The sequence below is a fragment of the Harpia harpyja genome, chromosome 3 (assembly GCF_026419915.1).
Source record: "Harpia harpyja isolate bHarHar1 chromosome 3, bHarHar1 primary haplotype, whole genome shotgun sequence".
Taxonomy (NCBI): domain Eukaryota; kingdom Metazoa; phylum Chordata; class Aves; order Accipitriformes; family Accipitridae; genus Harpia; species Harpia harpyja.
Window position 1 is genome coordinate 32,497,620 of NC_068942.1, and position 66,375 is coordinate 32,563,994.

The 66,375-nt window shown below is 42.0% G+C and overlaps 1 protein-coding gene and 1 long non-coding RNA gene across 4 annotated transcripts; one reads left to right on the plus strand and one right to left on the minus strand.

The window, feature by feature from the left end:
* Positions 1 to 1,744: 1,744 nt before the first annotated feature.
* Positions 1,745 to 45,453, minus strand: ZNF451 (zinc finger protein 451). 3 transcript variants are annotated; one of them, XM_052781839.1, is made up of 15 exons: positions 45,434 to 45,453; positions 44,752 to 44,835; positions 34,955 to 35,038; positions 33,618 to 33,743; positions 31,971 to 32,082; positions 31,209 to 31,359; positions 29,635 to 29,761; positions 27,781 to 27,934; positions 23,171 to 23,318; positions 20,976 to 22,630; positions 19,722 to 19,856; positions 15,550 to 15,680; positions 14,402 to 14,588; positions 4,191 to 4,265; positions 1,745 to 2,030 (listed from the first exon to the last, which is right to left on the minus strand). In XM_052781839.1, exons 2-15 carry the CDS (start codon positions 44,830 to 44,832, stop codon positions 1,978 to 1,980), a joined length of 3,219 nt encoding a protein of 1,072 aa, XP_052637799.1. In that variant the 5' UTR covers positions 44,833 to 44,835; positions 45,434 to 45,453; the 3' UTR covers positions 1,745 to 1,977. The 3 variants fall into 3 exon arrangements, with proteins under 3 accessions (XP_052637799.1, XP_052637798.1, XP_052637797.1); XM_052781838.1 differs by lacking the exon at positions 45,434 to 45,453 and adding an exon at positions 45,117 to 45,353; XM_052781837.1 differs by lacking the exon at positions 45,434 to 45,453 and adding an exon at positions 44,940 to 45,082.
* An 8,886-nt stretch (positions 45,454 to 54,339) lies between these two features.
* On the plus strand, positions 54,340 to 55,350 carry LOC128139453 (uncharacterized). Its single transcript, XR_008234394.1, has 4 exons — positions 54,340 to 54,405; positions 54,495 to 54,547; positions 54,632 to 54,672; positions 54,758 to 55,350. It is a non-coding gene; the product is annotated as an uncharacterized LOC128139453 (long non-coding RNA).
* The last annotated feature ends 11,025 nt before the right edge of the window (positions 55,351 to 66,375 follow it).

Below are 66,375 nucleotides of genomic sequence, written 5' to 3' on the forward strand. Positions count from 1 at the left end.
TTTACAGTTACGATGGAATAAAATGTTATGAGGAATAAAGCACATGATCAAAATCTAACAGCAGACTCTGGAGAAGACCATCTACCCAGGTTTTAAACATTTGTTGAGCCAAGCAAAGAACTTTCTCAAGCTAAAACATCTTTTCATGTGAAAGAAATTTGCAACTTTAGGGTCTGCACTGAAAAAAAAAAACAACAAACCCCAAACCAAAAAAACACCTGCCCAAAAGCCTCCATAATTTGGACTGAGATGTTTTTGAGGATGAAAATTGTTTTCTGTCTCATTCCACCCTTTATTAGAAGAACGTGGTGTGAAAAATTCTGCAACTGATTTAGCTTGAGTCAGTAGCTAAAGGCAACTCAAAATCTTCCAGAATAGGGCTTCCTCACCAGCAGTATGAACTACACACCCAGATTTTAAGAGGAGTGCAATTAATTTGAGATTTGCAGTGGGAAAGCAAGCAGCAGGGACAAGGGAGAAACATTAAGAGGTCCTGTTCACTCTGTAACACTTGGGTGTCAGAGTCAAATGCACTGGAAGTGTCCAAACTAACTTCGGGCATTTGAAGAGTTTTGGCAAGTTGCATGACTGCTAATGAGCGCTGAGATAACTCACTAGATTCTTCATTAATTCTATTTGTTTCAGAGATGGCAATTATGTCAGAATGATTGGAAATAAACCAGTGCCAATTTTCTAGCTTTTCTAACCGTGATGACACACAGCTGTAGTTATTCCCTTAGGAATCGAGAATAAGAAAAATCTAGCCTTCCCCTTGTCTTACTCGTCACAAAAAGTATTTCTTTGCATAATAAATATTTAGATTTACAGCAGTTAGAAGCAAACTCGCAGGCTAATGAGTAATAATAAAAAAAATCAAGCTGGCATTTTATTACATTGAGATTTCTTACTGATTGACAGCAATCATTAACTGAAGTGTAATAAGCTGGTAAAGCTGGACAGCTTGCATAGGTATTTTTAAACAAAGGAACTGAGAAAGGTGGCATAGATAATTTTAAACACAGAAATAACTGTTCACCTTAATATAAGGACAGTACAAAAATAATTAACACATTTACATTCATTTATCCAAGGCCACCTCTTCATGAACAGGAGGGAGCAAAGACAATAGTATATTAGGAATCATACAGCTTAAATTCTCTCACATCTATTCCAAACAGGAACTAGAAAGTTTATTTAGCTTCTGTTCCCTTAAAAAGTTGTTCCAGCTTCAGATCAGGGAGAGGAACTGAACCCGTCAAAGTTTAAGCCACCAAATCCAACACTCTACCACGCTACTATTGAAAAAACATACACATTTATAAAAATAAAGCTAACTAACTAACTGTACAGCCTGTGGTCCTGATTCTGACATTTATAACAAACAGGACGTAGACAAAAGTATGGTCTATGAAGTGAGACTGGCCACAGGCAAGAGTTAGGCCATATGTTCAATTTATAAACCTGGGATCTAAGCTTCTCTTTATAACAAGATTAGCTAGGCAAATCTGAGATAATTGGAGTTTACTATTTTTATCTCTTGTTAAGACCACATGAAAAAGTAAATAACATCAATGACATTCTGTGACAGAAAAATTAAATAAAAGAACCAATTAAAAAAAAACCAAAAACCAAAACAACAACAACGAAAAACCCCAAAATACCTAGTAAGACCAGCCTACTAATTAGGCAACAGCTTATACAGCTAGACTGGAGAGACTTAAGTCATCACCCATTAGAAACAGAATACACAAAGGCTTAAAAATTTATTTTTATCATACACAATGTATTGCAGCGGATATCCATAAACTCCAGCTGTTCATCAGCATGACAGAGGACATCAGATTATAAATCTAACAATTCAAGATACAGACGTTGTTTTTGAAGTGGTATTTCTGAACCTTTGTGAAGAGATGAACAAGCTTCCATTTTTGTGAGCAGCTCTGATGACATGGTGTTAGTGTACTGAAGTATCTTCATTTACATTTCCTCAAGGCTTCTCTTGATAGCTTCTTCCAATTCTGCATCTTGCTCTGTATAAATACAAAACCCAATTATAATCTCAAACTATGGTGGGTAACTGGTCATAAACACAATTACATTAATATTACTACATAAAGCAACGAATTACTTCTGTGGGCAATGTCAGCAGACTGCAAAAAAAGACAGAGAAACAGAATGAAAGGTATTTTCCCTCCTTCTGCCTTATGCTATCTTTTCAACACTTCCAACATACAGGAACAGCCTCTACAGCCTTCCACTGTATTAACTGTAGGGGCAGCCCAATGATCAGTTTAAGACTATAATGCAACTACATATTTACTGGTCAAAATAATACCAAGATTAGAACCCATATGTATGGACCAAGAAAAATAAAGTATTAAAACCAAAAAAGACAGACACACAAAACAAGTACAGCATTTTGGTATTTTCGCTCCAGTTCCACATCAACAGATACTCCTGCATCTACATTGTAATTTGGCACCACTGTTGTCACTCTTAGTAGGAAGGCCAGACATAAGTAGATAAGAAGTCATATCAACAATAAGAATAGTCTAGATCGGGGGGTAATATTTTTGATGGTGGGGAGGGAAGACTGCATTGCACTCATCTGACTTGTTAACAACCTCCCTTAAACACCTTTTATAATACTCAAAGAAGAAACTCCGTTCTGCATTACATTTAGGTTGTTTTGGGCACTAATTGTTTGCTGTTATTGAATTAAATATAAGTTAGACAAGGTTTATCTGTATAGTAAATATTAATACGAATAGTATAGTTGGAAAAATTACAGCAGCTTTCAGACACACTTGTCATTCTTGAATTACTCATATTCTGCTTTAGGAGGACACAAGCACATGCTATTAAAAAAAAAGCTGTCTGTTCTTATGACAAAGGAAACAGAATAATTGTATTTATTGACATTAACAGAATTTAAAACTTTAACTATTGTTGGGCTGTTTTATGCAAGGCCTATGTTTGGAACAGAAATAGTATCAAAGAATGCTTCCTCATGTCAGCAGAGCCATATTCATTCACCTGGACTTTATTGTAACATCTGGTACTACTGACAAAAGAGGTAACTTTTTGGCATGCAGTTAGCTCCACAGCGATAGCTGGATTGTCCCCTATTCCCGTCGCTGCTGAAGCAGCTTTTTCTGCCTCCTACACTTGCTTTTTGCTTTCTCCTCTTCCAGCAGTTGCTAGTGCTTTTTCCTTTTTACCCCTTTCTGGGGTTGATTTTGCCTCCTTAATCCCTCTTACCCCATGACAGAACTGCCATCAACCACGCACGCAGCCAACAAATGCAGCTGAAGCCAGGCCGCTTCATAAGGTCAGATGCCTTCAGCACTGCAGCATCAGGACTGGGACCTCCTGTATGCAACAAATGCCACTGCTATCCCTGATGGCAATACCCCGTGCTAGGGGGACCTGAGTGCGGCAGACTTTCAGTACTGTAGATGAATATGTTGGACATTTAATAACAGTTGGTAAATTTATAACTGAATAAATTCTGGGAATATAAGATTCAGTTATCAGTTTCATCACTGACCTTGTACAAATTATTTATTGATTTTCTTTAGTTCGTTTTATTTCCATCAAGTGGAAGGGCAGAGTGAAGCCTTTAAACAACAAATTATTTTCAAAGTGCACTGTAGTCTGTCACCAAAAATTAATGACTACATTGTATGAACACCACCAACTAAGCACAACAGCAAAAGGATAAAAGCAATTTCAAATAAGATACGATGTGAGCAGACAGCTGTGCTGCTGATTCAAACTTGTATGTAGATTTACAGCTCTTTTAGGAAACCAGAATGCTTTGTTGAGATATAATACCTAATTTTGAACTATTTATTCAGAAGTTCAACTATTTAGTCAGCAGTTCTACTCCGAGTCAACACAGTCATATTACACTGGTACAAAGTGAGCTCAGTCAAGTCTTTTAATTGCACAATACCCTGTGGTGCACCAATAAAATAGACTTTGAGTCTGCTGGCATACCTTTCAGGTTAGGAAATTATTTTTTATTTATAACTCATCACTGTGTTCTTAACTACTCACAATTGTCCAGTGTATTTTAGAGAGTATTCCTAAGAGGTCACTTGCCACAAAACTGATTGTAAGTTTAGTTTCTATATCTTCCATAATTAATAGCACTTTTGAACACAGAAAAGTAAAAATTAACAGACCTTCCTGTTTCTTTGTTTCTTCTAAGCTCCTCTTCACTGTTAGTTTGATATCTTCATCCTCTTCGCTATCTGAACCTTAAATGCACAAATGAAACATAAATTACACATTGGTTCTAATAAAAAAAGTTACAGTCCCCTCTTGCATTTCCTCTTACTGTAACAACATTGTAGGTTGTATTTGAAGAAATATACTTGTTATGAGCTGAAAATCAAGATAAAGATACATTATAGTGGTAGTTTAAGACAGGAACTCAAGACAGTTATTTTTCAGCTACCTTCTCCCCTTTCTCCCCAAAATCTAGAGGCAGACTGCTTCAATTTTTTATTATTTTAAAGCAGTAACAAGAAATAATAGGTGCAGAAGCTACTGTTAGTGTCTACTGCATTTGCTTTTTTGTAATACTCAGTTATTTAAAAAAAAAAAAAAAAAGAACATTACTCACTTTCTACAAAATCTATCAAGGATTTAATTATGGGAAGAAGTGCGATTAGTGTCTCTCTGCCTACACATGATCTTAGCTGTATTTTGTTGCCTAAGTACTCCATTTGAACAATGGAGTGCTATAACTCAACTGAGGAGTGCAATTCAGCAGATGTTGTTCAAGTCTCACAGAAGAAAAAAAGTCAATACACTTAGTTTAATCTGCTAACTCACTATAGCCAAGCCCAGCCAAAACTCCACCACTTTTCCCTTTCTAAATAATGCTCTTCATGAGGCTGGTTTCCAGTTCCAGAATGACAGCTCTATTTTGAAGTGTTTAGTAGGGACTGGTGTACCAAAGGTGGGTTGTTTTTTTTTTCCCATTTGTTTTAAACAGTCTCAGTAAACTATAGGTTAAAAAAAAATGAAGTCAATGAGTCACATTATGTATTCATTCTCATGCTACAGGCTATTGCTATTTTGGGAGACGGCGTCTGTAATGAGGTCTTACAGTATTCACAATCAACTAGGTCTCCTATGGTCATATCAACAGAAGCACTTCCCTTAAAGTCATCACATTTATTAGTACACCAATGTACTTCCGATTACGTTTACCAGCAAAGAACATTCCCATATGGACATCTAATTTACTGACTGTGTGACATCTGGCATTTACATGAACCAAGTTAGGCATTCAAAGTAACAGGTACACTTGCTAAAATTTGTTTCAAACCTCTGACACATATACTTTGTTTGAACAGCAACGTTGCTGACTTTCCCAATTCCAGGAATACAGACTCCAACAGCTGGTATCAAACAGAGATCAGGAGCCCACAAAGATGCCAGAAATAGCTGGGTATACACTGCAGTTAAAATGATCTTTCTCCAGTCACCTAGCAGAGTGTGAATCCTGTCTTGGAGCTGGCTGCTATCTCTGGGCAGAAGAGATACTATTTTTCACACCATCTTCCAAAGCAAACAAACAAAACCCCAAAAAGTGTCATTATACTCACTTATGAAAGGGAGGAAAAAGTGCAGGGAAAGGGCTTTGCACAAGTGCCTTCTCCCTTATTAACCATCCTTTTAATCTTCCAACCTGGAAGACATCTCAGACTGCTCTAAAAAGTTTTGTACCTGTTAGAGGTGTAACAGTTGAAGCAATCACTTCCTAACTCGTTTATTGGCATAACTATAAAGGAAGAGTTGAGTTCTTGTGAGCAGTAAGGCATAGTACAAGAGGGTCTCTGGTTTGTTACCACTTCAAATAAAAATGCATTAAGAGCACTTTTCTGTAGGTTTGTGGGGATTTTTTAGGCGACTTGACAGAAGATGGAGCCAAATGGGCAAGGCAATATTCTCCCGATTGGCATCTTGCATAGACGGTTAAACAGCAGAGGATAGGAGTAGCCAGAAATCCAGGAGTTTCTTCCAGATATGACCTAAAGAAGTCAACTTTCCTGGAACGGGTTATAGAGTCAGTTAGCATTCACCACAGAAGAAGCCATGATGGTAACCTATTGACACACTGTTAGAGGACAGCACTTTCCACCTTACTCCTGGCTTCCCTGGCCCAGGCAACAAGCCAACTTGACACTCGCTTTTCACAATACAGCAGATCAGCAGCTAAGTTGACTTTACTGTCAATTAGGACAGTTATGAACACTGAAACAGGATCTGTAGATAGAATTATTTTAGTTCATTAAGAAAGTTTAGGATTCATCTTATGTATTAATGCAGGCCTCATCTTGCCAAAATGTTTTGCTAGTCAGACCACCTTAATTACACCACTGTAATAACATGGGGTACATACTCATATTGGAACAGAGGTATATGCAAACTAGCATGCAAAACATTTAAATGTTTTTAAAACAAGCTGCCTGCACCATGATTTATCACTGCACCTGATATGCAATAACTAAATACTACTTGACAGTTATCACAGAGAACAGGTTTGCTTAAAGCATAGTTCAAGACAACAACACTTCACTACCAGAAACTATGAAACTTTAAAATAATTAGTACTGATGATCTTCTGTTAGTTTGAGGGGGGAAAAGAAAAATCAGCTCACAGTCAAATGTAGTTATGAAGCATGTTCAAAGTCTCATGAGCTACACTCTGCCTTCACTGATCTGGCAAAGCCTCATGAGCAACACTCTGCCTTCACTGGTCATTATTTGCAATATTTCTCTCCCCTCTACCTAACTGTATTAACATACATCCAACTTCCCATGGAGGCAGTTGCTGGCTTCTCTGAAATCTTTGAGTTAGTGAAAGTTAACCTATTAAGAGGCTAACAAAAAGCCAAACCTTATTTAGGAGGTTTTCACACAAAGGCTTGTCAGTTATCTCAAATTACACTGAGACTTTTCTTATCCAAAAACAAAGACACAGTTATGCTTGTCCTCAGTGTTCCCCCCTGCCCCCACCCTCCCCAAACCTATACAGAGCAAAGACTAAAGGCACAAAAGCAGTAAAGATGAGAATTTTAAGATGTTCTGATATGGCTCTACAGGAATTGGGAATAAGTCTGTAACAGTCAGAAGAAAAGCTGCCTGCAGGCAAAAATTGTAGGCAGAAATGCTCCAACAAATAAGGGGGCGGGGGGCAGGAATTCAGCTTCGTTAGGGGCTAGACAGCAAGAAATATTAGTGTATGTCATGGTTTAACCTCAGCCAGCAACTAAGCACCACGCAGCTGCTCACTCACTTCCCCCCTGCCTAGTGGGGTGGGGGAGAGAATCAGAAGGAAAAAGGTAAAACTCGTGGGCCGAGATAAGAACAGTTTAATAGAACAGAAAGGAAGGAACTAATAATGATAACAGTAACAATAATAAAATGACAACAACAATAATAATAAAAGGATTGGAATATACGAAACAAGAGATGCACAATGCAATTGCTCACCACTCGCTGACCGATGCCCAGTAAGTTCCTGAGCAGCGACCCGCCCCCCAGGCCAACTGCCGCCAGTTTATATACTGGGCATGATGTCACATGGTATGGAATACCCCTTTGGCCAGTTTGGGTCAGCTGCCCTGGCTCTGTCCTGTGCCAACTTCTTGTGCCCCTCCAGCTTTCTCGCTGGCTGGGCATGAGAAGCTGAAAAATCCTTGACTTAGTCTAAACGCTACTTAGCAACAACTGAAAACATCAGAGTGTTATCCACATTCTTCCCATACTGAACCCAAAACATAGCACTATACCAGCTGCTAGGAAGAAAATTAACTCTATCCCAGCCAAAACCAGGACATTGTGGAACTCATCACTTGTCAACCAAAGAGAAAGAAAGGCCAACTGATTGGACAGATACATTTTCAACTCAGAAGACACCAGGCTGCTTTTCCACATGGGAGAGGTCATTGTGCTTGATCTAATGTTGCTCGTAACATGTCTGTACCCTGTGACTGAACTCTGCTCTCAAGGAGATTGTGGATTCCAATTAAGAATATACTCCATGCAAGTATCACAGAATGGCTGAGGGTGGAAGGGACCTCTGGAGGTCATCTTGTCCAGCCCCCCTGTTTAAGCAGGATCACCTAGAGCCAGCTGCCCAGGACTATGTCCAGATGGCTTTTGAATATTACCAAAAATATACTGTACTGGGGAGCTCAGAACTTGACAGTTACAGCCTTACCAGTGCTGAGTAGAGGGAAAGGACCACCTCCCTCAACCTGCCGGCAACAGTCCTCCTAATGCAGCCCAGGGTACTGTTGGCTTGCTTAGCCATGAGAGCACACTGCTGGCTCGTGGTCAACTTAGTGTCCACCAAGCCCCCCAGGTCCTTTTCTGCAAAGCTGTTTTCCAGTTGGTTGACCCCTGGTCAGCATATACCAGTGCCTGGGGTTGTTCCTCTCCGGGTGCAGGGCTTTGCACTTCTCCTTGTTGAGCTTCATGAGGTTCCTGTCAGGCCATTTCTTCCCTGTCAAGGTTCCTCTGGATGGCAGCACAACCCCTCTGGTGTATCAGCTGCCACTCCCAGTTGTGTGTCACCAGCAAACCTGCTGAGGGTACACTGTGCCCCACCACCTAAGTCATTAAGGAACACATTAAAAAGGACCAGACGCAGTATTGACCCCTGGGGTACACAGCTGGTTACTGGCCTCCAACTGGACTTCATGCCACTGATCAACATGTTCTGGGTCTGGCCATTCAGCCAGTTTTCAATCCACCTCACCGTTTGCTCATCCAGCCCTTCATCACTTCATCAGCATATACTCCTGTGGTACTGCTGGCATCTTCTGATGATGAAAAGTAAATGAGAATGTTTAATTTAGAGAAATCAGGCATGTCCTGTCTCTCTTGTTAAAATGCTTAGCATGTTCTGTAGCTCCCAACTCCCCTGGGGTCAGAGGAAAAGCAACTGCCCAGTTTCTCAGCCAATAAATCTTAAGATATGGCCTCTTCTCTAGTACATTTTATTAAATAAACAACAGCTAAGAAACTCTGACTGTGCCTATTCTCTCAAGGAAATCCTACTGTTCACTATTGCCCTCACATATTGCCAAATTCCTGCTGGAAGAATGAAAAAACAGGAAAGCAAATTCTGGATGAATATAGAACACAGAGATCAGAAAGATTAACCCCATAGATGGGAGCAAATATAGTGATTTTTTGACATTTGGCAAGTTTCTCATAGAAACCTGTTCTGGGAAGAGACTGGTAAACTTTCACAAAATGCAAGCGCCACCCACTGTCCTGACATCGAAGTTGCCACAGCTTCAATTTGGGTTAGCTGCCCACATGGCTCAGCATAATCCCCGCCCTATAGCTGATCCTCTTCTCTTGCAACCCCCCTAGTTACCACAATCCCCTTAATTTCCATCAGGTTTACTGGTTCCTCTGTCTCACCAGAGACTCGATTTCCGCTCCCCAGCCTTAACCCTCCTCCCTTGCCATACAACTTCTTAACACACCTCCTGACTACTGCACACATTGTACAGTCTCACACCCTACCTCCACTTCTCTCTCCTACAATGCTCCTTCTCTTCGTCTTTTCTGTAACTCCCAATCTCATCCTCTCTTTCTCATCCCAATGTATGGTGAAATTAGTATCACACTTAACTCACTGTCTCTCCAACCACTGACCCTTTTCCTTCTACAGTTGATGTCTGAAGTTTTAGTGCTACCTTACCTTAAGGATACCACTGAAGTTACCTCATTTAGGATCCTAGTGACTACTTAGCCAAAACCTTAAAATCAGTACCCCATTCTTATCTTCATTAGCAATGACGTTCAGTATGCGTGATCACGCTGCCTTTGTAATACTGTTTCCTGGCTTCCAGAATCCTTTCCTTTATTCCTTCTCCAATATGTCCCCGGAGGATCCCCCCCACATACTCCTCCCAATACTTACTGCTCTAATCTCCGTTTCTTCATTAAGGTAACATAATCTGTAAATGCAAGTACAGCTGCTCCCTGCTGAGGGTTCACAAATACACAAGACCTCTCTTCCTCCATGCAAATTAAAGCTTCACTCTATATCTCTCTCCCCACAGATACTCATTCATCTGTTCATTCAAGTGTAGCATGACTAAAAATAAAGCTCTCAATCCCTCCCCCTCCTCCAACTGCGTTTTTTGGAAACTGTGGCCAATACCATGGTGATCACTCAGGCTTTCATTTAACCTTCATCTTAGACACCTCTCTAAAATTCACAACCAGATTAAACTAAACCTTGAGGATTTTTTTGTACGATCTGAGGTCTTCCCAGTTCATCCACTTGGCTACAATTCTTGTTCAGACTCATTATCTTAGGTCTTAATACACTGCTTTCTCCCTAGGGGATATGCATATATTTAAAAGGTGCACACAAGAGATGCCACTGACATACCAAAGCCAATAATAACTTCCTGTTGTAGCTAAACACACAGTTACAACTCAAGGGTGACTTTCTTATCACTCCCTACTGCAATAGGCTGTGGCAACTGTAATAACAGTGTATATAAAGGAATAGATTCTTACTAGAGTAACCATCATTCATTCATGGTGCGTCACACTGCAGATGCTCATGCCCTTCACATTCAGTCTCTTTGGACAGTGGGGGCTGGAGGCTGTCACCTATCTTCAGTCACGCGCAGTCTGTGTTAACCGAAGGTTTGAAAAAAGCAGAGGCTGGGTGGGGTCAGATGTGGTATTCATATTGGATGGACCTCAACACCCACGAAAACTTGACCATTGAGAAGGCAAGCAATTATTCTCAATTTCTACTGTAAATTAATTCTTAACTGTTGGCTGTATGTAAACCAAAAGCTTTTTGGGATAGTGGGAACTAGGAAACTTGGCAGCATTCATCAAAATGAACTGAAATCCTGCTCTTCCAAATATAAACTGTCATAGAAGCTACATGCAGTAGTATGTAAACACTTCAGGCAATAGTAGCAGATTGAAGACGCAGGCTGACAACTCCACTTGAGCACAGTGGAAATGAACCTAATGTGTCAGTAAAAGAGATGCAGTGGCTATTTGGCAGACAACATAGTACATCACTACACCATTGATTTTGACAGTCTCATGAAACAGCCTGGCTCTTTAAAAGAAAGGAAGAGAAATACTCCAGAAAATTTGGTCCTCTTATTGTTAAGAAAAGTCTGTTTTACTTAAAAGCTCAGTCAATAAAGGATCTCATTTGAATATGACTGAGAAATACAGTTAAGCTAAAGCCATCAACTTACACAAAAATCACTTTTGTCAACCAAGAGGTTGGGGCACTCCTACCAGTGTCAGGATGGACATGACGACCCCTAACCTACCATCAGCTTTGCCCTCAACATTGTCCAGCACTCATTAAAAGTATAAGCTGTAGCAGTACTGTCATGACTAGGTATCAAGTGTCAAGACAGACAAGGGAATAATGGTGGTTTTCTGCATGCTACAAACTTTTCTTTACAAAAGAATTGCGAAGGGAGACATAGAAAACTCTTCTCTTCTACCCTTCTCAAACCACTCTATTAACACGCATGAATTGTGCATCATGTGTTGTGCCTTCAGCATAAAAGAAAAAAAACCTTTTGTGTTTATGAACTCAGGTTTAGCAGCAGGAGAGAGCAAGTAAGAATAAATGTCTTGCCTACTCTTTTCATACCTAAAAGGAAATTAATGCATTCACTACTGCCAATGGTCTCCTAAGACAACACACAGTCGATACCCTACTGCAACATATGCAGGAAATTCTGTTTTTATTTATTTATTTTAAAATGAATGCATGTACCACAGTTCCCACAGCAGTTCTGCTGACATGGTAAAATGGTTCAGAAGGTGCAACTGTCAGATTGCCACAATCCAAACACAATCCAGCTGCTCACAAGCTAATGATAGCTCTGTGAAGGTGATTCAGGGAAATAGGTTTTTCATTTTGAAGTTCATCCAATACCAACAACTGTCTTCTATTTTTCAATGCAATTCTCTGTGGTAACTGCTTCTCACTTATTTCTCCCTCCAGAATAATAGCCATAGGCTTGAGAAAGTCACAAAGCGAGAAAATCTTGTTTATATTTCCTTACGTTCAGCTGCATTTCTGTAACAGGACAACAGGTTATACCAGCCTATGATACCTTGCATGACTTTCCATCTCAGCCCTCTGATACTGGTCTTGCCACACTAAGACTTGCAAATGCTTACTGATGCTGCTGAGCCAGTGAAGTGCGTATTATGCAGTGGCTTTATCTTTTTAAAAAACTTTATAGACTCTTCGTAACAACATCATCCCACACGCAGCGAACATAGGCCTATTAGCAAAAATGATTTTCTAATGTCCTGTTTTAACACAGGAACAGGAGACAACGGCGGCTCTCACTGTTTGGGTCCCCCCCTGCTGACACTGACTGGAGAAGGGGACCAAGGATGGCTCAAGACAATTCTGTTCCTTACAAGTTTGCCAGGGAACGCTGACAGCCAAGGGACTCGTGCAATTCCATCACTTTCCTGCTCAAAGTATTTTTTTTTTTTTTTTTTTTTATAACAACTGCATACATAAGCGGGATGCACAACAATCAGACAGCCAGCAAGTTGAGGTTTAGGGCCTCTCAGTAGAGCCCATCACCATAATAGTACATTAAATATTAACATAGTAAAGGACGTTGAAAGAAGGGTTAGATTAGGAAACTTCTGAAAGCAAATCCAATATAAAAAAAAAAACAAAAAACCCCAACCTCGAGTATAATTTATACACAGAAAATGGTTAGATCAAAGACATCACCTCTGAGCCAGTATACCCCCGTGAATAAAGCTATCTTAGCCAAACTACCCAGGCAGGGAGCTAGAGTACCCTTACATAGCAAAACAGTCCTTCCCCTCTCCTCACCGTCTCATAACGTTAAGTCGCACAACAAACTGTACAAGAAAGGAAGCCCCTACAGCTGAATTGACTTAAATTGACTGCTTGCAAGTTCCAGCTCTCTTCCAACTCTTCCCCCCAAAAACACGCAAAGCTCCCAAAGCAAAAACAGCCTCCTGCATTAATATACAGTTATAGCTATAATTACATTAGAAGAGATCTATCAATCTAGGAATTTCAATACACTCTACAAAGAAAACATTCATAGTGGGAATACAATGATTCAATGCGTAACTTTATGGACAACTGTGGAGAAAAGCAATCTTCCCCTTTGAGCAAAGTCACCTGCACTAGTGAAAGTGACAGTTCTATAATTAACTACGCCAAGAAATTTTACTAGTATGGCTGCTTCTGGCTGGGAATCACATCTCCATAATCCTGCTGAAAAATTAGACCAGCAAATGCCTGGGGTAGCCAGAAAACTCTATAAGCACCTTTTCTGTATCAGAAGCACATAAATCAGTTCCAGCTCACCATAGATCAATTTTTTCAGGAAACCATTTAATTATCCTATCTTTCTTTTGCCCTCTAATCGATCGATGCCAATTCACCAGTAGTGCTAGCACTCCACTTCAGTCTTCCTGGTAGAACAGCAGCACCACGTGATAGCTCTCATACACCTGCATCAAGACTAGCAGTGTATTTTTCTGAAAAAAGTTTAGGGCTAGTTCAGAAACAACTTTCTGTAATACGCACTCAATTTACAAGCCCCCCAAACCACAACAAGAACCCAGGAAAAGCAATAATGTGTTTACAGAGAAACGTCAGGTCTTCTAGGAAAACTTTACTTCCAAGATATTTTAAGATACTGAGAAGTATTAAAACTCACCTCAGCTCCGGTATCCTTTGCACGAAAATGAGCTGGCTCAGACCTCTTTGATTATCCTATATAAAACCAGCGTGACCGTTTTAGCATGCCATTAATTAGAATATGGCATTCCAGAGAACTTAAAAGCTTTCCTTGATACTTTTCCTCCAAACAGATGTGTCAGCCATGTACCAGTGAAGACACTTATCAAGTGATTGGGAGTAAAGAGGAGGACAATCAGAGTTAAAATAGGCAGAGATATTTGGGGAAATAACGATGCTTTAGCAGGGTCACGTTTGTTTCAGACCCAGAACAAATCAAGCAAAGCAGATTTGAGTACATATTGACAAATATGCACATGAGAGTGCTCTAGAAAGGAGTTTTCAGACTGAAACAACAGTTTGTCTCCGCTATAATAAAGAATACAGGGAGGACAGAGTTTGTTATGTTGAATAAAAATGCTTAATTAAGTCTGGTTTCGAAGCTTGCCCCAAGCAAATTGATTCTTCTGATCTATATTTCATTGAAATACCAGTACAATACAAGAAGCATCGAGCAACAGCTTGTGTTACCAGCACAAGTGTTCAATTCTTTTATTGGAAAGAACTATCGGTTTACTGGAAAGACGGTGTTTAATGTTTACTTTCTACCTTTTGTGGTATCTGAAATGCTGTTTAGCAAGGCACACATCATGTCTCCTTCAATGTGGTGAGGATTTAGGATGCGAGCTGACCGCTGGGTCATCTTAAATTGAGTTTCCAGTTCCAGGAAGCTTTTGTCTCCAGAAAGTATGGTGAAAGGAATTTGCTTGGGCAGGTGCTCATCCAGACGACCAGCCTGTACGGGAACAAATGACAAGTGTTGAACTGAGATTATGTTTTTATCTCATGGAGTTTGGCTAGCTTTTTGTAAGACAGGTCTTCATAGGAAAGCCTTTTACACTTCTGTATCACCACTTTTATGGTCCAATGCACGTTATAACACTGTGGAAGGTATTATTTCAACAGTTTGACACTGCATTTATTCTATACATAAGACAACAGATATAGGAAATGGCTACCAGAACAGTATAGATGGAATGTGGAACAAATTCCTAAAAAGCAGCATTTCAGAACCATCTCTACATAAAACAAGTCATCTGTGCAGAGCATTTTAAGAATCATAAAAAAGCGTAATGTAACATACAAACACTGTTGCAAAACACACATATCATATAATTAGATTCTCAAGTAGCTTTATCTAACTCATAAAGAACCATATTAAAAACATGAGTCCCCATGGCATCCCAGATTCCTGTCCTTCACCTGCACCCCTCCCAATCCAGCCAAAGCCCTAGGTCTACTGAACAGAGAGACTGCTCTTTGTCAGCCCAACAGGGTCTCTGAAACTAGCACCCATCCAACTCCAGCTTAAAGATGGCTCTAGATTTGGGCTACTTGAGGAGAGAGGCAGAAGTTATATTTCTCTGAAACAGAAAATGTAAGAATTGTGGTTTTTAAGTCATTCCCTAACCAGTCCCCTTCCCCTTGACAACAGGCTGATGTCCTATTTGCATTAACTTTCTTATTCCTATGGAAAGAAAAAGAAAAAAAAAAAAAAAAAAAAAGTAAATCACTTCTCAACAGGCTGTCTCCACTCAATTCACTGACAGGTTTATCATTCTTTTTAGAGGATGTAGAATTCACGTGAAGAGAATCTGAGAATCTCATTTGTAATTAGTACTTGATGTCAACAGCAGATATCATCTGCCACTCTTCTCTGGGTACAGAAACACAACAATAAAAGTGCACTAACTTACATGAACACAGAGAGCAAAGTCTGCTGCTTCTCTTCTGGTACCACAACGTGGATGAAGAAAAAAACATCCAATCCTCTTAAGATAATTGTAAATTTTGCACTGCACTGGAGGTTTCCAGTTGCTGTATCCTCCTAAACAGTGAAGAAGAAAAATAAAAAAAAAGAAAACAAATAAAAACAAAACCCAGAAATGCCACTATGAATTAAGAATGCAAGAAGGCAAAAGCAAAGATAAATCTGGCTTTAAAGACAGAATTTATTCTGACCAATGCGAAAGCTAAAATAAACATATAACCAAAATCCCGAAAGAACCCTTGTTCTTGGGTTAGAAAACAAAAAAGGAGAAAGTAGCTAGCCTGATCCTACACAAAGCCTCTCATTTAATTTTGTATGAATTTTTCTTCTAATCCTGAAAAACTTATCTTCTAGATATCATGTGCATTTAGACATAAGAACGTATTTTTTTCAGTTTTAAGCACAGTTATGGTTAATGTGCAGATGCAGAGGAGCTCTGGGAACATAGTACAATAACAGAAATGCTTCTCTTAGGGAATCCTGTACTAATGTAATGCCCAAGGTTATTTCCACCAGATTCTGTAACTGCCTGACACATCACATGGATCCTCTTTTTAAAGAGTTCTGACAAGAACTGGAGCAACAGCTGAAACAAATGCTGGAGTCCTGACAAACATTTGGATGCAGTCAAGGATAAGCAAAATGATGCTACGAGTGGGGAAAAAAAATAAATGCAGGAATTTTCTCAACAGTATCCTAAAACATGTAGTTACTGGCTGAGAAAACAGTTGGATAATAGAGATGAACCAAGTAACAGGCCTGCTACAGATAATACCAGGCTGAAACAGCTTGCAAGGGGAAGGAAAGAAGCAGCAAGTCTCTCGAGAAGAGAGGGAAAAACAGAGGCGCTTGGAGTTACTCTGACAACATAAAAAGACAAACAACTGAAGGACAATTAGAAGGGAGTAAATAAGAATTTCATGACATTCCCAAGAATATAATAATGGAAGAAATAATGGGTCTGCAATGGGGAGGAAAAAAATGTTGCTTTTTCTGCCAGATGATAGAGTGTCTGGATGTAAGAAAGGATTTTGAATGGAAAGTGAAAGCAGTCATTGATGGCACTTCATGTGACAACATGCGAAATTAAGGCTCAAGTAAACAGGCAGTAGAGGATTGTGTATTCCAACCTGCCCAAACCCAGTCTGACAAAGAAGTAGAAGCAATCTTCAGTAGATTTCTCCCGGGGTTTTTTGTGTCATCCGCCCCCCCCCCCCTTCCAGCCTAATGGCTATAAGAAGGTATCAAAAATTATCTCAAAGCTCAAAGATTTTGTAACAGACTACACAGAAATGATTTAGGGGTATCTGTCCATGAGAAAAATAGTATTTGCAAGTCATTCTCATCTGTTGTGACAGCCTTGGTCACGACTTGTAATCACTAACCTTGGCTTTTGGCTGCATAAATGTGCAACATAAACATTTGACCAGAACAGCTGAAAACAATGACAGAACTGTATTTACTCTGGCAGAGCTAGACCACAAATGGGTGAAGGACAACGGAATATCTGAAAACAGAAACAATACAGAGCAGGGGCAATACAATGGAGGAACTCAAAGCAAAGCTAAGGCTGTATTAGCAATAGGAATAACAGAAATAATACAAAAGTATCATATAAAAATAATAATAAAAAAATTGGAAACGTTGTTTGGGAAATGCAGAAAAAAAAATCAGAAGAGCCAGTGATGTCGCCATTTTCACAGGCTAAACAAACAAGAACAGCATGTATCAAATAACTCTGTAAACCATTATTACGAGAGGGCACCTGAAACAATAAATCCAGATGTGCCCAGGAGCCTTAGTGTTCCCAGGCTCTGTAACAATATAGTTGATGCTAATAAACTGATGAAGTGTTCTCTGACATTAATATGGCCCATTTTAATCACCATTTACTCTTCAGTATGGGTTTTTCAGTTCAAGTGCTCCAGGAGCCACTCCCATGAGGCAGCCTGCATGCAGCAACCCTGTTTGGGGAGCAAGAAATTGAGTGGCACTGACATGGGCTGGGCTGTGCTAGCAGGTGCCTGTGTCTGGAACATCCCCGGGCGCAGTGTCATAGCTAGCACAGAGATACCTTTGGGTAAGATTATTATATTAACAATAGATTAGTAACACTAAAACTGTACTATGGATTATTTCTCTTTCTTAGATAGGTCAGCGAAGAGACATTTCTGACAACAATACAGTTCAGGCATTTCTGGGTTCAATCAATTTTTTCTTACTGAATCAAACCAGGGCATTTTAACCTTGAAAAACAGTACAGAAGACTCTGTCATAACAGACAAGCTTGGGTCAATTAATGACAAACCAGTTTTGAGTAAATTAAGTAGAATAACAAAGTAAGACTGAAAGCAAGTGTCTGAATTCAAGTGGGGAAAGTTTGATATAACTGTGAAAAATTATTCTTTACTAAATAATTATTTATAAAACACAACAGAGTAGCTTTGGACTTCAGACGTCAAACAGGCCTGACGTTTCTTCAAGTCAGATTCCTAATAGTTTCTTATTTTTATGTGCAGAAAAAGAAAAAAAAAAAAAAAGTTTTTCCAAGGCCAAGTGGATTGAATAACTATAGAAATTAATACAAAACCTTCATCAATTAAAACCACAACCAAACCCCAAATCACAACAGCCTTAGAAGTCAAGAAGTGCAGGGGTGAAGTGAAATTTGACCAGAAGTCAAGCTGGGTAAAGCCTCACAAAAGATAGTAAGAGCAAACAACAGGTTGTTCAGCCATACAGAAAAGAGAATATAAATAAATGGAGTAGCCAGGCAGCAAGGATGGAATAGAAATCCAGGATGATTAGGTATAATCTCAACCCCCAAAATCAGTGTTTTCTCTGGCTTTGTGCATGTACGCAAGAATACTGTCACTGTGCAGAGAGGCCAAATGGTAGGTAATGACAATACAGGCAATGATACAGAAGTAAAGCCTGAGCAAAACACAAAACCCTGGAGCGTTAACTTGCTTTAACAGAGAAGACCAGAGGATTTGTCCCCAGAACTCCTAACAACCAGACATTAGACTACAGGTCCAGGAGCACAGCTGACTAAAGAACTTATACTTTACATTAACAGACATACTTGCTCTGCCTTCATCAGCTAACTGGACTACCTGTTTCTAAGAGGAAAAAAAAAAAAAAAGTGATTCAGGCATCAACAAGCCTTTCTGTCCAACCTCAGCAGCATGGAAACTCTCAGCTTTCAGGATGCTCTTGATTATCTTCTAAAGAAAGAGATAATCAAGAACATTAAGTGAAGAAGTGCAGTGCAATGCTGTCCACCAAGTGTAAAACATGCCTGACAATTCCTACGAGTCTGCTAAGATGATGCCTATGTTTCAGGCAATAAATATTTTGAAACTATCCCTTATCTAGGCTTTACTGAAGTATTCAATGTACCAGAGGCAAAATAATTATAAAGGCAGATACAGAGAAAAACAGTAGAAAAAGCATGAGGTGGACAAGAAGTTGGTTCAAGAACAGTCAGGTAAGGAAAAGTATCAAGTTAGAGGGATGCTATTGGTAGGCTTCGCAAAAAGCTTTCTTACAAACCCGTAACTATGCGAGTTCCATCAATCACCTTGTACCACTACTGGTATCTTCCAGATGTGAGATACACCTATTGATATGCAGGATGACCAGGGACATCCTTAAGGAGCGACCCACAGACAGTACAAAATTCAAGTACAAGAATGTAAAATCATGCCTTTTGAAACTAAAAAGAAAAAAAACATGACAAGGACTTGGGAGTTAGAAAGAAAATAATCTCTGAGTATTATGGCTGTCCTGATAATTACGAAAACCTAGTATGATACAGCCTAGAGTAAGTTCAGCAGGTAAGCCAGAAAGACTCCTAAACTGTTCAGCAATTCTGGAACATATTCTACAAGGATTAATAAGAGCAGAGGAGGTTAAGACTGACTTCAAAAAGTTCAAGAACATTTCTATGACATGGTGCCTGTGACACTGTGACTTAAGAAGCCCTTGTGGCTGCTTCTTCCTGTCCTTCACTCCCTCAGATTCAAAGAATCTCTGCTCAAGTATCTGTGTAGACTTCTTAATCTTATCTTTATATTTCCTTCAACCACTTTTTACCTTGAAAGCCCCAGATAAATGTCCCTTGGTTCAGGTTAGCTGGCAGCTGCGTGAATAAGCTTCCCCAGTTGTCCAGATCCACCAACACAATGTGAGTCATGGTACTCAGGTAGTCAAGATCAGGAAGTTCACCATCTTCAATGGGATAAAAAGGATGCATTTAAAGTTCACCTGACTTTCTGGTCAACCAACATACATGAACTTAAGATATGCTTTTGAAAATTCATGTATTCAACTGTTCTATAAGCTAAAAGTTATAGAACATGATCGTATTTGGGGATTGCATTGTTTTTAAATCAACTGAAGTAGCATTTAGTAACACACAAACCACACAAAAGAAAGTAGAATCTAGCTATACGATGGCATAGAGTTGGATAGTTTTGTGGTAGCCACAGAAAGCTATTGTCCTGCACTGAGACATTTTAATAGTCCATTTAATATTCAGCTGTGCACCCCCGACTATGGCAAGTCTCTGTAACATTTAATTGCTTACATGCATAAAAGCACGTCAAATGTTTAGAGACATACTTTTTGCTGTATATCTAACATAAATGTCAACCTTTTAATCAAAAGCATTATGACACCATAAGCAATTAAAAACACTTCCAATTTTTGAACACAAGGTACACCTTCAGCATTCTTGTTGTCATTCTTAGAAGTGACATGAACGTAAAAAAAAGTATTTGCATGCTCAAGGCAAAAAGCCTAATACATACTGAGACTATAAATTTTCAGCCGAAATTATTTTTTGGCAAGCTAAGGAAACTGAGAAGATGGTGTTATAATAGGACTGCCCACACAGAAAGCACTACCAGTCTCATAAATATTTACACATACAAAGGAGGCAAGTTTCTCTTGAATGTGTGAGTATTACAGACCACTCCTACATTTCTAGGAGTCAGATCTCTGTCTGCGGTCCTTGATTGTCCTCTTCCTTTTAACACCAAATTATGCTCCCAACTAATTTGAAAATTAAATGTTTCAGTCCCAGGGTTCCCACATCTGCCTACTTTTTGTTTTTTTGAAGACTTCATGCATATGGCATATAGCAATAAATTGTCGAGTCCAAGTTCTGGAAACTCAAATACCAAGAATTCAAAATGCAGCTTTGAGAAATAACAAACATCAAATTCTGAGCTGATTTATAGACTGGATGTAGGTAAATGGTATGCTACATACTTGCATTGACATTGAAACAGAGTGTGTTAAAGACAACAATATTTTTCTAATGCAAAAAAAAAAAAGTCTACAAACCTTCACCAGGTTCTTCAGAGTATGTCGAGTTCTCTTTTTTTTCTTGCCTTCCCTGTATTGGTCCCTGCAGAGGAGACGATTGTGGTCTTTCCTGAGTCTTGGATGGAGATGCTTGAAATTTTAGTTTGTGAGGTTTTCTGTCCACACAAGCCCCACTTGCTGTGAACTTGAATACTGTATTTTCCGATTCTGATGCAAGACTTGATAGATCAGGTTTCTGCAAGAAGCAGTGTTTCATGTGATAGTGCTGATGTGCACTCTGAAGATCGTCAAAGTTTTTGTTGCATGCAGCACATCTAACAACATACATCTCTCCCTTATGTTTCAGTGACGTGTGACTGTTGAGATGACTGTTCAAATCAGCAAAATTCTGTGCAGTTGCAGAACAGAAGCAGCATCGAAACCATAAATTTCCTTTTTGCAGCATGGCTTTCTGACAATTCCCATAATCGTTCTTCCTGTTTACTTTGGAGACATAAGTTGTCCGGCAACCACAGGTTAAACGGTCTCCTTCTTCTACTGGGAGGAAGTCCTCCTCTTTTTTTATTGATACTTCCATCTGCTCAGGCACAAACGCATAGTCCATGCTGTGAATGTCCTTATAATGGATTAGAAATTCTTCTTCTGTGTCAAAAAAGAGATTACCACAAAGGCCACAGAAGTATTTAGTCTGTATCTCCTGGTTATGATGCTCTTGGAAGTGTCGCTGTAGCGTTCCTACTTTCCGAAAGTGATTTCTGCATAAGCCACAGCAGTATCTGTGAAATGCATGGCTTTCTAATGACATGCAATGCTGTTTAACACTCTCTTCAGATTCAAACATCTCTTCACAAATGTGGCATTGCCATTTTCCCAGAATAGGACTTTTTTCAGAGGAGAGTTCCATAGGACTAGGAATGCAGTCTTTCCTTTCACCTGCAGAAATGCATGCTGCGTCAGAAGCAGATGGCATAGGCTCATCTTCTAAAGCTTCTTGCTCATAATAGTAACTATGTCCACCATGAAATTCACTCACGTGTCCCATAATATCCTCTTCTCTGAGGAGATCTACAGAGCATGCTCTGCACCAGAGAAGAAAATTAGTCAAGTGTGCTCCCCCATGGAATCGACTCATATGCAGGCGGATAATGCTCGAATTTTCAGCAAGCTTTCCACACACAGCACACTTGTGACAGATCCGATTTGCTGATAAAATGTGCTTTTCTACTGACTCTTCTGTAAAAAACTTTTGAAGACATTCACAAAACCAGGCTTTTACTTTGCAAGCACTGCCCTGACTTTGGTTTGCTACATGACCTTCATTTTTATCTTTTGAATCGCTCTTCCGTTTTGAAGGAGTAGACCCCATTTCACTGGTAGACTCATTCAAAGTCAAATGTCTTTTAAGCAGTGGTCTTGACCGATCCACAATATGGCACAAATGAGACTGATTTTTATTTTTTCCATTGATATGACAGAACATCAAGATGGACTCTTCCATTGTAGTAAGAACTTTAATGTTATGTTGAGTGGTTTGCTTATGCTGGGTGATCTGATTCTTATCAGCAAACAGTTTATCACAGTTCTCACAGTGACCTTTTGTTTTAAATATCTCTGCAACTTGGGAGATGCTCTTCTTTGACAGTGCTACGGGCCCAGAATTACGACAACGTGTTCTAGAATGGATTAAAAAAAAAATAAAGACGTTTTATCATAACCTGAAACATTTTTAAACTTTCAGATTTACTTTGAAATATTACCTAGTAGCTACAGCAATTAGTCCATGGAAATAGTGTCCTCTGTATACTTTAACTCACCTACTAGCTCGCCAACAAAAACATGCAATGCCTATCTAGGCTCTGCACTTTAAAGAGAATTAGGCGCTAATTTCCAAAACTAGCACTTAGATTGATGCTTATGTTGTTGACATTTTAGAAATCAAATGCTGCCAACTTAGAGAAAGTGGAACAGAGACCAAGTTCTGTTGTTCTGTTACAGAAAGCAACAAAAAGGATACAGACATCAATCAGCATTCTGCAGTGGATTGTGTGGGGTAAGGCAGGGTAAAAGACATGGAAAGGGGGCAGGTTTTTTGATAGTTTACTCTGACAAGTCAACATTCAGATGGTCCTAGATGCCCTGAAATCCACTAGCACCACTACAAACACATCTGCCTATGGATGTTCACATTATAAAGACAGCTGTCTCTCACAAACCTGAAATGAGCCGTTAATTCCATATGCGAGCGTAGTATCTGGTAGCAGGATATACACTTCACTTGGAAGGGGACCTCTTTGCACAGAGATATCAGAAGGTTCTTTGCATAGGATGGGAAAGGTAGAGGAAGGCCAGCCTTCATTTCATCTATAGTATGGAATGGCAAAAAGTGCAACCACACGTTAAAGAGTTCTTTCATAGTACGTCTGCTCTCAGATGACCTAGTTACAATTGTACTGGTTTGTCACAGGGTTCAGAAAGCAAGTTACCATGTGTCAGCTGAGTCAGTAATTGTGCCATGGAAACTTTTAAGTAAAACTGCATTAATTTTTTAAACCTCTGTAACAATCTCATTTTCGAATCAGCATCTTGCTTTTTCATACTTAGTGACTGACTCTACTTCCCTTTTCCTCCTCCTCCAAGGTCAGGTCAGATACCTCTCTTGGGAAGGTTCTTATTGACCTTCCTCCCCTCCATCGACCACTACTTGTCTACTCTTACTACATACACTTTTGTTTAAAGCCATAGTGTGTTTACAAAAGAAAAGAGTATGCAATTCATTTAACAAGTTCCCACATACTGGGACCATCCCTCTCTCTCTTCCCCATCCTCAATGTCAGTTCTCCTTAAATTTTTAGGTGCGGGAGTTCCTATTGTTCCAAGTACATGCTCCATGTCTAACTCCATGCGCCAGCAGAATAGAAAATTTTCTATTGAAAAAATAACGGGAAATGTCTTATGAACTAGATATTGCTGTTAATGTTCTGCATCTTAGGAGGCAAATTCTCTTTGAATTTTCTATTTAGTAAGATGTGATGATCAGCAGGCAGTAATTTGCAGTTATGCCTTTCAACTAACTTCATTGCCAGATCTTATAGAACATGCTGACAATATTAATCATGAAGACCTACCAATGCAAAGGAAAAAATGGAGCACTTCCTTTTTTTGTTCTGAGCTAAGCACTATCCATCTCCAAAGAAAACACTATTTTGTGCTTTGAATCTTTTCAAAGCAATAGCTCACCAGCAATCTTTTTTCAAAGCTACGGCCGATTTTAAAGGCACCTACAGTCGGCACATTCAGAATTAATAACCTATTTGAGAATAAAAGTACATTAGATTTACAATACATAAGAGAACTCAGAACTGTGCAGCTGATTGTCACTTCAATGAAGATGGCAGTACTGACTCGACCTGCAGGAAGATTCCTTCAAAGCCTGTCTTCACTGTACACTTCCTGCAGCCACTCTGGGGGAGGGCAGAAGTAGAAGATACAGTTATGAGGGTGAGAAATAACTATACCAATCCTTTTGGCCATATAGGCTTATTGTGAATGCTATGCTATCTAAAAATATGACAGCTTCTTGAATAAGAAGTCAACTCCCGCTATATCTCATCTGTCTCAGCCGTTTACCTAACATTAAAGTAGATGCTTTAATGCCTATTGCTTATGTCAAAGCTAAAAAGTCAGTACAGCTATGATGGTCATTAACCCTGCTTTCAAGACCATAATCAGACAGATATCTTCTGTGGAATCCAGTAAGTACGGTTCAGGATGTTACCAGCTCACAACATAACCAGTATTATAGCCTTTAGTAGCAATTCGACCAGTGCCAGGCATCAGACCGGCAGCACTGTTCCAGCTAAGCAGGCTAAATTTGCAATTATATGGAGAAGAAACTTTCACAGGTCTTTTCCACCAGGAATGCCAAGAACACCAACAAGAAAAATTGCCTCCAGCTGACTTCAGACAGTACAGTAAGGGGAAGGAACATCACAGCCAGTCTGACTGGAATTGAAAAAGAAATTTATGTGTTTTGGTCCAAGTTCGTATCAACATGCTAAATGTAAACTTATTTAGGACAGTAGTTGCACGGTCACTGGAGGATGAGAAGCTTGTATGAGACACCTGACAGCATGGAGATAAAGGAAAGTCTGCTTCTCATTACAGCAACTGTGATGGAGGAATCACTTCTACATAAAAAAATTAATTTCTAAGCAACCACCCTGATATCTGTTGGAGGGACAACACAGCAGGGCATAAGCAATCCAGGAGGCTCCTGGAAGGCGTTGATGATAACTTCTTTCTCCAAGTGATAGAGGATCCAACGAGGAGAGGTGCTATGCTGCACCTTGTTCTCACCAACAAGGAGGGGCTGGTGAGGAATGAGAAGCTCAAGTGCATCCTTGGCTGCAGTGACCATGAAATGCTGGAGTCCAAGATCCTTCAGGCAGTGAGGAGGGCACACAGCAAGCTCACTACCCTGGGCTTCAGGAGAGCAGACTTTGGCCTCTTCAGGGATCTGCTTGGTACAGAACCATGGGATAAAGCCCTGGAGGCAAGAGGGGCCCAAGAAAGCTGGTTAATATTCAAGGATCACCTCCTCCAAGCTCAGGAGTGATGCATCCCAGCAAAGAGAAGTCAGGCAAAAACGCCAGGAGGCCTGCATGGATGAACAAGGAGCTCCTGGACAAACTCAAACACAAAAAGGAAGTCTACAGAGGAAGGAAGCAAGGACAGGTGGCCTGGGAAGAATATAGAGAAATTGTCTGAGCAGCCAGGGAACAGGTTAGGAATGCTAAAGCCCTGCCAGAATTAATCTGGTCAGGGACGCCAAGGGCAACAAGAAAAGCTTCTATAGGTACATTGGTGATAAAAGGAAGACTAGGGAAAACGTAGGCCCTCTCTGGAAAGAAAACGGCAGAACTCCTTATGTGGGATGTGAGAAGGTAGAGGTACTCAACGACTTTTTTGCCTCAGTCTTCACAGGCCAGTGCTCCAGCCACACCGCCCACGCCACAGAAGGCAAAGGCAGGAACTGGGAGAATGAAGAACTGCCCACCGTAGGAGAGGATCAGCTTCAAGACCACCTAAGCAACCTGAAGGTGTACAAGTCCGTGGGACCTGATGAGATGCACCCACAGGTCCTGAGGGAACTGGCAGATGAAGTGGCTAAGCCACTATCCATCATATTTGAGAAATCGTGGCAGTCCGGGGAAGTTCCCACTGACTGGAAAAGAGGAAGCATAACCCCCACTTTTAAAAAGGGAAAATAGGAAGACCCGGGGAGCTACAGGCCAGTTTCACCTCTGCACCTAGCAAGATCATGGAGCGGATCCTACTGGAAGCTGTGCTGAGGCACATGGAAAATAAGGAGGTGATTGGTGACAGCCAACATGGCTTCACTAAGGGGCAAACTGTGCCTGACAAATTTGGTGGCCTTCTACGATGGGGTTACAATGTTGGTGGATAAGGGAAGAGCCACGGACGTCATCTACCTGGGCTTGTGCAAAGCATTTGGCACTGTCCCGCACAACATCCTTCTCTCTAAATTGGAGAGACATGGATTTGACGGATGGGCTACTCAGTGGATAAGGAATTGGCCAGATGGTTGCACTCAAACAGCTGCGGTCAACAGCTCCATGTCCAAGTGGAGAGCAGCGACAAGCGGCGTTTGTCAGGGGTTGTTTGGGACCGGTGCTGTTTAACATCTTTGTCAGTGACATGGACAGCGGGATCGAGTGCACCCTCAGCAAGTTTGCCAATGACACCAAGCTGTGTGGTGTGGTTGACACACTGGAGTGAAGAGATGCCATCCAGAGGGACCTTGACAGGTTGAGAGATGGCTCCGTGCAAACCTCATGAAATTCAACAACGCCAAGTGCAAGGTCCTGCACATGGGTCGGGGCAATCCCAAGCACAAATACAGGCTGGGCAGAGACTGGATTGAGGGTAGCCCTGCAGAGAAAGACTTGGGAGTGTTGGTTGACGAGAAGCTCAAAAGGACCCGGCGATCTGCGTTTGCATTGCAGTCCAGAAAGCCAACCGTATCCTGGGCTGCATCAAAGGAAGCGTGATCAGCAGGTAGGGGGAGGTGATTCTCCCCTTCTACTCCGCTCTCCTGAGACCCCACCTGCAGTACTGCATTCAGCTCTGGGGCCCCCAACATAAGAAGGACATGGACCCGTTGGGGCGAGTCCAGAGGAGGACCACGAAGATGATCAGAGGGCTGGAGCACCTCTCCTGTGAATACAGGCTGAGAGAGTTGGGGTTGTTCAGCCTGGAGAAGACAAGGCTCCGGAGGAGACCTTATAGCAGCCTGCCAGTAACTAAAGGGGGCCTGCAAGAAAGCTGGAGAGGGACTTCTCACTTCTTACAAGAGCATGTAGTGGTAGGACCAGGGGTAATGGCTTTAAACTGAAAGAGGGTAGATTTAGATTAGAGGTAAGGAAGAAGTTCTTCACTGTGAGGGTGGTGAGGCAGCGGAACAGGTTGCCCAGAGAGGTTGTGGATGCCCCCTCCCTGGCAGTGTTCAAGGCCAGGTTGGAGGGGGCTTTGAGCAACCTGGTCTAGCAGAAGGTGTCCCTGTCCATTGCAGGGGGGTTGGAACTAGATGATCTTTAAGGTCACTTCCAACCCAAACCATTCTATGATTTATCTCCTCTTACAGAACAGTATCACATTTAAGTTAAAAGAAAAATAAGAATTCATGAAAAACAAACTTACAAGCCTTAAGCTTTTTTACACAGCAGAAAAATGTAAGTCACTTCATATCATAAGGATCAATTATCAGAAGGAATGAAAAGTAGTACACTTAGTAGCAACATACCACTCAATTTGGAAACCTGGAGGAAGTGGTTCTTTCCTGACATATGCTGCAAGCATTCGTCTCTTTTGGTGAAAAGGAGGAAGCAGTTTGGGCATGCAAAACACTGAATATGCTGTGGAGGGAGATCTTTTTTATGTCCGTCATTTTCATTTAGCTGGAAGAGAAAATTATTTAGTTAGGAAAAATATTAAGTCAAGAAACCGGTCCCAGTTCTCTTCATGTCCTTCCTTCTGTTCCTGTCTCCCTTCTGTGGTAATATTTTCACTTTTAGGTTTTCAGCTACTAGATGTATGTTTATCTACAGCCTACCCCTATGCACTTCAGCTCATGAGACACAAGGGACTGGCCAAACTGCCATTATCAAACTCAGCTACTCATCCTTACTACACTGGTAACTTTTCCATTCCCTTCTTGCACCATTGGGAGCAACCACCTTCCCCAGGAACTCTGGGCTCCATCAACTTTTAGCTAGTCCCTTTATCCAGGCTCTCAGAAGAAGCTCCTTCTGTCACTAGAGCAGCTGGTTTTCCTCATGTTGGTTCTTACCTATCTTGCTAACCTCCAACTTCTCAAAATGCTGCTCCTCAGAGTAGCCTGACAGGCCCGTGACTTTTATCAAAGTCAACTCCTTCCATCCCACTTTGCGTTCTACATCAACTTCAGATCTCTGCCTTCAGGGCAAAAATCCTTTAATTTTGATTCTGACATTTTTGCTTACTCCTTTCTTACGTTACTCAAAGAATCTTCATGATACGCTTATGCGTTCTTCCATAGCTTTGTTTAGGATTATCTCCCATCCTTCCACACCAAAATAATCCCATCTTCTTGCCTGCTACAAGAGCCGCTCCCTTTCCCCAAACTTGTCTGTAACTCCTGCTCATGCCCCTGGATACACCACAGGCACACAACTTGGAAGCAATGGAAAAAGAGCAGGGACAAACTGATGCAATCTTTCAAGCCTGTCACATATGACTATGCAACAGGAGTTACTGCTACTAGCTAAAAGTAGTCCAATTTTCAGAGTATCTAAAACTTCCCCTGAATTTAACACAGCTTCTGGAGACTAGGTGGGTACATAACAATATTTGGTTTTAAAACGCTAAACTTTGAAAATGTTATCCATTGTCCAATTCAATACCAGACTGCTTAAATAAAACCACACACCTAGAAGATAACACTTGAGCATCTGTCATTGAACTGAGGTTTTACAGTGGTAAATTATGAACAGAAGGGAAAGAGAGAGCATTATCAAAAAAAAGTTAAAAGCGTGGAGGTAAGGAGGAACAAAAACAAAAAAAGCAAATACTATTAGCTTGTATTAAAATCAAAACTCACATCCTAGATTATCATTTTCCCTTCTGTAAGTTAACTAGTGAGTAGCAGCAAATATATCAGAGAGACTGGAAACAGCAACAGTTGCATCTGAATCACCCACGTTTCCTTTCTCATTCTGTTGCCTCTTTTTCCCCCCATCTCCTTTCTGCTGCTTCTCTTTACCGTCACTTTTTTCACCCTAACTTTTTGCATTTATCTTTCATAGTTTCGGAGACACAAAAAAACGAATACCTTTCAACAGCACCAATAGAGGGACAAGAGGTTCAAGACAGAACTACGGTTCTCTCAAAAATGTGCTGGAAAGTACAACCCAATGGGAAGATCTAATGGCAGTACTGTCAGCACATACCAGGTGTTTGAAACACAGCAGAATAAGAAAAGTTATCTTGAAGACTAAAAGAAGGCCAGGAAAAGAGGGTTAAAAGGAAAAAAAAAACCAACAAAACAGTGCATAATTACACATCCTGAAAACCCTCTGCTATGTTCAGTCAGGTGAGTTACTTATCCTTATGATCTTGCCTTAGATAGAAGATGATCACTGTACTGCTGAGACGTGGAAAAACTTTTGCAGCATATCACACAGGCAACAGCATTATTTGGGGGTCCATGTAATGTGACTGTTGGGTCACAAGGAGAATGATCAAACCTGGAGAGGGAAAAATAATTAACAAACTAGCTCCCTCTAAATAGTCAAAATGGGAAATTTTTTTTTAATTTTTAATGGGAAAAGTTCTGTCTTTTGAAGCTGTTGGACAAAAACCTATCAAATCAACCTAAACTGTAAAATTCCTCACTTCCCCTATCATTAACCACATCAGTTGAAGTATCCTGTACAGAGGTGATGGTCCCTGCAGCCTACCTGTTATAATGACCACTTCGCAGAGAAATCATACTGGTTTTAAGAGCAAGAGAACTAACAAAGCCTCGATTTCCTACAGAGGGATTTTTAAAATGTATTTATTTTTACATCCCCACACTACTTCTGGCTGGGATGGAATTAATTTTCTTCATAGCAGCTTGTACAGTGCTGTGTTTTGGATTGTTACGGATGTACAACTAACCATAACGATTTACGAACAACAGTGTTGGACAGCACAGGGATGTTTTAGCTATTGCTGAGCAGTGCTCGCACAGCGTCAAGGTTACCTCTGTTTTTCAGACTGCCCCACCAGCAAGTAGGCTCGAGCATAGGCAAGAGGCTGGGAGGGGACACAGCTGGGACAGCTGACCCCAACTGACCAAAGGGATATTCCATAGCGTATGATGCTGAGCTCAGCAATAAAAGCTGCATGAAGGAGGAGGAAGGGGGGATGTTTGGAGTGATGGCGTTTGTCTTCCCAAGTAACCGTTATGTGTGATAAAGCCCTGCCCACCAATGGGAATTCCTTATTTTGCTTTGCTTGCGTGCACAGCTTTTGCTTTACTTATTAAACTGTTTTTACCTCAGCCCAGAGTTTTCTCACTTTTACCCTTCCCATTCTCTTCCCCATCCCACTGGGGTGAGTGAGTGAGCAGCTGTGAGGGGCTGAGCTGCGTACCGGGGTTAACCCACAACACTCCCCTCAGCTTCTCTCCTTACCACCTTCCCCATGACACATTCACTAGTTAAAAGGCAGTATATATGCTGGAATTGACCCCAGACACAGTGAGTGTTGACTAGCAACGATCGGCTATAAACAGATGTCTGGCCTATAGCTCTTGCTCCTCTTCCCCTTCATTAGCGGCATTTTTTTAATTTTGCCATTAAGTTGTATACGTTAGCCTTTTGCTCTTTTTCAGGTTTGGATGAAGAAATAACAGAAGTGGAGAACAGAAATCTCGTTTCTCAAAAAAATCAGGTATTTAAAAATGCTCAACAAGAGCAAGAAATCAATTCTGAATGAAAAAACCCAAACAAAAAAAAAAAACCCCAAACCAGCCAACCAGGAAGTTCATCACATCATCTATATAAAATCTGTAACATATCAATCTGCTCTCCAAAGGGAATTTTGTCACTACAGGCAGTTTAAAGCAGACTTGACGCTGATGTCCGAAGTTCGAGCATATTCTTTCACTGTTATTTCTTGCACTGAGCTCTTGCACTATGTCCTTACCTTTGAAGGTGACCTAGGAGAAGATGTCCGTTATCAAACTCCCTGTTGCAATGCATCACAGGACAAGATATGGGACTGCTGTTGACTTGTGTCTGACCTGCCCTCTTATAAATACCCCTTTTTCCACTGTTAATGGTGCCTGGTTTGAGACCTGTGTTGTAAAACAAAGCACTTAACCAGAATCTGAATTATAGAGGCTTAATAAAACAAAACAACACACAAGCCCTAAAGCGTTTAAAAATCAAATTATATTGATTGTTAAAAGCAAGCTAAGAATGCACTGTAACTCAATCCTACTAGAGTAAGTCTGCTCTTTCAGTTAAGAATGTCTCTTCAATCCCCAGTAGGATTACTTTTCAAACACTTTAACACCCTTCCTCCAGGCAGTATTTTAAAATGATTGAACTTTCTGAAGTTACACCTACTTATGTAGACATTTTCCTGAGCAACAGTTCAACAGTAATATTTTTCCTTCTAGCAACTTTGCTTATAAAAGTAGTTAACATTGCCTTAGTGGGTTTTAGACTTTGTATATTAAGTTTTCTAAGCAGCAAAACATTAGAAGAATAGCTTTTATGGAAATGAGTGTGTAAGAACTTTGAAATGCCACACTCTAGCAAAGTTAATATTGTAAGATTCAGTTACGCATAAGAGGCACCTGCAAGCTCAGTGTCAGTACTGCTCAATGCAATTACCACGTGTTCTATTCTGCAATGCAGGACTTGGAAAATGCATCACTGAAACTTAGTCTCCTATTCTTACCTGGCATTTTTAACCACTGGTCCACACATAACCTTGCAGCTTCTGTGTCACTGTGTTCCCGAATAAATTCCAGCTCTTGCAACCCATGAGCATATTGGGAATCAACTTTCTCCTGAAGGGGAAAACATATCAGGCAAGGTGTTAAACAAAAAATAATTCAAGATTAAGTATGTATACCAAAACTTACATGCAGGTCTCCAAAAACCTAAGGAAAAAAAAACCCACAAAAACCTAGGGGGCGGGGGGGAATCTTACAACTTGACTAACTTCTATATAATGCAATAAAGATGGAATGTAACAGCAATTAAAAAGAAATTACAAAAATAGTACTAATTTTTGTGCCCTAAACAAAAGCTACAGCTTAGGTCAATTAATTTACTTTTACTGCACGTACTGAAGTTTCTGAAGCATGTAGATAACCAAGATGATTTTTGAGATTGTAAGATTATAAAAAGAAACAAATAATAATGAAATTAAAAAAAAAAAAAAACAACACAAAATGGTTATTGAAACCAAAAAGTCAATTTCTTCCACTGTTGGGGAGGGGGGGGGGGGGAAGGCAGGCAGTTTCACTTTGAAGAGTAATGTTAATTCTGCAGATTGCATTACCTGATGAGGAGTGAGGAGCTGCCCAGCAGGAAAATATTCATCATTAACAAAAGCATTTTTTAACCTTCATTCTCAGACTACTTTAATGCTACATAGCTATCTCTGACTCCACTTTACAGTTTAAAAACTATGTGGAGACATTAACAGATTGCCAAATTCTAAGTGGAGAAGACAGGAGAGGGATGTAGGCCTCTCTACTTCAAGGCTACCTTGGACTATATCTAGCAGCCTTTTACTCTGTTGTATTATAGTTCCATAGTCTATTGTAGACTGTAACAAGCTGTAACTATAGCACAATTATGTGACTTTAAAAGCCATTAACAGTATTCAGAAAATTAGACTGGAGAGTCAGCATGTTCCACAAATACTGGATTTGCATTTGTCTCTGTTGAATTTCATGAGGTTCTTCTAAGCCCACTCCTTCAGGCTGTCCAGGTCCTGCTGATAGTGGCCCTACCCTTAAGCCTACTGACTGTACCTCCCAGTTTGTAACAAAAGTTTAAAATTCCATGCCTTTCAAATGGCTGCACAATACAATTAATAGCATTCAACTTCAAAATTATGCCTTATACATAGAAAATTTTATCCCATTATAAAATACTACTTGATACAGAGATTTAATGTGGCAAACAGCTTCCCAAAAATCTCAGACAAAAGCAGGTAGATAACTAGGCTTGCTGCATGATAGTTTGTGATAACTGTTATTTTTCAATTATTTAACCAGAATAATTGATGCTAAGGTCCCTCTGCTATATATACAAACAAGAGAACAAGTTTTTGTCATTGGCTTGCACGAAGTTAGGTTCCACCACCACACCCCCTCTCCCCCCCCGCCTTAGGAACTGCAACAAGACTAGCAAATTGATTAGTTAAAAGCCATATTGTGTTTCAAACGATGCCACAGAAGCAAAAATTGCTAGTTGCTAGTTCCAGGTCTAGCTCACCAATCTTTTTATTTACCTAGTAGTGAAAACAAACATACTTGTGACTACAAGGCCTGTATTATGCAATTCTACTGAACCAAAATATGTCCAATACCTTAAAGGCTTTGTTTTTCTCTTCTTTTTGTTGTTTCTCTACTTCAACATGGCGTGCCAGACGATCCAAGGTTGATGCAACTCGTTCTTTCTGATAGTCAATGTGATCTTTACGCTTAGTATTGCTCTACAATTGGAAAGTTAAACTTTTATTTGGTAATTGTTAACAGGCACTAATACAGTGAAAAGTGATGCCCAAGCATCAGGACATAATTCAGTACAGATACTCCAATCCTAAGTTCCATGATCTACCTTGCTAGTTTTCTCTTCCTATTTACCAGCATCTGTAACTTCTGTTAAAAAACAAACAAACAAAACGACCCCCACCTCCCTACATATTCAAGGCAATTCAACATCAACATTAGCCTTGCCAAAGCACTAGAAGGAACATGGATGATTGTGCTGGGTGCCCTAGAAGTCTCCAACAAATTAAAAATTATGTAAATTCTTCTAAGTAGGTAAACAAATTTCCTGAAGATTTCAAAGCCAACATGCAGCCCATCTGAAAAACTGAGAACTGGTACCATTCTTGCTCTAAGACAACATTGCTCAATATCTTCAGAAAGGCAGATCGTTAGCTTTTTCTAGCATAAGGGATAGGGTATACACTGTAGTTTGCTCCTGTTACACGATCAGCTCTAGCAATCATCATGGTGGAATGAGCCTGTGCATGTACAGAAGACCCACCTTTCCTTAAGAACCGGGTTTATTATACACATCTCTACTGCAACACTGGAAAACAGAAGTCAAGAGATGGCTGCTGCTACCAAAAACAACTCTAGTAGAGTCAAATCTCAGTCACTGTCCCTCTCAAAGGCTCCACAGAGTAGGCCCAATAAGCTGGAATTGACCAGCCTGCTTCTGACATACATTCTTCGGAGGGATTATGAAGAATGAGGTTGAGTTAAGACCAGGTTGTCAACAGAATAAGGTCCTCCAACCTATAAACTGCTCCTAAAAAGTTATTTTAGAAGGAAAGGGCCTGGGAGTAGGCCAGATACATCTGCAGGCTAGAGACTGGACACACTGAATTCTGAGGTCACTTGTAAAGTGACATTTTTCTTCAACATACTTGCTAAAACCACCGAAAGCCAAATAAAAGTTCCAAATCCATTTCAAGAAGGCAAAAAATGGCTCTGGAAAAAATGAAGTGTTGGCATTCTTGCCTTCCACTCAGCAGTAGGTAAAAATCAAAAGACTTTAATGTTGGTTTATTTATTTATTACTTGTTAAAAATATCTCTAACAAGTTTTTTATTAAGAGTAACTGATGGGAAAAAAATACAGCAGACTATTTTCCTCAACTGAGAAGTCTCAAAATACATTATAACATACTCACACGAATGTAAGAACTGCTGTTAGGTTCTTCATCCTCACTGCTGACAAGATCAATGCATTCAAGTACAGGCCTTAAAGGTCCTTCCTGAAAAAAAAGTGTTAAACACACACACAAAAGCATTAAATTGTCTTCCTCGGAGATAAAATGTTGCATCCATTACAGCACATTGTCAGCATTAGCAATACCTGAAGGAGTATTTCACCAAGGTTTCAAGAGGGCGCAGTAATAAAATTCATGCATGGCAACTTTCCCACTTAACAGACTAATCCACAAAATTGGTAAAACATGCAAATAAATAAGTATTCACAAATAATTAAAATATCAACTTAACATATAGATTTCAGCTAGAAAAAAAATCAAATTAACAGTCTTAGCTTGCTTAATAACCTTATATTCTTCATCTTCTCAATCAACTTAGATCTATACTTTTAAAGATACTCAACTTGCAGCATTAATTCAGTGGTAATAGGGTAGCAGACTGTTACCAAGAAAGACACAGTCTTAGATTTCACTAAGCAACACTAAATGTTTTTTCATTGTTTTTCAGGGTTTGTTTTCGTTTTGTTTGTTTTTAAAAGACACAAATTAAATTCTAACTCCAAAAGCGTGTTAGGTTGACCCTGGCTACATGCCAGGTACCTACCAATCCGCTCTATCACTCCCCTCCTCAGCAGGACCGGGGTGGGAAAGAAAATAAGATGGAAGAAAACCTTGTAGGTCAAGGTAAAGGCAGTTTAATAAAGCAAAAGCAAAGGCCGCATGCAGAAGCAAAGAAAAATCAAAAGATTTATTCTCTACTTCCCATCAGCAGGTGATGTCCAGCCACTTCCCAGGAAGTAGGGCTTCAGTACACATAATGGTTGCTCCAGAACAGAAAGGTCGTTAATAACAAATGCCCCCCCTCCTTTCTCTTAGCTTTTACTGCTGAGCAGACATCATATGGTATGGAATATCCCTTTGGTCAGTTTGGGTCAGCTGTCCTGGCTACATCCCCTCCAAAGATCTTGCCCACAACAAGACTGCTGGTGAGGGAGCAAACGTTGGAAAGACAGCCTTGATGCTGTGTGAGCACTGCTCAGCAGTAGTCAGAACACCGGTGTGCTAACGCCACCCTTCTAGTTACCAATACAAAGCACAGCACTATGAGGGCTGCTGTGGGGAAAATTAACTTCATCTCAGCCAGACCCGATACAAAAAGAAATTAAACTCCTTAGGCATGTCAAACATTAAGAAAGTAGGAAACAGTTTCATACACATCTAAGCCCTGAAGGCTACTCCTTTCCGAGCAGGTACTCCATAATCAGGTTACAAGTGCCTTCTCTGTATTGGAATCACAATGAGGGGGAGGTAATTTTATTTTAAAAGAAAATACATTTCACCCATTCACACCACATACTCAAAAGCACACAGACACACATCCAAAGTCTGTCCAGCATTCAGTTGCAAAGATGTGCATCCAGGAAGCCTGGTCAGGACTCCATGCAGCGATATGGAGGACAAAGGACCCTGGCTATCAACAAGTACTTCAGTTTTCTCTGTTCTTCCTAGCTTGGCAGCCATGTGCTCCTTTTGCATATTTCTGATCTTTTGTCTCTCTCCATACTGCCCCTCCTCTGTGAGTCACTAAAGGTTATTTATTGTTTTTGTCTCCACCTCAGGATGTCTTAAGGCTCTAGCCCTGTTCTTTGTCTTCTGCAATCATCTTAATGGTTTAAGCCTTGGCTTTAATTTGTGTGAATGCTGTCCCTTGCTTTCCTGATATGAGTGTCTTCAGAAACTTCTTGTAGATGGTCTGTGACTTCAGTGACCTGCTAGTCCAGGTCATATCAACACCAGTTGATTTACACGCTTTCCTATGCCTCCTTTTTTTCATTCCATCTGGTGCTTCCCCACATGCATGTCTCTGTGTGTGTGCACGTGTGTGTGCATTCCCATTCACTCTCCATTCACACAAATTTTCACATTTCTGCTACAAGTTTCTGGTAGATAGCAGAATATTGGCACAAACATGAAAAAGCAAATGGAGAAGAAAAATTAAAATCAGCAACCCAAACTAAGCACATAGGTCATAAGTTTTTTAAAGAAGATGTACAAAATAACATCTGGAGCTTCATCCACACTCACTGCGACACGAGCCTTCAGTTTTTAAAGGCAAAAAAAGAAGCACTATGTCCACATAATCTGATGTCATGCAAAAAAACCCCCCCATATCATGCTACAACATTATCACATGCCAACTAAACAATCAGTATAATGAACATGAAACAGGATGAGTAAGTCTACACCAAACAAAAATATTCCTAGTGACCTTATCTTACATCCATGGTCCAATGTGTACCCATCTTCAGCTAGGGGCAAAGATAACTAAAGTCTCCACATACCATAAAAAGATTCCCATCCAAATTCTGAAAGTTATTATTTAACCACAAACCAAAACCAAAGATAGTTTAAAAGTTTTCTGGTAGCGACGGGGGTGGTGGTTGGTTTTTTTAAAGTCTGTATATGCAATGCCGTCTACATCATATGACCAACTTTTTGATTAAACTGCAGTATTAGCCGTTTGTCTGGTAATATTGCTGGCTGACACCACAGACCTGTTATATACTCCAAAGGTATTCTTTATTTGTTAGAAAGTTAAGTTCTCCAGGCAGAAGAAGGATTTACGATAGTCAGCAGACTTGACTTCTTGAAGAGGTGCAGTACTGTTATCCACCACCTCTGCTATATATTTGGCAGTGTCCTCAAGATCTTGACAACCAACACACTAGGGCAGGCTAGGAAGATTTATTGCCTCATGAGAAGTAGCAGAGAGAACAAGAGCATGCAATTCCCTCTGCTGTCCTTACTGCATCTCATTCTTTACACTCTTCCACCTTTCAAGGCTGTAAAGCTGTTCAGCTGGCCAGGCATAAACGGTCCTCATTGTCTCACTGGGGAGGAAGTGGGATGAGATCTTGGACAGATGACAAAAACTTGTATAAATCCAGCTGCAGGCCTCAAATTACCCCAAAAGTGTGCTTAACTTTTTTTTGTGCTTAACTTTATTAAATAAAGAGAATGTGGTTTTATAAATAAAAAAAAAAAATCTTGACAGATTTGCTTTTGTAGAAACTGACCACCTCTATAAACTTATAAGAAATTAAATCTTTATTGAACAACAGGTGTTAGCAAGTAAGAGTTCAAAGACACACTCAGACCACCTCACTGTCCAATCAGTTCAATAATGTGTTTTGAAATGTTCAATTGATCCTAACAGCTGTAGCTTCTTCAAATGCAGAGATTTTCCTTATTTCTGTTTACTTACTCCCTGGGTTCAGCAACTAATTAAAAGTTAGGAAATTGACAGCTGAAAAGCGGAGTAACTTGCTTTCAAGCCTAGGAAGTTCTAGTGACCAGAACAGTAAATTCAATTTAACACAAGTAATACTACAATTGTTTAAATGTTGTTTGCATACATGAAACATTCTTTTTTCCTTCCAGATTCTGTGCCTCCTACTACATGATTTTTGTGTACTACTTTTTGAAAACAAATGCACTATATATAATTCTTTAAAACGACTCCTCAAAGACATAGACCCTTATTTTCCACAAAAATAAAATGGGGGAAAAAACCAGAAAAGCCAAACCACCACACCATCTGCCTATAAACGCTCCTGAATAATAACGCAAGTCCCAAACATAGCATTTATTTAGGCTAGTTTGTGTTTCATTCATTGGTAGTTTAACCTTTACATGAAGATTAAAAACAAATACTGAAGTTAAGAGTGTAAGAACTACAATCCTGGGTCTGACCAAGAACTCATCTGTGCTACAAAAGATTATTTTGAATAAGTATAAGAACTGGGGAAAACAGTATAAACCTACCCCAAGTATATCTACTCAGGAACTGCTTAAGTCAGTATGTGAGAAACCGTGATTGAAAGTAAATGTCACAACACTGGTTTAGATTCATCCCAGCGGAGTGCCATTACACAGAAAATACTCCAAATACTACTTCTGAAGAAACAGTCACTTCAGTGTGGGCTCATCCTGACAGCAGCGTTCCTCTCTGCCAAAAGGTGTTCATAGCAAAATGAAAGTGGAAGTTCAAAGCCTCTTTATTCAGTGGCCCAGGATAGACATCATCCTCATGGAGGGAGACTGAGTCTAGGACTAGTCTCCCCTTTAAATATTCACAGAGACCTTCTGAGAATTTCATGCAAGCCATAGCTTCAGATGGATTTCCTATATTTTTAATCTTGATTGGAGAAGTGGTGCCAGGTGAAACGTATCATTTTTCCAGCAAGAGAGAGCAGGTATTGCAAGCAAACATTCCCAATTAGTACTCCAGCACCACACGGAGGGAAAGTTCTCACCAGTGGGCATTTAGCTTTTGCTCTGTTGGCTCACCTCTGCAGAAGGGTGAGCCCCAAACTGAAAGTTAAGAGAAGTTTATTACTTCATTTTTTCTAACTGGTTAAACTAAACAGTAACATAATGCAAAGATAGCACCAACCCTGAGGATTCCATAACTGTAGGAGAGTTAAGAAGCTGAGGATCAATTAGGTTCATCCAACTCTTTGGATGTCCCCACAAGATGACCACCACCAGCTAAAAAGTATCTTGGCGCACAAGAGTCTGAGATTACAGAAGAACCAGCATGGACAAGCACTCAACAAACAGCTGAAAGTTGTGGCCTCTCTAGCTGACTATACTGGCATACTTGGCATCATCAATGCCAAGCCGTCAATGCTCAGTACTAGGATATGCTCAGTCTTCACATCCTTATAAGATCCTTCACATTCAAAAAAACCCAAACAAAAAAACCCCCATGCTCTACTTCTCAATTACTTCCCTAAACAATCTTCAAAAGCCACTCTTCTCACCAACCAACAGCCATGACACTGAGCAATAAACCAATGGCTAAATCGCAGCTATTTTGGTTACTAGAAGAATTTCTAGGTTTTAATTGATAGAAAATTATCTTTTGAATCTCTAGACAGCTGTGGTGTCTCTGCCGTTATTCACAGCTTTGGTTGAAAGCATTAGCATTGAACCAACAAAACTGGCATTTCACTATGCTATGCAAAATACTAATTGTAACAGTTAATATAATCAAATCTGTTTAATCAGTGGCTGGTAAAGATGGAGCCTGTCGTGGTTTAACCCCAGCCAGCAACTAAGCACCACGCAGCCACTCACTCACCCCCCCCCCACCCAGTGGGACGGGGGAGAGAATCGGGAAAAGAAGTACAACTCATGGGTTGAGATAAGAACCGTTTAATAGAACAGAAAAGAAACTAATAATGATAATGATAACACTAATAAAATGACAACAGCAATAATGAAAGGATTGGAATGGACAAATGATGCACAGTGCAATTGCTCACCACCCGCCGACCGACACCCAGTTAGTCCCCGAGCGGCGACCCCCTGCCCCCACTCCCCCCAGTTTATAAAGTAGATGGGACATCACATGGTATGGAATACCCCTTTGGCCAGTTTGGGTCAGCTGCCCTGGCTGTGTCCTGTGCCAACTTCTTGTGTCCCTCCAGCTTTCTCGCTGGCTGGGCATGAGAAGCTGAAAAATCCTTGACTTGAGACTAAACACTACTTAGCAACAACTGAAAACATCAGTGTTATCAACATTCTTCGCATACTGAACTCAAAACATAGCACTGTACCAGCTACTAGGAAGACAATTAACTCTATCCCAGCTGAAACCAGGACAGAGCCTCATATTAACCTCCAAGGACAGTTTCTTCTCAAGGAGTCCTGTGAAACTCATTTTTACTGCCTCCAAAAGTTTTCTCACAAAGTCCTAAACTGTGGTCTCACTTTCTTCCCCTCCCTCATTTCAATCAATCTTTGGGAAACTAGGCCTAGCTAACAGACACCTAGTCTACTGATGTATCATGTAAAGTTTTTTGTTTGTTTGTTCAGTTTTTAAGCTTTACGTGCATTCAGACCAAATACCCATTTACTTAAAAAGCACAAGTAAATTTTTTCATAATGATACACACACTAGCATACAGAAAGTATGAAACTAGCTTTCAGTATATGTGACCACAGACTTAATATATCTTTGACAAAATAATTATGCGAGCATAATTGTGTATACATATGTAAACACACTAATTATCATAGAACAAGCTTACATTAAAATAAATTTAAAAAAAAACACAAGATACACTATTTGTGCTCTAAATCTTTGTCCCAGCAGATTTCCAGCTTTAAGACTGCTGAGTAACTGACCAACATTGTGAACCAACATGCACTTAGAAAGTTTTGATTTCTGTAACCTACCAAATACAAAAATCCAAGTCCTTGGCTGACCTGGGTTGGGAGCAAAAATAAAAGTCCTGCTTCAGAGATGCTTCATAACACCTCTACAGTTTTATTCTGTTCCTGCTGTAATGCAACTGAAAGCCAGAGAGACAAATACTTGAGTCTATATCTAATATTTAACACCCCAGGGGGAAAGGAAACAAAACATTAAATGGTAACCATCATGTTTCAACAAATCACTTGATTTTGGTATATCCCAGAGCCAAGTGTTCTTCAGATACAATTTTTATTGGAAAACAACAATTACAAGCAAACCCAAAAACTTGGAGTTCCTACAGAGGTCTTAGGGAACAGGTAAAGAACTGCAATTGGGTTTTAATTAATTATTTTTTCTAATATCATCAGTTCCCAAAATAGGCCAGAAGTCCTCTTCAGGTTTGAAATAAAAACAAACATTCATTTACAAGAAAGTAAGTGGCTGCTCCAACTCTTTCAGGACAGAAAGAAGCTGTATCTTTTGTTATGAAGTGCCCCCAAAACATTGTAAAAAGGAAAAGCTGCAAAGTATATGAAGTATGTTTGGTTTTCCTGGATTTCAAAATGAATCAATTTAGAGCTCACTATTGAATAAGTCAGGGCCTATGGAAGTATGTTTTCCTTTGAATTCAGACATTTGAAATAAAAATCACCAATAGTGGAAAAAAACTTGGCATAAATGTAACATTGCATCAGAAAATTAAAGTAATTTTTAAATACTTAGATCTTCAATTTTCCAGTTGAGCTTTATTTTGGATACATAATCCTTACATGTACTTAACAAATGTTTACAGAAAATAAACACAAAATACCCTCCTTAACAGTGTTTACCATTATAACACAACAGAGAAGTCAGGAGGTATTTAAACACTTTATAAAACTATATATTATTTTGAGGTCCCACGCAGAGTAACAATGGTAAGAAAAGCCCTTGCCTAGGAAAGCCACCAACTTTATCAGGGATAACTTATATTTTTTAAAAGAGCAGCATAATGATGAGCCTCATCTTTAAAGAAATTAGTCAGAAAATAAAAAAAATGAGTGGATCAATACCACTAAAAAAAACCCCAAACCCCCAAAAAACAATTCAGGAGTCCAGTGCTTTCAGTGCAGGCTGTGGCAACTTGAATAATCTGCATACTTATAGACCCCATGAATCTCTTCACTCTTGCCTTATCTTTCCCAAGTAAACAGAATGGGAGCCAGGCCATCCTATCCTAAGAAATTAAGCCATCAGGAATAATGGCTTGCATTGTAGATTAAATTGTATTTTTCTGCTGGTGTGCAAAACTTAGGACTTTAATGATTTTAAGTGGACAAAATACGTAACGCAGAATTAAAAGGTGGGAATTTATGGGAGAACAGTTCTAAGTTTCCTGAATGAGGGTGAATCTGTGACTTCAAAAAGCTCAAAAACTCTGGCAGCAGCAGAGATTGCTTTCGGTCCATCAAATGAGGACTCTTTGTCATAGTCCTACAGTAAGAATTCAAACACCCTAAAATGAGCGACTGAAATAGAAAAAAAAACCAACAAAACCACCCCAAAACAAATAAAAACCCCACCCCAAAAAAACACCCAACTTTCAAGAAAAAAAAGAAAAAAAAAAAAAACCACAAACCCACAGAGATCACATGGCCTACAACTATTTGTTTTCCACCAAAATGAGCACAGGTCGAGATATCCAAGTGTCTTCTCTAATTCAATTTATACAGTACCACCTGGGTGCACTGGGTCCTCAGGCCATGCAGTAAAATAGTACTCGGATGATCCAAGTAGCATGCATACAAAACATTTATGAAGCCTATACTCTTCTAGTCATACACATTATTATATGGAAACAATGATGTAAAGCTAGCCAAATAGTTTAGAAATCCTTTTGCAAAGTCCAAGTTCACCCTCACTCAGAGGAGCAAACGGGAGATCCTAGGACGCATTGCTGATATTAGGTGATGGCCAGGGTCACACACCTTTCCCCTTGTATTCATCAATGACAACAGTAAGCGCCTCACCCCAAAATACCAATTCTGCACAAACAAGCCTAAGCGCAGTCATCTTCCGATCTATAGCAGCCTCTCTCAGAAGCCATCGTCACTGGGATCACAAAGGCTCCATATTATCCACAAGTGAAACCAAGGAAAAAAAAGGTAGCAGATGCATTGATTTTAATAAGTCTCTTTTCTTTCAATTACTGCTCCTGGTGCTCCAGCAGCCCTTCAATCATTACACATTCAAAGTTATACTAACCATCACTGGGATCACAAAGGCTCCATATTATCCACAAGTGAAACCAAGCTAAAAAAAGGTAGCAGAAGCATTGATTTTAATAAGTCTCTTTTCTTTCAATTACTGCTCTTGGTGCTCCAGCAGCCCTTCAATCATTACACATTCAAAGCTATACTAACTTCCTCATTCTTTGCCTAATGCTTCAAGAAAACGAAGCTTATAAAATCATGCTACACATGAATGCTTGTGTGTGTATATAATGAATTTTGAACTCAGTAATCAATTTTGACCAAATCAACTAAAAGACCAAGAAGTGTCAGAGATAATCAACTACTTCTAATTTTTGAAAAAATATACGTCCCTCATACTTGACCACCTAAATACCCCTGCAGAAAAAGTCTGTACGTTGAACTTAGGCTTTAATCAAACACCATATAAAATAGAGAAAAAAAAAAAAATCTAGTTATTGTTCAGCATTAAAAATAAGACAAATCCATAGGAAACCATCCATTATTAGTCCTGGCATCAATTAACCACTTGATCTTATTTGCATGACTTGTTCCTTAGGAAAAATCATCTTTCTGTTCTTGCATGTATCCCTGCCATCCAGCACCACTTCATTGATGACTGATTGAGGCCAGAACACAGGCAGCATGAAAAACATTCTGCTTTTCTTGGATATGCAACAGATCTAAGTTTCCTAAAGTTACATTCACATAAGCCACGTCAGCATTAGACTACGTGTTGTACTGTAGCTATTACACAGTGCTTCACAACTTAAGTGGACTGTTTAAGGCCTCTAACCCATTATTTCTGTCCTCTTCTTCTAAACAAAGTATAGTGGTTTTGACATTGTTTTGCAGAGTGAGGAGTGCTTTATTCCATTAACTTCAGTGCGACTATTCATGAAGCAAAATGCTATGCAATATGATTACCAGAAAAGTCATCTACAGTGACCTCTCATATACCTCCTTGATCACTGTAATCCCCCACTCACCTGCTGGGATACTCAAGTCTATATTCTCTCTATAGCACCAATCGACATCTTATACCCTTCCAAAGAAAGGGCACATAAACCTTTAAGATAAACTTGTTATCTGCCATAAAGATTCACAAATTAAATTATCTTTAAATCCAAAAGTAATGCTTTCCATCAAAATATAATCAAGATCATCAACACAGTACACAAAGACCCCCTCCTATTTTATTGAGCTACCGAAAGCACGTTTACTACAAGCAACAGTGTGTTTCCAGTACAAGATCTACTTACTCCAATGAACTCAATCTCATCTTCGCTTTCAGAAGCTGGTGATTTACTCTTGCGAATGTTGACAGAGCTATGAGACTCCATTATCTAAAGAGAAACAAACCAAAACATGCTTCGTCATTTTATTTTGTAAGTTTTCCTTAACTATACAGGATTTTCTGTTTTATGCCTACTTTGGCTTTACAGCCTACCTGCACTCAACAAGCCTCTCCATGTCATTCACTGACAGTTATCAGTAATACCACAAAAAGTGATAACAATTTTGACTCGAATCACGTTACTGTATTTTTCCAAATATGCAAAACGTGGCCTAATCTACAAAGCATCCCAGCACCTATTTTCGTCCAGCAGCCATAGCTATAGCGTACCGCCAGAGTTCATTATCGTGCTCAAGTCTGAAAACCCCAGCAAGAGACAGACCGGAGCTCTGGCCTAACGGCGCCGCACCACCGCCAGAACACAGAGGATGGTTTAGTGACAGACGCGGGGCGAGCTCAGGCCTAATCAGCAGCTACGTGTGCTTTTGGCCGCTTTAGGACCACCCCAGAGCCAGCAGGCTGAGCTTCTGGCTTCAAAACCAGCGCCGTCCTGCCCAGCGGAAGATCTCCGTGAGCGGCGCGGAACCGCCGCCCGCCCGGGCGCGGCCCCAGCGGCGCGGCCCCGGCGGGCGGCTTTGCTGACTCACGTTTCTTCACCCGCACGGACACCCCAGCCCCGCGACGCCCCGCCGCCAGGCCGCCCCGCCGCCACCGCCCGGGATGGGCGGCGGGTGAGGAAGCGGCGGCTTCGCCGGGCGCCCGCTCCTCGCCCGGCCGCCCCGCGGGGGTCGGGTTGCTAAGCGACGGCTCCGCGCCCCCTCGCAACGCCCCGGCCCCGCTCACCCCGCCGCCGCCAGCACCCGAGGGCACACCAACGCCCCGACCCAGCGCGCCTCCGCTTCCTCTTCAACCCGGGGGCGGCGGGGGGGGAAGGGGGGGCGGGAGCGCGGCACGGCTTGCCGGGATTTGTAGTCGCCGCCTGCTTCGCCTCGCTCCCCCTCCTCTTCCCCATGGCAGGTGCGGGCGCTAGGGCGACAACGCCATGGCGCAGCCCGCCACCCCCCCCCCCCTCGCGGCGGCGTTTCGGGGCTCTTTCCCTCAATAACTTCCTGCCTCCCCCCCTCCGCCTTCAGTTGGGTTGCGTAGAGTTCCTGCTCAAAGGCGGAAAAACCACACGCCGCTTCCGGGGGAGGAGGAGGAGGGTGGCGGCCATTGGGGCTGACAGGGGAGGGGGAGGGAAGGCGGGAAAACCGCCTCTCCCACAGGCGGGCGCGCGGGTCCGGCCCTTAGCGCCGTGCTGAGGCGGCGGGGCGGCCGCGGCGGCGTAGCCGCTGCGCTGGCGGCTGGGCGCTGCCCCCGCGTCGCTGTGCGTTTTCAGCCTGCCAGTTTTCAGTCCACCTCACCGTCTGCCTATCTGTCCCAGACATCAACAGCTTGGGTGTGAGAATCTTGTGGGAGACGGTGCCAAGGGCCTCAGTGAAGTCCAGATAGACAATGTCCGTTGCTCTCCCCTCATCTACCAGGCCAGTCACTTTATCATATAAGTTTGTCAAGGTGGTCAAGCATGACTTCCCCTTGGTAACGCCATACGGACGACTCCTGATGATTTTCTTCTCACTGAACTGTCTGGAAATGGTTTCCAGGACTAGCTGCCCCATCACTATCCCAGGGATCAGGGTGAGGCTGACCGGCCTGTAGTTCCATGCGTCTTCCTTCTTGCCCTTCTTGAAGATGGAGGTGACGTTTGCTTTCCTCCAGACCTCCAGTGCCTCTCCTAGTCAACCATGATGAATCAAAGATTACTGAGAGTGGCCTTGCAATGATATCTGCCAGCTCCCTCAGCACTCATGGGTGCATCCCATGCATAGGGTCCGTGGACTTACGTATGTCCAGTTTGCTCAAGTATCCCCTGACCTGATCCTGTTCCACCAAGAGTACATCTTCCTCACTCCAGCCTTTCCCTGCGGTCTCTGGGAGTCCTGAAGGCCAGTCTTGCTAGTAAAGACTGAGGCAAAGAAGGCATTCAGGAGCTCGCCTGTGTCACCAGGCCACCCGTCTCATTTAACAATGGGCCCACATTTTCCCTAATCTTCCTTTTGTCACCTCTGTACTTACAGAAGCCATTCTTGTTGTCTCTGACATCCCCGGCTAGATCCAATTCCAGCGGGGCTTCAACTTTCCTAACTTCATCCCTATATGCTTAACAGGGTTTCTGTATTCCTGCCACGTTACCCATCCTTGCTTCAACAATTCGTATGCTTCCTTTATGTGTGTGAGCTTGACCAGGAGCTCCTTGTTCATCTACACATTTTTTGGCATTTTTGCCTGACTTCCCGTTCGCTGGGATGAACTGCCCTTGAGCTTGGAGGAGGTGATCCCTGAATATTAGCCAGCTTTCTTGGGTCCCTCTTCCCTCCAGGGCCTTATCCCATGGGACTCTTCCAAGCAGATCTTTGAAGAGGCCAAAGTTCACTCTCATGAAGTCCAGGGCTGTGAGCCTGCTGTTTACACTCCTCTCTTCCCTCAGGATCCTGAGCTCCAGCATCTCGTGGTCACTGCAGCCCAGGCTGCCTTCGGGCTTCACACTCCCAACAAGCCTGTCATTGGTATGAGGTCCAGCAGAGCACTGCTCTTCATTGCTCCTTGCCGGCTCCTTCATGACTTGGAAGAGGAAGTTATCGGTGCACTCCAGGAACCTCTTGGATTGCTTATGCCCTGCTGTTTTGTCCCTCCAGCAAGTATCTGGGTGGTTGAAGTCCCCTATGAGGAGCAGGGCTTGCAAATGTGAGGCTGCTCCTATCTGTCTACCTCCTCTGCTTGGGTCTTCCTGGTCAGGCAGCCTATAGCAGACACCCACTATAATGTCACTTTTACTTGTCCTCTCTTTAATCCTCCTCCATAAACTCTCAGTCAGTTCCTCGTCCATCCCCAGGCAGAGCTCCGTGCACTCCAACTGCTCGTTCATGTAAAGGGCAACTTGCCCTCCTTGTTTTCCTAGCCTGTCCTTCCTAAAGGGCCGGTCTCCCTTCATTGAAATGCTCCAGTCATGGGTGCCATCCCACCACGTCCCAACAAGATCACAGCCCTGCAACTGCACACAGACTAACTTATAATGTTCGTTCCCCATACTGCATGCATTAGTATACAGGCACTTTAGAGAGGCACCCCAGCATGTTGACTGCCTAGGAAGGGATTGTGGGGGGATTTCTCCATCATGGTGTCTTGTAGGCATTTCCTTGCTTTACATGCAAGTGCTGGAGGTGACCCTGCTTAAGCCCCATGTTGTTGATTTTGTGTTCCATTCCTGTCACATCACCCCATGCCCTTTGCTCTTCGACCATGTCCATCACTCCCTCACAGGGCTGCCGGTTACTCTCTCCCTTTCCATTCTTAGTTTAAAGCCCTCCTTATGCAGTCAGCCATCCTACTGGCAAAAATAGCTTTGCCCTGCTTAGTGAGGTGGATCTTATCTCTCTCAAGCAGACGGTGATCTGCAAGCAGGGTCCCATGGTCATACAACTTAAAACCATGTCACCAACACCAGCTCTCCAACCAATTATTGACTTGTCCTGTTAGTGCCCGTCTCTTCATTTCCCCACACTGGCAGGATTGAGGGAACATCACTTGGGCCCCCATGCCCATGATTCTTGCTATTTATCTGCTACTGCTCTTTTGCTTCATCATATAGTTGCTTTGAGCCACCCAAAGTAAAAGTTGGTATGAATCATTGTTACTCAATGCATTGGCTTTGAATAAGCTGAACAGTGTAAACGTCACCTTTGAGTTGTGCATCTATATAAAAGAGCTGCTAGTGTGCAAACAAAGCACTTCACTGGTATGTGCTTATCAAATACACAGGAGAGAGAGGATTCAGGGTTGCATGTTGAAGTTTGATGTTATGGGAGCTTTGTGAACAGACATTTATCGGCTATAACATACCATGTGGTATTTAATGTGAGCATTAATTTAGTGCACTTATTTTTCCTGTAAACAGAGTTACTATTACTAATGTTAGTTTTAAGCCTCCTTCCATGTATGAATGAAAAAATAGCTTTATGATAGAAGGTAGACATATTGAGATGCTGAAAGGAAAAAAAAAATAGAAATCACACAACAGCTGAAATACTTTTTCCATGTATTTCCTGGATTTGATGCGTAAACTCATAATTATCCCCTTCTGAAAGATGTGATTCTTGGGGTTTTGTTTTCTAGTGTTTGCATGCTAATTAAAACATACTAGTTAAAAAATTTGTACAACTTAATCACTATTGTTGGACTGTATAAACAACACTGATTTGAGCAGTTTTATTTTGTTATTAAAATAATGGAAACCTGACTACCACTTTGAAAATTGAAGTCATTGTTGCTGCCTAAACTTTCATATTTTGCATTTATAACTTGAATTTGCTAATAGAACATTGATAGCAGCCATTCTGTTTGTAGCTTGCATTTGCACTTAATTACTTTTGATTCTTGAGAATAGGTGAGGTGCAATAGGAACAAGTTACTAGAACAGCAAGGTGGCATTATTTTTCCAAATGCTGATACCCTATGAAACTGACACTCATTTGAATATGAATTTGTCAGCAGTAATTCATGCAAATGTTTACTCTTGCAACATCCCATCCAAACATCCTCCTCCTATTTAAACAATACAGTTAAGGAAAAGAAATAGTAAGGGAATTGCCATGCAGTCATGTCAGCATTTCCAATATGCTAACAAAACTCTGAATTCCAAAATTCATGTATTTCAGCTAATTCCTGTGAAAGCACAGGCTTCCCATTTTGGGTCAGCTTAGGAAAGTTCTTATGCAGAGTTTGTTTCATAGAGAAGAGAAAAGATGTAGCCTGCTGGACTTCTTGGCTGGTGGGCCACCTGCAAGGCACATTCACAGTCTAACTCGGTAAAAGAGTAAGCAATTTTTTTAAACACAGGCAGTAGATTGCCACAGGTAGGAGCAGACAAACCTAGGAGAGCAGGAGGTACTCATGGTCTGCTCTTCATGAACTAAGATCTCCAAGTCCAAACCTCCATACAAAGTCTGGGTATCACATAGGATGTGGAAGCTGTTTCTGAGCAGACTGTCTTTTTTATAAACTCAGTAACGCTCTCTAGCAACTAATTCCACATATTCATTATGTGGCCTTAATTATTTTCTTTTATAGAATTTAAACATATTTCAACATCCTTTATTAGCTGTCTTCTGTTAATAATTTCTTTTCTTTCCTTAGTGCCCTTGCTTTTTAAATTTTTGTTCTATGCCTGCTTTTATCCCGTTCGCTGTCTTTATTTTTTAATTATTTCTTCTCTTTCCTTGGTGCTGTCTCTTTAAAATTTCTTGTCTATGTCTGTGTTTTAGTTCACTGTTGGTATTTTTTACTTCTTTTCTCTCTTTTCTCTCTTAATCCCTTGGCTTTTATAGTTTTCTAGTTTTATCTTGTTTGCTGTCTTTATTTTTTAATCAATTTTTCTTGCTTTTCCTTAGTGCCATCACTTCTTAAAATTTCTTTCTACATCTCCATTTTAGTTTTCTGTCATTTCTTTTTGTTTTGTTCAGTTTATTTCCCTAATCCCCGTCACTTTTTAAATTGGATACATTTATCCCAGTTCGTTTCGCTGTATTTTCTTTTAAGTATTTCTTGTGTTTCCTTAGTGCCGTCACATCTAAAATTTTCTTTCTAAGCCTCCGTTTTAGTTTGCTGTTGCTATTTTTTAATTTTTTTGTTATTTCCTTAATCCCCATTGCTTTTAAAATTTTCTATCTACTTTTATCCCGTTCACTCTCCTTATTTTTTAATTATTTCTTGTCTTTCCTTAGTGCCCTTGCTTTTAATTTTTGTAATTTTTTCCTTATTTCCTTAATCCCTGTTGCTTTAAACATTATCTATGTCTGCTTTTATCCAGTTCGCCATCTTTATTTTTTATTATTTCTTGCATTTCCTTAGTGCCCTTGTTTTTTAAATTTTCTTTATGTCTTTGTTTATTTAGTTCGCTTTCCCTATTTTTTCATGCTTTCCTCTCTTAATCCCTTGGATTTTCGAACTTTGTTTCTGTGTCTACTTTTATCAAGCTCCCTATCTCTATGTTTTATTTCTTTGCTGTCTGTCATGTACCCCCTTGCTTTTAAGATGTACTTGCTATGTCTCCATTTATTTTGTTTGCTATCGCTATCTTTTAATTTTTTTCCTCTCTTAATCCCATGGCTTTTAAAATTTTTTAATGCCTGCTTTTATTTAGTTTTCTGTCTCTATTTTTTAATCTTTTCCTCTCTTAATCCCCATTACTTTTAAAATTTACTTTCTATGTTTCTGTTTATTTAGTTTGCTGTCATTTTTTTAATTTTTCCTTTATTTTCCTAATCCCTGGTGCTTTTAATATTTTCTATGTCTCCTTTTATCTAGTTCACTGTCTCTATTTTTAAATTTTTTTCTTGTCTGTCCTTTACACCTTTGCTTTTTAAATTTTCTTTTTGTCTGTGTTTTACTTCACTGTCCTTATTTTTCAATTTTTTTCTTTATGTTCTTAATCCTTTTTTTTAAAATGCCCTTTTAATGTCTACTTTTATCCCATTCACTGTCTTTATTTTTTAATTCTTTCTTGTTGTTCCTTAGTACTGTTGATTTTTAATTTTCTTTCTGCGCCTACTTTGCTCAAGCTCCCCTTCCTATTTTTTAATTCTTTCATTTCTGTCGTGTACCTTGTTGGTTTTTAAATTTGCTATACATGTCTCTGTTTTAGTTCACTGTCCCTATTTTTAAATTTTTTTTTCTTTATTTCCTTAATCCTGTTGCTTTTAAAATGTTCTTTCTGTGTCTACGTTTATCCAGTTCCTGTTTCTATTTTTTAATTCTTATCTGGCTGTCATGAACCGCATTGCTTTTAAAATTTTCTTTCTATGTCTACTTTTCTTTAGTTCACTGTCTCTATTTTTCAATATTTTGCTCTTGTAATTCTTTTCATTTTGCAATTTTTTTCCTAGGTGTTCTTTTATCTACTTTTATGTCCCTATTTGTTAATCTTTTCCTGTTTCCTGTGTCCTGTCACTTTGAAAATTTTTGTTCTGTGTCTACTTTTATTGTCTCTCCCTGTTTTTTAATTGTTTCCTGTCTGTCCTGTACCCTGCTGGTTTTGAGTTTTCTTTCCTTGTCTATTTTTACCGAGTTCGCCGTCTTTATTTTTTAATCCACTCTAGTCTAGCCTGTACCCAGTTGCTTTTAGAATTTTCTTTCTATGTCTCTATTTAGGCTTTTTTGCTGGTTTTAAATTTTTTCCTCTCTTAATGTCTTCACTTCTGAATTTTTGTTCCTGTGTTCACTTCTATGTATTTTTCTGTCTCTATTATTTACTTTTTTCCTATCTGTCCTCTATGTTGTCACTTTTGAAATTTTCTTTCTATGTCTACTTTTATCAAGATGCCTACCCCTATTTTTTTATTATCTCCTGCCTGTTCTGTGTTACATTGCTTTTAAATTTTTTCAATATCTACTTTTATCCATTTCACTGTTTTTATTTTTTATTTCATTCTAGTCTGAGCTGTACCTTGTAGTTTTTTAAATTTTTTTTCTATGTCTTTGTTTCTTGAGTTTGATGTTCCTGTTCTTTAATTTGTTCCTTCATTTCCTTAATCTTGTTGCTTTTTAAATTTTTTTTCTATGTCTGCTTTTATCTAGTTCCTGTCCCTGTTTTTTAATTCTTTCTTGTCTGTTCGGTACTGTCAATTTTTAAATTTTCTTTATGTCTCCATTTATTTAGTTTGTTGTCCCTAGTTTTTAATTTTTTCCTCCATTAATGCCTTCATTTTAAAATTTCTTTTCTATGTCTACTTTTATCTAGTTTTCCATCCCTATTTTTTAAATTTTTCCTCCTGCCTTGTACCCTTTTTTTTTTAATTTTTCTTTCTATGTCTACTTTTATCAAGCTCTCTATCCCTACTTCTTTAACTCTTCCTTGTTTGTCACATACCCTGTTGCTTTGTAAGATTTCTTTGTGTCTTTTATTTTTTTTCTTTTCTCTTAGTTCATCCCCTGGCTTTAGAGGGTCTCCTCGGCACACTGTTATCTCTGGAGTGTCATTTGTGCCCCTCTCGGTTTGTCAGAACATCTCAGGTCACCCCTGTTCCTCGGAGCAGTCTTCCTCTCCTCTCCTCCACCTCGCTTGCCTCCCGTGGGTCAGTGTCTCCCTCCTGACATCTGTACTCTGTTCAAATCCCCTCCCGAGCACCTTTGTGCCTGTCGTGGTTTCAGCCCAGCCGGTAACAAAGGACCACGCAGCCGCTCGCTCACTCCTCCCGCCCCCCTCCGGTGGGATAGGGAGGAGACGGAGGAGAGAAAAGAAAAAAAACCTGGAACCTCGAGGGTTGGGATAAGAGCAGTTTACTGGGACAACACAAAAAAAAGGTTACAACAACAACAACGGTACTAATGAAAGAATATACAAAAAAAGAGTGATGCACAGTGCAACTGCTCACCACCCGGAACCCGACGCTCCGCCACCGAAAGTCCAGAGCCCTCCCCCCGGCCCGCTCCCCATTTATATACTGAGCATGATGTCACATGGTATGGAATAGCTCCTTGGCTAGTTCAGGTCGGCTGCCCCGGCTATGCCCCCCCTACCTCCCAGGTTCCTGAAAAAATTAACTCTATCCCAGCTGAACCCAGGACAGTGCCCTCGAGCCGTCCTCTGTGTCTCTGGCCACCTCAGCACCCCTCTATTTCTGTCACGATGCTTCCTGCGAGCGTCCTTGTGTTCCGTCACTACCCTTGAGTTCTGCAGCAGGCTTTGCTTCTTTCTTATTCAGAGACAACTCTTCCTGAGGCTTTCATTGTGCCCCAGAGCACGCTTACCTTCCCCTCCACTATGTCGGATGCCTCCGTTCGGTCCCTGGTCCCCTGAGGACATCCGTACTCTGTTCAGATCCCTTCCCGAGTACCTCATTGTGTCAGCAATCCTTTGTCTCGCGCCATTTTTGCAGCAGACCTCTCATCCTTATGGCTTCATCTGTTGGGCAGTGTCGGTTGCTCCATGGTACAGTGTCCTGTCTTTTTGAGCTTTCTGGGTTTTTCATATTTTCTGGGTTTTGGTTAGAAATTTTTTTTGGCAGGGTTTTTTTTGTTTATTCCCGCAGGTGAAGTCAGGTCAGGTAATGCAAAATGTGAGCTTGTGCCAGGCAGGGAATCTAGATGGTATTCCTAAATGGAAGCAAAACCTTTGCATTTGTTCAGCTATTGCTCCACATCCAGGTGACTTGTTCAATGTTGCTTTTGCAGATGCAGAGGGACGAGCTCTGCACCAAAGGGCAACAGAGGAGACGCGAGCGGAGTGCCGTAACAAGGTGGGTCGGCATGTGGTGTCAGAGGGAAGATGTGACTAGTGGCTGTGCGACTGACTTACAGATTTTGGGGTTTTTTTTATTTTTAGGGTGCAGAGTGGGATACTGGCACCGGAGCTGACTCAAGCAAGGTGAGCAATGACTAGTGGGCTGAAGCAGCAGTTGTTTTTCAGGTATTGTATTATTGGTGAAGTTAGAAGCATCCCTTGTTGTTTGTGTTTTACAGGTAGTACCCAGGCCTCAAGGTGGCAACCTGTCAATGGCAGAGGCCAGACAGGCGAGCGGCCAAGGTAAAGGAGCGGGAGATGGGAATCGGTGCAGGCAGGCTGTAGTTTTGGACAGTATCTCAGCATATGTCTTTTTGCTTTGGTTTTTGCAGGTGCCTCAAGCAGGATCGGAAGGGTGAAGCTGCATGCCAATGAGCAGTCCAAGGTGAGGCGGTTGTCAGCTGGGTTAGTGTCTAAGAGCAGAGAATCACGTGGCAGCTCGGTTAAGTGTTTCTCTTTGGTTTTGCAGGTGCCTTGCAGGCTGCCTTTGGACTTGGATGGGCATTTGAGGTGAGCTGGGTAGTAGCAAGGAGGAGCATGGAGCCGGTGATTTCTCACAAGTGCAATGGTAGTTTTCTGTCTCTTGGTATCTTAGGTGCCAGAAGTGATGACAGCTGCAGCATCCAATGGAATCTGTGTGGAGCAGGTAAGCAGAAGGCCACGTCGCTTTGGTTTTATGCACATGATGAAGAAGAACCCGGCAACTGCAGGAATATCCCAGTTAGCCCATGTGTTTTTTGTTGAGGATGGATTCAGACCCCCAGCCCTCTGGAAGCAAAGTTGAGGGACCAGGGACCACTGTCCTACAGTGTGTAATTTTGATTTCAGTTGGAAAGAGACTCTCCAAAATGGAAATCTTTCTCATCTGAAGAATTTGCATTTTTATGAACTTCCCATCAGAGTGGATCTTCAGAGATGATGTGCTTGTTGCTGATGATTTCTACTGCCAAGACTTTTCACTCTTCTTAAAAAAAAAAAAAAAGAAAGAAAGAAAAGAAAAAACAATCAATTTCCTTCCAAAGAACCAAGCACGGCCCCTCTTCCTAAAGTTGGTGGCTTCGGTGCTCTTTGCGTTCTCAGTTGTAACAGTTGAGATACCATGAAAATGCCTTAGTCTGCGTGCTTCAGTTCAGCCAAAAGCATTAGCACATCTGCCAGTCCTTTTTGGTAGTCTGAGGTATTGCAGCACTGGGGATTTGATTTTTTCTTTTTTTTTTTTTCAAAAGTAAAACTATATGAGGGATCTCTTATCTCACTGATTTTTTTCTACCATAAATGAAACTTTTGTTAAAAAGTTAAAATTGTATAATTTACAAACCAACTTGCATTGTTTAAACTGTAACTGCCAAATAGCTGTAGCATATAATTTATTAGACGTACGTAAGCAGTTAGGTATTTTTCTAAATGTTTAAAAAGAGAGGCAACTGAATGTTATGGGGTTTTTCTCCTGATATTTTGATGGAGTGCTCTGAAGTACTTTATTTCTGTCTCGCTTTCAATGGCGCATTTCCCTGGCAGTTCAGTAGCATGTCTCTTGGGCAGCGCAGCTGGCCAGGTGTCCCTCCTCATTATGTAACACACGCAAAACGCCCTAGTCAAATTTTAACTGTGTATTTTGGAGATAGATAATGTAATGGTATCAATTCACTAAGTTAATGCAAAAGGAAAATCGAATACTTTTATAGTATAAGTATTTTTATTGGATGTATATAAACATGGGCATACCTTTTTTGTATAAAGAGAATTATTGGGATTTATTCTTTATTTTTCATTTTACTCTTTAAAGTTTTACACTTCACTTTCAGCATTATTGACCAAGCAAGCAAGATCCGCAGTGACAGCAGCGCAAGGGCTGCAGCTGTTGTGGTGGATCGGTAAGCGTAGATTCTGGTTGAGTACAACCTCGTCCCACAGCCTCCCAGGGTTATTTCCCTGCAGCAGTGCTGTAAGGAAGGGAGGAGACGTTTTCCAACACCGAAAGAGTGTTTACTTGTATGCTAAGAAGGTGTTAAAAAACGTATCAATTAGTCTTAATGCTGCTTTGAAGTGTTCAAATCAGTCTAGCTTCTAAAGGATGTGTTGTATTTCGAGCTGACCTGTTTACCCAGAATCCGCCTTTAGCTCAACTACTATCCCTTCTTCTGACAGAATTCCTCTACTTTCTTCTTTACTGTTTTTTAATATGCTGAAATACAATTTGGGATTTTTGTTTTTCAGATGTGTTGTCATAAGCATCTCGTGATGCTCAGCAGATGCCCCCCAGCCCAGGTTTGCCTGCCGGTCATTAAGCATAGTGATGGTACGGGGTCAGCCCTGTGTGGGGAGGCTCCTGGCTCTGTCTCCAGTGGGTGCCCCGCAGGTGCGGCAGTGAGGGCTGTCTGGTGGGGAGAGTGCAGGGCCAAGAGGGACCGGGAATGTTTGTGCCCTGGGGAGCCTGTCCCAGGGCGGGAATGGAGGAGGAACAGAGTGGAGCAGAGCCTGAGCAAGAGACGTGGCACCATCCTCTGGCACTCTCCCCTCTGTGGGGCACCTGGTGGGGATTATCTGGTGTGGGTCAGTTATCCAGAGTGGATTATCTGTTGAGGGTTATCCCAGGTGAGTCACCTGCTGTGGATTATTCTGGGTGGACCCCCTGGTGTTGACGCGCGGAACAAACTTTACAACTTGGAGAGTGAGTTATAAAACAGGCATGTTTATTTCAGCACTGGGTACACGAGGGATCGCTCCACCTATTGTGCACACCGTAAAGCTCATTAGTGAAGTTTAAATACATGTGTGTTATAAATATTCATTACATTTCCCAGAAACCTTATACATATTCATTACATTTCCGAGAAATAATTAACATATGCAAATGCCCTTCGCGCAGTCGCAGTTGTTGCCTTGGGTGGTCGTCGGGTGTTCTTTGGGGGTCTTATCATCCTCTTCCTCGCTTAACCGTTCTTTACCCTGTTCAATATTTTGATATTAAACTTCTGTTTTTCCTTTGTTCTTCTTGTATCTTTCATGCCAAATAATCTTTGACCCCCAAAGTACTGTTCTCATGCCAACAAACCACCCCTTATCTTCTTACTTGCGTTCTTAGTTTCTCTCGTCCTTGAGTCCATATGTCTGTTTTCCTGTGTTCTCACAAATCTATCTACACATCCTTTAATTACTTGAGTTGCAGGATGTCTTATCTCATTGAAGGAAACCATCTATTCTGCTTGTACCTACTTATTGCTTACAAACTATAAAATATAATTGACATCTGGAATATATATCAACTACCATATATCAGTGTAGGTCCCCCCATGCATGTTTCTACACACATACCTTCCCCCATCCACCCCACCCCGTGTCTCTCCACTCCCAAATGCTTCCCACTGAAACGATCCCGGCTGTCTTTTCCACGCAAGACACACCCGCTCACATCCCCTGCCCTCCTGTCTCGTGCCCTTCTCCAACACCCCAGATTCCACACCACCCCCCCCAAACCCATCTGCCTCCAGAGCACCCCCCCACCAGCCCAGTGCCCCCCACCCAAACTCCCCCACCACCACTTCCCCACACTCACCCCCACTCCTCACCCCATCCCACCAGCGAGCAGGCTGGGGGTGCACAGAAAGTTGGGAGGGGACCCAGCTGGGACAGCTGACCCCAACCGACCCAAGGGATATTCCAGACCATATGACATCATGTTCAGTAATAAAACTAGAGGGGAGGTTGGCAAGGGGGCTGTTCAACCCACGAGTTTTCTCACTTTTACCCTTCTGATTCTCTCCCCCATCCCGCTGTGAGGGGAGTGAGTGAGCGGTTGTGTGGGGCTTTGTTGCCGGCTGTGATTAAACCATGACACAAGGTTAGTTGCAAGCCCTGCCTGGCTGTTGTGGTTTAACCCCAGCCAGCAACTAAGCACCACGCAGCTGCTCACTCACTCCCCCCCCACCCAGTGGGATGGGGGAGAGAATCGAAGGAAAAAGGTAAAACCCGTGGGTTAAGAACAGTTTAATAGGACAGAAAGAAAGAAACTAATAATAACAATAATAAAATGACAATAATAATAAAAGGATTGGAACATACAAAATGCAAGAGATGCACAATGCAATTGCTCACCACTCGCTGACTGATGCCCAGTTAGTTCCTGAGCAGCGACCCGCCCCCCCCAGGCCAACTGCCCCCAGTTTATACACTGGGCATGATGTCACATGGTATGGAATACCCCTTTGGCCAGTTTGGGTCAGCTGCCCTGGCTGTGTCCCCTCCCAACTCCTTGTGCCCCTCCAGCCTTCTTGCTGGCTGGGCATGAGAAGCTGAAAAATTCTTGACTTAGTCTAAACGCTGCTTAGCAACAACTGAAAACATCAGTGTGTTATCCACATTCTTCTCATAAATGTAAAACATAACACTATACCAGCTGCTAGGAAGAAAATTAACTCTATCCCAGCTGAAACCAGGACACTGGCTAATGCTTGAGGCTCTCCATGTTATTCCTACCATCTTCAGTGGCCGTCCTTGTTCTTCATTGCTGCTTTATAGTGAGTGCCTTTCGCTCTGTAAGCAGCAGTACTTGGACTGTGCAAGCCTGCCTGTCTCGCAACTGCTGGGAAGTAACTCTGCCAAAGGCAAAGAGCAAAACGGCCATGGCACAATCTACAGCAATTCTGTCTCTTGAGGGACCCAGCAGGCCCCTTCCTCTCGCCTCTTACTCTGTCCAGCTAGGCTGGAAAGTACGGTTGTTGCAGAAACTGCTACCCCTGTGCCTCCTTCTCTGGTTGTTAGCTTGGCCCTGTGTACAGGCTGCTGAGGTCATCGACTCTGCATGGGACACAGGCACCCACACAGGCACCCTGGGGAGCTTTACACCGAGTCATTCCTTTCCCTTTGGGCAGCACTGTTTCTGCCGCTGCTACAGGCAGCCGCTTTCTCAAGGGCAAGGGGCTGGGACAACAACAGGCTGCTGCATGCTCCAGTCAGACTAAGACGCTGTTCTCTGGGGAGCCGGTGCAGGGAAAGCTGAGGTACTTTCTGCACTGCCAATGGCTCTGCACAAGGGAACCGTGCTCTGGTTTTAGCAGAAAAAGGTGTTGATCACAGGCAGCCACGTATCACTCTATCAGCTATTTGGCAGGAGTCTTGCTTGTTCAAGGAGAGGCATATTTCTTGCCTTGCAGTCTTGATGCCAAAACAATCAGGGCTTCAAGTTACAAAAGCCTTTTGCCATCAAAGAAAGATGACAGCTAGATTTCTACCGGCACTGTATTTCAGCTCTGTTGCTAGCTGAAAATGTTTGCAGGCCAGGAGATCTTTAGAGGGGTCTGAATTAAAGAAACTGAGTGTTGAAGTATTTGTTTTAAGGAAGCAAATTAGGCAGCCAAAGGGACAGAGCTGCTCACCTGACACATTGGCAGAACAGCCTATCCAGCCTACTAAGTATTGCGTGTTGCAGGCAGTAAAGTGCAATTGTGACGCTTGCTGGTGGGAGCGGCAAGGAGTGCGGAGCCACGCTCCTGTAGGGAGCAAAGATGGAACCTCGAGGGCTCTACGGTCATCTGCTGAGGACATCTAATATCCCGACGCGCCTCTTTGCTTTCCCTGCTTCACGTCTAATTACTTTGCACGCCGGAGGGCAGGGCGGTAAGTAACACCGTGCAGCGTCTCTTCGGTAAGAGACAAGCCCCGCACAAGAAGCCTTGCGTGCGTGCAGGATTAGGAGAGCAGAGTTGTGATAGCACAGAGGTGAGGAAAGGTGCGCCCACCCCAACAGAGCCCCAGGATCGCCAGGGTATCGCTCACTTGCAGGTCGGCCGCTCGCATCTGGTCCGCTGGGACGCGCCGTTTCCTTCTGAACAGAGCTGCCCCTCTGGCACGAAGCAGCTTTGGGTCTCTCGTGGCCTGTCTTCAGGCTGTCACCTGAACCAGGCGTTATTTTTTTTTTTTTTTAAATCTCTCGCCAGCATCTGTTGACTGGCTGCTGTCCCTCCCACAACCCTGATGCCACATGCAGACAGATACAGCAGTCCCTGGGGCTTGGTCCAGGGCAACCCCCCCTGCCCCCTGCCGTTTGCAGGTTCGCTGTGCTGCTTCTCCTCTCTAGATAATGGGGTGGGGGGGCAGGGACAGAAGCAACCGCCCGAATGGTCTGTTGTTTGCGCTTGACTGCTGTAAAGGCTCCAGCCACTCGGGTGCTTTTTGGAACGGAGGCAATGAAGAGGACTGCCCGGGCTGCGAGTGGGGAAAGGGCAGGGAAACGTAAGCCCTGTGCCCCCAGTAAGTAGCTGCCGCCTGTGGCTGGTCTCTACTGGGCTGAGCTGTCAGTCGTGTCCCATCCAGCTGATGCTCAGAAGAGGATCGTTACGGGGGTGCTGCTGCCCGGCGAGCGAAGGTGGGAACTGGCGTTCGGGAGGCGCGCATGCGCGGTGGCGCGCGTCGCTGGGTCCTGCTGTTGCCTGGCAGCGAAAAAGCGGTAGTGGCGTTCGGCAGCCGCACATGCGTGGTGCGGCGCTCCTGCTATTGCCTGGCAACCAGAACGCGGTCCTGGCGTTCGGGAGCCGCGCATGCGCGGTGGCGCGTTTTGCCGCCCCCCCTGTGTTGCCGAAATCCGGAATAAAACTCCTTAACAGCAATGAGAAGTTAAGAAGCAGGCACTCCTTTATTGCAGCGCTGGGCACACGGGGGATCGCTCCACCTATCGTGTGCACCTGTCTTGTCTAACGATACAGTTAAATACACACCTGTTATACATATTCATTAAGTTTCTGGGAAATGTTATACATAATCATCAACTTTCCAGTAAATCATTAGCATATGTATATGTCTCTTCACGCAGGCGCAGCAAAGGTCTCTGGTGGTCTTCAGAAGCCCTCTGGTGGTCTTTCATAGTCTTCCTCACTTGTCCGCTTCTTGACCTCCTTTAGCTGATTCTGCGCAGTATGATTCTCATCACTATCTATATTAGTTTGCATAAAAATGTATACTATGTTCTCTTTTGAAATCCAACCTTTTCAATGATTGGTCTTTCAGTTTGTTATCAAAATGAGAAAGGTAGGAAGTTTTCAAGAAGCAAATCTTCTTGGCTTCTTAAAAGAAAATATAAGCCAACGATAATCAGCTAAAAGTACAGTACTGCACATTCTTTAAGTTCTTTATCTACTATAGTCACACACTATAACTTTATATTCCTAAGATTTTAGCTGTAATCAGATTTGATTTCTTTTAAAATGTAACACCTGCTGTTGCCTGGCAACCAGAACGCGGCACAGGAGCTCGGGATCCGCGCATGCGCGCTGGCGGCGCCTTTCGCCGCCGCTCTCTTCCGCCACCTAGTGACCAATGTTCGGTACTGCCGCTGGGGAGCCGCGCAGGCGCGCTGGCGCCTCGTGCCAAGCGCTCGCCGCTGCCCCCCTGCGACCAATGTTCGGTACTGCAGCTCGGAGGCTGCGAGTGCGCGGGGCTGCCCCCGTCCCGCACGTGCCGTCCGACGGTAACGGCAATGCGGCGCCGGCGGGAGGTGCCGCCGCCCTCGTTGCTTCCTCCCGGTAAGGAAACGCCGCCGGAAAGGAAAGCTTGCATGGGCTGTCTCTGCCTGGCCTCCCTCTCCGCGCGGCGTGGCGCGGGAGCACAAAGGGACAGGCAGGGCACTTACCGGCTGTGGGCAGGAGCTGCTGCGGCTGAAGCTGGAGAGGCCAGAGAAAGGTAGAGAAGAAGAAATGGAAGGCTGGCCGGCCACCCGGCCGGCAGCTGCCTCCCGCTGCAGGCAAGAGAGAGCCTGCCTCTCCGCATGCGGAAGGATCCCTCTTTGTAGCCCACAGCAGGTCAGACCGCCAGGGTGCACCGCAGGGTCCATACGCAGCACCGACGGTGCGGTACGGCCGCGTAGTGTGCGGGCGAGCGAGGCTCCGTGCCTAGGAAGCCTCGTCTTGCAAGACCTGTGCGACACGTGTTCTCCTAGGGGCAGGACGGCCGTGCAGCCGGAGTTACAGCAGAGGAGGGGAGCGGGAGAGGAGCCGAAAGAAGCGTCTGAACTGGCAAAGTCTCCTGGCAGCGCCAAGAAACAGAGCTGTGGTGAGACCCGGGCCCTCGGGGCCCTGTCTCTCTCTCCCCTCTTCTGCGTTCTGGTCCCTCCCTGCCCCTCCCCTGGCCCCCTCTCTTTCCCACAGTGCTGCTTTTTTTTTTTTCCTCTCCTCCCTTGTACCTCTGATACTGAAAAGCCGGTCCAAGAAACTCTCTAAGGCTCGTTTTGGAGTTTTAGAAAGCAGGCATTCTTCATTGCAGCGCTGGATGCACGGGGGATAGTTCCACCTAGCGTGCGTGCCACAGCTTTAGCACAAACAGGTCATATAGACTAACTAATTGCATATGAATCAGATTAGTATACGTATACATAAAAATGATGGCAACTGATTATCATAGCACTGCCTACATCCGATCATGCACAATGAAGGATCCATTTGAGACGAAGGGCTGCTTTTGCGACCACCGACCCATTTGAAGTTCTTGCTGGCTGTCCTTGAAGTCTTTATTCTTGTCCTTGTTCTTTGATCTTGAAGCTTAACGCAGTTTCAATCGCATGCGGTCAGTTTCAGCATTGTTCTCATCTAGTCATAAGAGCAAAGAACTGCAAAACCTATGAGTACCTACCTCTGCTAGTTAATTGCTTGGCTATACTTTTGTCTATTGTTTCAATCATCGTGTTAGTGTAAGATTTCCAATAATTATTTACTAAATCTCACTTTTACAGTCACCTAGCAGCAAACCAGTTTCCATGGCTGGTACAAAATATTAAAACCATCCAAAAATATTTAGACGTGCCATACAGAATGTACGGAAATATGCTATCAGAGGTGTCCCAGGGGCAGGGGGAGCGTCGGGGGAGCCCCGAGCCGTGGAGCGGACTCGCTGGCAGGACTCGTTAGGCGCGCGACTGACCGAACGGACACCGGCCGGCCGGCCCCATTGCCCTCCGGGCTGCGTTTGCACTCCCTTTGCACGGGGCGAGGGGCCGTGAGGGAGCCCAGGGGAGGAGGAAGTGAGGCGCTGGGGGGGTCGGGCCATGCCCCCCCTGTTCCTGCTGGGCTCCAGCTGTTGCAAATATTCTGGTAAAGAAATCAAAATTTAATCACATAGAAGAGTTAGGTTTGATTAAGAAGTAAAATTGTGAAGCATAACGTATAGGATTGTTATGTTTGAAACATAGCCATAGAAACTTCAGGAACTGCGTTACGTGTGACTATCGGAACCTTAATATTGTTAAAGTTGGAAATAGCTAACCCTAGAAACCTCACCAGGAAGTTACAGGTTTTTCTATGTTCCGTTTCAAGAAACGAAGGAAACCGTCGTGGACACCAGTTTGCTGCTTGGAAACCCCCTTACCCTTCCCATCTTGATTTGAATATCGAAGATTCCAGTCAGTAGAGCTAAGTGTAACTGACGAACGATTGTTTTTAAATAAGAATATTGATAAGGTTATATAATCAAAGGACCAATCCTTAGAAAGGTTAAATTTAAGAACGAGCATAGTATGCCTTTTTATGGAAAGAGCTTATGTAACAATGACCTGACAGAAAAAGTCTGTAAAAACTGATGGATTTTGATACTAAGTGGGACACGCCTTTGGAGGAGCGATCCCCCGTGTCCCCAGCGCTGTGATAAATGAAGTGCCCGCTTCTTAACTTCACGTTGGTGTTAAGGAGTTTTATTCCGGATTTCGGTAACGGTTTTGGCGACCCAGACGGGACCTTGCGAGTGAGACTGGACGAGATCGAGTGTTGATCGAACTCCGGCCGGCGCCGAGGTATTCTCACAAAGCTCCTCGCAGCGTTCCCTGGAAAAAAGGTAAGGCGCTGCTGCTTTGGAATTTGTTTGGAAAGCCTGCCCGTGAGGCGCGGTGAAAGCTTCACAGGGTTGGGGCTTGGAGGGTACCCGTTTGCAGTGGAAGCCCAGGCGTCTGCCCGTAAGTCATAAGCGAAAGCTATTGCTGGGTTGGACTTTGTGTATTATTTGGCACAACTGTCATTTGCGTTTGTTTGGTATTTGGGATTTGAATGTATATAAGTATAATGGCATTAGCAAAATTGTTTAAGAATAAGAGTGCAGGAAATAGAACTGCTGATGAAAAGATACCAAAAACATCACCGTTGGGATGTTTATTGGCACACTGGGGTGAATTGCAGGAAAAATGGGAAACAAACAGAACTTTGAGTTATAATACTATATTGCAATTACTGTTGTTTTGTAGGAGAGAGAGTAAATGGAATGAAATGCCATATGTCGATTTGTTCTTTTTAAGTGAACGTAGCTGACGGGGACCGGAGGGGAGTCTCCCAGCAGAAGCTCTGGTTACAGCTAAACTGGGAGAACAGAAAATTGAATTTGAATTGACACTAGAGTCACCTTTTCAGTTTTAAATACCTTAGAGGGAGAGTTAAGTTTTGAAGAAATTGGTGGTGTTGGTGCAACAAGTGAACGAGAAACCAGACCCTTCTTTAAATCTTTAACAATGAAATTAGGAAAGCAATGGGTCACTCAGCAGTTTTTGTATGTGCCAAATTCTCCTAAACTCCTGTTAAGGGGAGATCTATTGGAGAACTTAGAGGCAGAAATTAAATTAAAAAATGGAGAGATTAAAATTTTAATTCCAGAAACTAAACGTATCGAAGCAGTGGCTTTGTTGTTACAGGATGGTTACCGAAAGCAGAAGATCATACCAGTCAAAGTATAATGCTGTAATGCCAATCGTCTGGACTGGGAAGTTCCCGGTAAATCCAAAAGAGCAGAGCCTGTGAGAATTGATTTAAAGCCAGGATCGAATCCGCTAAGAAATAAGCCATACCCCCTAAAACTGGAAGGCCGGAAAGGGTTAGTATTGATAATACAAAAATTTTTAAGATATAAATTGTTAACAGAATGTGAATCCAAATATAACACCCCGACCTTGCCTGTTAAAAGGCTAATGAAAAAGATTATAGATTAGTTCAAGACCTCAGAGCAATAAATCAAATAGTACAAGATATTCATCCGGTAGCAGCAAATCCTTATACTTTGTTAACAACCCTAACAGAGAAACGAGAATGGTTCACAGTGTTAGACTGCAAAGATGCGTTTTTCTGTATTCCCTTGGATCCCAACAGTCAAGAGCTTTTTGCTTTTGAATGGGAAAATCCTGAGACTGGGAGAAAAAGACAATATACACGGACAGTCCTGCCTCAAGGCTTTAAGAATAGTCTTACCATCTTTGGAAATCCATTGGCACGAGAATTAGAGATTTGGAAGAAAGAAAATAATCAAGAAATCTTGTTGAAATGTATGAATGATCTGTTAATTGTAGCTGAGATGGAAGAACAATGCACAAAGTTAACTATTAACTTTTTGAACTCTTTGGGAATCAGTGGATAGCGAGTGTCAAAAGACAAAACCCAAATAACCCAGAAAGAAGAAACTTATTTGAGTTTTAAAATCCTAAAAGGACAGAGACAATTAGGAACTGAGAGAAAAGAGGCAATTTGTCATCTCCCCGAACCTAAGACTAACAAATTAATGACGAGCATTTCTGGGAATGGTTGCGTGGTGTCACCTGTAGATTATCAGTTGTGGCTTGCTGGTCCGACCTTTATAGGAGCAGCTCAAAACCTCAAACAATGGATTGGACTGATGAGACAAGGGGAGTCAAAAGAATCTCAGTAGACATAATAAAGGGGGATGAGAGATGATGTTTAGCGCTTACATTGTTGAAATTAGCTGAGGCAAAGACAGTCTTTGATAAGAAGAGCTGGTCCCAAGGACCAGCCAATGAGGTAGAGACAGCTCCTGGTAAGAAGCAGGAGCAGGCCCCAAGAGCCAGCTAAGACTGGTCTTGCGGCTTGGGTGAATACCAAGAAATCACTAAGCCTGCGCAAGAAAAAAGGTTACTAGCGGTGACGAAGAGGAGTCATCTATCTTCATCTCTGCGACCACCAGACGACCACCATAAAGAGGCACTGCGCAAGCGCAGTTGAGAGGAGACTATGGAAATGACCTCTTGGAGCTAATTTTAATATGAAGCGGGGATAGGTCATGCATATGTATAGGCATATTGTGAAGATGTAACACTTGACTGTATAAACTTGAGACAAACTGCCGAGTCGGGCGCGCACGACTTTGGTGGGACTACCCCCCATGCGGCCCAGCGCTGAATGAACATACCTACTTTACAATCTCACTGATTGTGGAGTCTGTTTTCCGCACGTCAGAGGCACA

What these genes read in the sequence shown, in the direction of transcription:
- ZNF451 (XM_052781839.1), bottom strand. Translation starts at nt 44,832, where the DNA reads ATGGAGTCTCATAGCTCTGTCAACATTCGCAAGAGTAAATCACCAGCT. An exon ending in CCAGTGGTTAAAAATGCCAG is followed by an intron (nt 31,360 to 31,970) that starts GTAAGAATAGGA and finishes TTTACAACACAG; the next exon opens with GTCTCAAACCAGGCACCATT. An exon ending in ACTTTGCTCTCTGTGTTCAT is followed by an intron (nt 14,589 to 15,549) that starts GTAAGTTAGTGC and finishes GTTCCCGTACAG; the next exon opens with GCTGGTCGTCTGGATGAGCA.